Source organism: Vigna angularis, chromosome 1 (genome assembly GCF_016808095.1).
Source record: "Vigna angularis cultivar LongXiaoDou No.4 chromosome 1, ASM1680809v1, whole genome shotgun sequence".
Taxonomy (NCBI): Eukaryota; Viridiplantae; Streptophyta; class Magnoliopsida; order Fabales; family Fabaceae; genus Vigna; species Vigna angularis.
Genome location: NC_068970.1, coordinates 17,207,410 through 17,279,498, shown reverse-complemented (window position 1 = coordinate 17,279,498; position 72,089 = coordinate 17,207,410). Strand labels below are relative to the sequence as shown.

At 31.7% G+C, this 72,089-nt stretch overlaps 6 protein-coding genes across 7 annotated transcripts in view; 3 read left to right on the top strand and 3 right to left on the bottom strand.

The window, feature by feature from the left end:
- The first annotated feature begins 13,963 nt into the window (after positions 1–13,963).
- LOC128196752 (uncharacterized) lies at positions 13,964–16,824 on the top strand. The gene is made up of 2 exons (XM_052878310.1): positions 13,964–16,613; positions 16,814–16,824. The coding sequence occupies exons 1-2, from the start codon at positions 13,964–13,966 to the stop codon at positions 16,822–16,824; spliced, it is 2,661 nt and encodes an 886-aa protein (XP_052734270.1).
- An 11,373-nt stretch (positions 16,825–28,197) lies between these two features.
- LOC108323189 (EPIDERMAL PATTERNING FACTOR-like protein 2) lies at positions 28,198–29,463 on the top strand. The gene is made up of 3 exons (XM_017555556.2): positions 28,198–28,816; positions 28,911–28,945; positions 29,050–29,463. Exons 1-3 carry the CDS (start codon positions 28,708–28,710, stop codon positions 29,293–29,295), a joined length of 390 nt encoding a protein of 129 aa, XP_017411045.1. The 5' UTR covers positions 28,198–28,707; the 3' UTR covers positions 29,296–29,463.
- Positions 29,464–38,686: 9,223 nt separating this feature from the next.
- On the top strand, positions 38,687–42,216 carry LOC108323191 (uncharacterized). The gene is made up of 2 exons (XM_017555558.2): positions 38,687–38,960; positions 39,496–42,216. Exon 2 carries the CDS (start codon positions 39,541–39,543, stop codon positions 41,995–41,997), a length of 2,457 nt encoding a protein of 818 aa, XP_017411047.1. The 5' UTR covers positions 38,687–38,960; positions 39,496–39,540; the 3' UTR covers positions 41,998–42,216.
- A 2,772-nt stretch (positions 42,217–44,988) lies between these two features.
- LOC108323188 (cytochrome c oxidase subunit 6a, mitochondrial) lies at positions 44,989–48,186 on the bottom strand. Of its 2 annotated transcripts, none has more exons than XM_017555553.2 (4): positions 47,996–48,186; positions 47,210–47,316; positions 47,019–47,061; positions 44,989–45,327 (listed from the first exon to the last, which is right to left on the bottom strand). In XM_017555553.2, the coding sequence occupies exons 1-4, from the start codon at positions 48,108–48,110 to the stop codon at positions 45,239–45,241; spliced, it is 354 nt and encodes a 117-aa protein (XP_017411042.1). In that variant the 5' UTR covers positions 48,111–48,186; the 3' UTR covers positions 44,989–45,238. The 2 variants fall into 2 exon arrangements, with proteins under 2 accessions (XP_017411042.1, XP_017411043.1); XM_017555554.2 differs by having other exon boundaries at positions 44,989–45,295; positions 47,996–48,184.
- Positions 48,187–51,489: 3,303 nt separating this feature from the next.
- On the bottom strand, positions 51,490–54,123 carry LOC108323190 (tubulin alpha chain). The gene is made up of 4 exons (XM_017555557.2): positions 53,892–54,123; positions 52,892–53,126; positions 52,418–52,788; positions 51,490–52,336 (listed from the first exon to the last, which is right to left on the bottom strand). Exons 1-4 carry the CDS (start codon positions 53,982–53,984, stop codon positions 51,683–51,685), a joined length of 1,353 nt encoding a protein of 450 aa, XP_017411046.1. The 5' UTR covers positions 53,985–54,123; the 3' UTR covers positions 51,490–51,682.
- A 17,790-nt stretch (positions 54,124–71,913) lies between these two features.
- The window catches only part of LOC108323192 (leucine-rich repeat receptor-like serine/threonine-protein kinase BAM1), a 4,201-nt gene continuing 4,025 nt past the window's right edge, over positions 71,914–72,089 (bottom strand). The window contains exon 2 of the mRNA XM_017555559.2: positions 71,914–72,089. This exon is cut by the window's right edge and continues 493 nt beyond it. The gene's annotated coding sequence lies outside the window, so the exon portion shown is untranslated.

Genomic DNA, 72,089 nt, shown 5'->3' with positions numbered 1-72,089 from the left:
CTTCAAATCTGAGTTTAAAGACATAAAGAAAATGAAAATATTTTATCATTTAAAAATATTAAAAAATATAATTTAATTCCACAAAATTAATTTATAAAATAAAATTTATATCTATTTATATACTATAGAATTATCTATTTATTATGAAATTAGCTTATTTAGGAAACGATTATAAGTTGATAAATAGGTTTGGTATGATTTTAATTGATCATTAGTGGTGGTGACAGGCCTAACAATGTTACTTATGAGCTTTAAATGTTCTTGTGAAGATTGAAGGTTCTGTAGCTGAGGCAATGTCAGCCATTAATTCATAATTGTTTCATCTATTTATGTGTTAATCGCTACAGTGTCGACAGCTTAGAGAAGTTGATTGATCACGAACAGGTTCCATTGGAAGTACCTCCAATGTCGGACCCACTCATTCCAACCAGACCACAACGTACTGTTCAATATTTGGATTCTGAATACGACGTTTATCTTCGTCACGGTACCCATAAATCTATCTTTAAACTCTCTAATTAAGGACCAATTTAATTTCAAATTTCTATACATTTTCGCAAACAAAGTTATAAAAAAAAATATTACTGCTAAAAGACATTTACAACTATTTTATTTTCTTATTATTAACTTTAAGAATCTAATAAAGCCTTCGAAGAGCAATTCATAGCCTTTAATTTTCTTCATTTTGATGATGACATTTTTCGTGTAAGGCTTAGAGAAAATAAAAATGAGATACTCGTGTAATGTTCAAACATCTATTACGTCCACGTATTCGAGTACAGTAGTTCTGCTAGAATCAATGTTCTTCGGATGTTACATTTAACAAAACACCATCTTTTTAGGGTCAAAACACTAGTAAGAGTCAAAAGGGTACTGTATATTAGCTGGTACTTGTATAGGTGTATTCCTTTTCATGGTTCTATTGCACTTCTATAATTCCTAACTCTTCTATCTTTAACCTCTTTTTTCCAAACCATGGAACCACTTCTGCTCTGTTTGGACTACAATTAATGATACATAGTTCTACTTTTAAAAAGTTTATATTTAATTATCATTTAAGTACTTTTGAAGTTTGTATTGAAACATGTTAAGAAGGTTTAATGCCACATTTATTACTTGATTATCATTCACTATTTGGGAAATTTTATCATCGTGTTTTTTTAGAGTTTTACCGTCAAAAATCTTAATTTTAACATATTTTACAAATATATTAATAAGCAATTATGTGTTAAAAAAAACTCAAAAATAGTATAGTTTTATTAATACTTTCGAAACAACCTGGTTTTAATATATATTTCCATTTTATAGTTTTTTTTTATAATACATCGTCAGTTCACTATGTTTCCAATGTGTCCATAAAATGTGTGAAAATTAAAAAGTTTTATAACAAAATGGGATGCTATTTTTTTTAAATTGTGAAGTAAACAAGTTGTAATTAAGTAGTTTATGGGAAAAAAATGTGAAGGTTAACCTAAAACATATTTTAATTTATTTTGCTGATTGGAGCGGATAGAAGGACTATATATATAGTCTACATTTGAAATTTAAATGATTAAATTAATTTTAAGGTGAAGTTGATGATAGGTGTAAGTCAACAGAATTAAAAAAGAAACTGTAATTTTATTAAAACGTAAAAGTTTTCTTTCTGAAATTTGTTAAAGATGGTATATTATATATTAAGAAATGAACAAACTAACATGCAAATATTTTTGAAGTTTTCTTAAATATTTACTTACTCCAAAAATGACAAATGCAAAAACTAAATATTTGACTTTGTTATCAGTTTAAATATGCATATAACTAAAGGTGATAAAATAGATCAATTTAATCTATTTTGATTTGATTCGTTTTTAGTTTTAAAAAATGAGTTGAGTTAATTCATTAGGGTTAGAGCTGTCAAAACGGGTAACTCAGCCCGACCCGACCCACCATGGGTTGGTCACTTAGTGAGCCAACCCAACCCAGCTCATTTATTAGCAAGCCGAAAAAATTTGAACCCGACCCGACCCACCATGGGTTGGTGGGTTAAACGGGTTGGTTCATTGGCTCACTTAATTAACTTTTTTTCACCCTTTTCTTCTCAGATTCTTATAACATATTACTTTGATCGATCAAATTGAAACAATAATAATTTGACCAATTGATATAAAAGAAATATATTATTATATATATTCTAAGCTATCAAGCATAAAATTTTGTCAATTTAGCTTAATGAGACATACATAATCGTTTGACCAAGAAATTACATATAGTTGTTAACAAACATATATAACACAAGATAAAACTGTCAGGCTTGTAGATAGGTCTAAAAACAAGATAAAACAAATGATATATTCTTGAATTATCTAATCTATAATATTATTCATTTATTAAATTGGAATCATGAATGGATAAATTCACAGTATTATGCTCTCTTGAAGTATTTTCTTCTTTATCTCCATCTATAATATTATTCAATCTATAATCTTAGGGTTTTATTGTAGAGGGAAACTTTTGGAGAGACAACAACGGGAAAGGCTATTGCTAAGTAAAGGTTGTATATTTTGAATAATTAATTTAATTAATTTGATTTCAATAATAAAATAGGATTTGAATAATTAATTTAATTTAATTAAAAAAAATTGGTGGGTTGGTGAGCCAACCCGACTCACCACAGGTTCAACCCGTGTGAGCCGGGTTAACTCACGGGTTTCAACCCATTTTGATGGCACTAGGATAAACAATTATAATTTGTAACATCACAAGATAGACTAGTGGGCTGACTTATCACTATTCTTTAAATTATTTTAATTTTTAATTTTTAAAATTTGTTTATATATATATATATATATAAAAGTATTTAAAGTATATTTAGTCATATAAATATTTTTTAAATTAATTAATATTTTAATTAGATAAATTAAAATATTTATAATATTTTGTATGTTAAATTATTTTACTATAATTATAATTGAAATTTAATTAGTAAATATTAATAATTTAATTTCAATATTATTGTATATTTACATATTAAAAGAAATAATATAAAAAAATTAATTGTTTAAATTATTTTAATTTTAATTTTTAAATTGAAAAAATAAACTAATAAGTCGAGACAAGCTGATCCTCGTGAATTTGACAGACTATATAAATTGAGACAAAACAATCTTACATGTTAAATTCAATCCAATCTATTCTATTTTAGACAGATTAACGACTTGACTTGTAAATTATTATTATTATTATATATATTATAAAATATTTTTTTAATAAAGAGTTTTAAGTCTTATATTAAATAAATATAATAAAACTGAACACGAATACTTATAAATTTATTATTTTAAAAATTATAGATTGTAGTGATCTTAATCCCATGGTTGAGCAAATAAACAAAATTGTTTCATAAAAGCAATTTTACGAAAATTAACTTAAACCAACTGAATTCTCAAAACTACATCTAAGCTCCATTGATTTTGAACCATAGTGAAATGCAACAATAAGAAACTTTCAGAGACGAATTCATTTCCTTCAACTTTGAACCCACTTAATTTCTGAACAGAGGAATAAATAGAAAAGGAACTAACCAATCCTGAGTGATGCTCCCTCCACCACCTCATCTTCTCCGTACACTTCCTCAATTTTTTTAAAATTCTAAATTTAGTTTTTTTACTTTTTATTTTTACCAATTTTACTTTTTACTTTTTAAATTCTAATCTTAATCTCCTTTCACTTTCACTTTTCCTTTCACTCTCAACAGCAAATCCCCACCTTCTATTGTCACTCTCTGTAACATCCCGACTATATAATAATCAACATTATATAATAAGGACGTTAACATTCAAATATAGAGAACAGTCGGAATTTTGACGTGTAATTAAAGTGCGAAATTACAGTCATCCAAATAAAAGGAGTAAAAATTTAAACTTAAACAGTTGAAAGGATTAAACACTACAAGTGTTCAATCAGGAAACTCTAAGAAGACTATTCTGCAATATCAGCAACCTCCAGCTCTTGCTCCAAGGGATCTCCTCGACAACATCTGCTCCCATCCAAGTGGATGATCATCGCCAAAGAAACATACCCAAACAGCACATAACAAAAACAATGCAAGGGTGAGCTAGATATAAAAAGCATGTTATACAGATAACACAGTTAATTCAATGTTATCATACTTATATTCGTATAAAAGAGCAATTAGCGCATGTTCATTAAACCATAATTCCACTCACTCATACAACATGTAAAAGACATCCAAACATGGTAAATTGACATCACAAGACTTGTTACTTTATACCCCGACTCGTTACTTTATAGACCGACTCGTCCGGACTAGAATGATTGCCGAGCTATGGTGGGTCGTGCACTCGTGGTGGCCTCTACTGCTTTGCAAAGCCATTGCCAATGGGTTTCACCCTACCACACTCACGAGGTTAGTCCGTTATCACTCACCTTAGAGCATACTGGAAGCCTCTAAGACTAGGACCTCCTGCTACTCCTCACCACATGAATCAATCCTCTCTAATTGAGAATGACAGACCATTGGAGTTTCAGGATAACCCCCAAGATTGAGCTCCCATGCAAATCATTCCACACACAATAAGGGCACCACCATGTATCCTCTCCTTGAAGATCATGGAATTACGTCCAATAGAATAGGGCACCACCATGTAATCTCCCTTGAGATTCATGGAATTACGTCCATGAATTATAGTGTTACTTTGAACCTTAACCCAAGTCATGAATAATCAGATACCACCATATTATCCCAACAATTCCAACATGTTTCATACATTCACATATTTTCACATAATTCATGTCACAGACAATATTTCAAACACTGGTACACATAATTCAACCCAAAAGCAAAGGAACTTAAAATTCACATATTTGTAAAATACTATTTGGACGAGCACTATTCACTGAACACTGTTGGACGAACGTTACTGGAACGAACGCTCATTGTGAAGAACGATCACTGGGACGAACGCTTACGGGGACGAACGCTCACTGGGACGAACGCTCACTGGAACGAACGCTCACTGGGATGGACGTTCACTGGGACGAACGCTCACTGGACGAACGCTCACCGGACGAACGCTCGCTGGGACGAACGCTCACTGGGACGAACGCTCACTGGGACGAACGCTCACCGGACGAACGCTCACTGGGACGAACGCTCACTTCTATAATTAAGACGAACGCTCAATTCAATACCTTAAGGACGAACGCTCAACTGAATATTTAAGGACGAACGCTCATACTATTTACTTAAGGACGAACGCTCATACTGTTTGGCCGACCACTAATTGGTCGAGCCATTTGGGCCGACGCGCGATTCTGCAGAATTCTGCAGAATCGAACTGAGATTTTCCAGAACCCAGAAAACTCCATTTTTCATCCTCAAAATTTCCAGATTTACTTCAAAGACAGTAAAACTCAACAATCAAATGATATATCTAACTCCCCTTACCTCTTTGAAGACTTCCTTTGATCTGTGGTAGTCAATGATCCTATCTTCTTCCACTTTCCTTTTCTTCATTTGCAGCTCCTCTTTTTCTGGTCCGCACCTCTCTAAAAACTTCTCCTTTCTTTGCAGTGGCTTGCCCGTAACCGTCCAATACTCCCTCCAGTTATTTCATTGTGCCTCCAATCCCTCCACTCTCTCTCGGTCTCTCCTTTTCTCCTTCTCAGCAGCTTCCAAACTCTCTTCCTTCCTCTCGCTTTTCCTCCTTCCATCCTCTCTTCTTGCTTATTCCCTTTCCCCTTTCTTCCAACTTCCCTTTCCTATTTCTTTTGCATATGCGTGATCCCATGATCAAACATTGTTCCCCCGTGAAGAGAAGATAATAATAAAATATAATGGTGGCATGTGAACTATAATAATGTTCATGGAGTGACATATCACTATGCTCTTGCATGAACGTGGGGACACAAACTTTCCAGTAGAAGATAGACGGCTGCTCTCATTTTTATTTATTTTTTTATTTTTTTTTTTACAAAATTAAATAAATAAAATAAAGATAAAAACAAGGTTCTTACACTCTCTCTTTCTCTTAATTTTCAGTTTCATTGACACAATTTGACAAAAAAAGAAAATTCTGCATGGTATAAATTTGACAAAAATAGCAAATTTAACACAAAATTTATTTATTTTTGTTAAATTTGTGTGTTAACGAAAGTGGAAATTAAGAGAAAAAAAGAGTGACGGTGGAAGTTTGCTGCTGAGAAAGAAAGGGAAAGTGAAAGTAAGAGGAAATTGTGATTAAGGTTTTAAAAATTAAAAGTAAAATTGATAAAAGTAAAAAGTAAAAAAAATAAATTTAAAATTTAAAAAAAATTGAGAAAGTAGAAGAAGAAGATGGGGGTGGTGAAGGGAGCATCACTCCCAATCCCTTTATCTAATAAGCTTTTTATCTAATAAGCTTTATGAAGACCTGTGGATATATTTACCCAACAGGTCCAATATTTCCGCATTTTCTATAACAAACATATTAAATATAGTTAAATTATTTGTATAATAAACATATATTCAAACATGAAAATTATAATAAAATATATATGCAAAATAGTTGAAAAATATTTTACATTTTATTAATCTCTAATTATATAATAAAAATATGTTTATTCTATAGTAACAAACTGTTCATTATGGATAGTTTCTTCTTGGTCGTGAAAATTAAAACATTAATTCATAAATAATACAATAAAAAGAATAAAAATGTACATAAAACAATATTTATAAAAATGTTTTAATGTGTGGTAGAACTTAAATTATGTAAAGTAAAGCAAAATTATGCGATGAAAAAAATATGCTCTACTGAATGAATGAAAAAAAAAAAGGAAAGAAAATCTCTCTATCATTAAATGATTGAAAATAAATAACCATATGATATTTTTATAATTGTTTAATTCGTATTTTGGTCCCTCTTTTCGTAGGGTCTGTTCAAATTGGTCCTACTTTTTTTCAAAAGTTCACTAAGATCCCACTTTTCGCAAAAACGGTGCAAGTTAGTCCTTTTTGGTTACGGCGTTAAAAAGACTAACGGCACAACTGTCCAGCTGGCAGAAAACTGATGAGCTGTACATTTTTTGTTGACGTGGCACTGTGAATTGGTGATTCATCCTGAGAGCAGAGGATTCATGGCTGTTTTTCCTAAATTAAAAAGCAAAGTTAGGGTTCTGAAATCTAAAAGCAAAGATTAGGATTGTTGGACATTCGTGGTACTGTTATCACAACCGCGGTAACATTCAGATTTTTGGAGTCGTCGAGAGCGTTTTTGTCTGCAATTTCGGTAATTGTGAGGAAACCGCATCGTGACCTTATGGGTTTTGTTTCGTGGCTTGCTGTGTTGTTGTTGTTCTGTGCGGGGTTTGAGTGTGCGTGGTGTCAAGATGATGCTGTGATGAACAAATTGAAGAAGGCCATCAATGAACCCAGTGGTCTGCAATGGAATGACCCAGGTGTGTGTAAATGGAAACACGTTAAGTGCAGCGCCATGAAGAGGGTTACTGCAATTCAAATTGGGGGACAGTGGAGGCCGGTAAGCCATGCAGTCCTGTAGTGGATGCTTTACTTTCTGTTGTTGAACCTTTTGGATACCCTCTGAGATTGGCTGAAAGTTGGAAGGGGAATGACCCTTGTGATCAAAACTGGTTGGGGATTTCAGAACCCTAACTTTGCTTTTTAATTTGGGAAAAACAGCCATGAATCCTCTGCTCTCAGGATGAATCACCAATTCACAGTGCCACGTCAACAAAAAATGTACAGCTCATCAGTTTTCTGCCAGCTGGGCAGCTGTGCCGTTAGTCTTTTTAACGCCGTAACCAAAAAGGACTAACTTGCACCGTTTTTGCGAAAAGTGGGATCTTAGTGAACTTTTGAAAAAAAGTAGGACCAATTTGAACAGACCCTACGAAAAGAGGGACCAAAATACGAATTAAACCTTTTATAATAATATTAGTATAAACAAAAAAAGTTTACTCAAATATTTTTTGTTTCTAATTTTACTAACGCTTTATTATCTTTCCTAGCTAAACAAAATTTCAAATATTAATAGTTTAGAGAAAAAAAGAAAATATGATATATAGCCTTATCTAACCTCGTGTTACCGGTGTTTGTGAAAATAGTTAATTTAAACAAAATATTAATATTAAACAGAATATAATATTATAGTTAATATTATATTGTAAGCAGTGTGTACATTTTGAAGTGTATGATTGGATGCACGATATGTGTGATTGCATAATATAGAGTGATGTATGTTGTATACAGATACTTATATTGTGACTCTTTTATAGAGATGTATGTTGAGGGATATTTAGGATGGTATTTTGTAGTATTAAGCACAAACTCAAAGGAAAATAGATATATTGGATTGGGTGATTATCTAATACATATTAAGACATCAAATGGTAATAAATTAAGGAATGTTCTTGTGTCAAAGCTTTCTATAGCATGTGCAAATAATTAACCTGACATAACCAGGTTAAGTTTTACCAGTAGTGTTTTTTACGTGTCAAGTGTTAGTTTTTTTATTAAGACGTGTTTGATATGAGTTTATTATAAGTTTCTATATTATAGTCAATTTTTTTAAAGATATATTGATTATTGATTAGGTATCAATACTCATAGTTAATTGTTTCGGTAGGGTTTGAATGTTCTTGGCTCAAAACACTCCATGTTGACTCTAAGACCGGATAAAACTTGAATACTGGGCGAACTTCGAAGACCGGACAAACCTAAGCGCTTTTGGTGGTATTCAAGATTGGATGGATGGGGCTCAAAGCGGACGAACGTTACTCTAAGCGCTCCAGATTGAAGACTGGATGGACATTGCTCCATGCACTCTAGGTGGTCATCCTCCTCTTTCTCCAAGCCGGATGGGCGAGCACTTGTCAAAGGCACTCCGACGCTCAAGTTAGTAATGTAACCGAGCGGTTGAAAAAGCAAGTAATGCATGTATATTGTGTATCCCCCTAAAGTCATACTTGATACCTTTATTTATACTAGTTGTGATGGACTTTTACTTTTCGCTGGTCTAATGAAGGTCCAAACACCTTAACCTACATTAGGGTGTTAATGAGTTATCATCGTTTGTAATTTAATGATGTGGTCGGCCAGTCTGGATGGTCGGCCTAATGGTCGATCAGTTTGGATTGTTAGCTTGATTGACCAGGCGGTTAGTACTAAGGAGATCGTCCAATACATTACTCATTATTTGTCATGTTTTTAATCTTATAGATATCATACTAATAAAATTGTTGTGTTACCTAGTCAAACAACTATTCTTATAGTAGTTGATATGTACAATAGTTATCAAACTCAATTTGAGATTAAAGTTAAGTATTTGAAATTTAACAATGCAGAAAAGCTCGTTCTTAATGGTTTTTTAAGTAGAACAAGGGACATCGATCCGTCAATTTTCTGTAAGGAGAGACTTGAAGAAAATTCAATAGTTGAAAAAAAATATCAATATCTATTAAATGTGATTCAAACTTTTTTCCTCGTTTTATTTTTTTTATGAATTTAGGAAGCACAGATGTGGATGCGAAAGACTTATACGAATCAATTCTCAACTAATCAATTGTTAAGGTTCAGTTATCTTAGATTTTTTTCCAATCAATTTAGAATAGACTACTTATTGAGTGTATACAATAAATATTTTTTATAATGGAAAGTAGAGAATATCGTGTCAAATGAAATGAGTAGTTAGAGTATTATTTTTTTCTTAACAAAAATAGAGACGACGACAATAATTTGTTTTTAGTTTAGGAGATAACAAGGTTATAGAATTTGAAATAATGCAGAGTGTTGTTGGGCACCGACAAAAAAATGGTTTCTCTAAGCAGATTTGATTGCAGCAGATAGAGGCAGTTATAATACCTCAACCTTTTCAAAACGCATAATCAAATGTCGCATCTTGGAGTAGTTGGGCCCTTCTTAGCTCCAATCAGATTCTAAAGAACAATCTTATCCATTTCAGAATCACCATCCCTTCATCCTGCCAATTTTCACCTTAAAGTTTCTTTCCACTAAAGGAATTTTCAGCTTTCATTATCTTATATATATTTGAGAGAGAGAGAAAAAAAAAAGAAGATAAATTTAAGAGTAAGAGTAAGTTGAGTGTTGGTTTTTTTAAAGAATTTAAATGTAATTAAGAATAGATTTGAAAATAAATTTGTAAAAATTTCATAACAAATAAAAATAATTGTTTTAATTGATAAAAAATAAAATTTGTTAAAATATCTTTAATAATAAAAATAATAAAAATTATATTTATTAATATTTATTGATAAAAAATATTATAAAGAGAAAAGAAAATCAAAATTAATTTTCAAAATAAAATAAAGTTATATTTAAGTAAAGTCAAATAATAATGTTTAAAATTTATTTTTTTAAACATAGTTTATAGTTAATAAAAAAATATTTTGCTTAGATATTGATTGAAACATAAAAAATATAAAAATATTAACAATTAAAGGTTCGAAATCATTATTTTATTATTTATGGTTATTATCGTTTTAGTATTATTGTAATTAACGAAACAAAAATTTAAATTGGAATACATATGATTATAGCGTTTTATGCATTCTGAAAATTAAAATTATTAAAATTGTAAAAGAGAAAAATGAAATTTAATTTTAATCAGTTCAAATATCTGTATATTATTTATGATTCAAACAAACATATACTCCATAAATTACCCCAAATTATATATCACTTCTTTTACTTGCAAATGGCTCGAAAGGAATACCATTTAAATGGTTAATCCGTCTTCACTAATTCTTTTCAACATCTTCTTAACATTTTTTTTTAAAAATGTTTTCGCTTGCTGAATATCTCTATAGTGGAAACCAACAGCGCATGGAAGATGATTTTTTTTAAACGGCTTCAGTAAAAATCTTTAACTTTGGACATTTTTATTATTTATATCTTTTATAAAACTACATCCTTCTCTACTATGAGATAAGATAAACTAAGTAAGAGTTGTTAACTGTAAAGTTAATTTTTTCTTTAGTTTCCCGATTAATTATGCGTCTCTGAACCCCAACTCTTCTGGCTATAAAGTTTCATCTGCTTTTCAATTGGACTCAAATTCCCAGATTTCTAAGCATGGAGATACGTATACATACTGAACTCTGGTAATTAAAATTGTCGGAGAACATTAGTTCCTAATTTATGCAAGCTGTTGGGATATGTTATCTGAGGCATGTTGCAGTGTCAATATCATACAGTGTAGCCACTTGCTGGAAATTCTCTTTGGGTTGAATTACATGAATCACACTTAGTGTTGGTCACTATATTTAGATTGAAATAGATTAAGATTCCCACTTTTCTTTTTTCTCATAATGCGCAGAACTATCAAATAGACCCCATTTGGAAAACAAACACATTGACGTAGATGGTTTTGGAAGCGGCATATGTAAGGAATCGTGAGTTAAAAAAAAAAAAAAAAAAAAAAAAAAAAAAAACAAACAACGGGGGAAAGGGGGGAAGGAAGGAACGTTGGCCACAAGGAGACAGCCAACGTTGCTTCCCCATAGAAAGGAAAAATGGGAGGCTTGTGGGAGATAAAAATGGAGTATGGGTTCTGGCTTTGGATGGAAATCATTCCTGCAAAACTGAGAGACGGTGAGGTGGAGAGCTGCTGAAGTGCAAGGAGGCTTTGGTGCTGCATCTGGAGGAGTGGAGGAGTGGCTGCAAGTTCTGGGAAAGAGGAGAAGTGGAAACTTTTGAAGTTGGAAGGAGATCAAACCCTTTGGAGATTAATTCAAAGAAGTCTTCAAGAGGTAAGGGGAGCTAGATCTTTTGTTTAATTGATGATATATGTTGTGTTTGATGCAAATCTGGGAAGAAGGGGATGAAAAATTTGGGGTTTCTGGGTTTTCTGGAAAACCTGCGATTCTGCAGAATTCTGCAGAAACGCGCGTTCGTCCAATTTGTTGAAAATTGGACGTTCGTCCAAAACGGCTCGACCAATGAGTGGTCGGCCAAATTATGTTGAGCGTTCGCTCTTGTGACGAGCGTTCGCGTTCGTAATTGTGAGTGTAGCGTTCGGTCTTAGTGAACTAGGAATTGTGAACGTTCGTCCATAAATCCTTAAATTCAGAGAGTGATCTTGAGCGTTCGGTAATTGATATTAGTGGGTGCAGTCGTTCGTCCTTGATATGGATTCTTAGGTTTCAAATTTAAAGGTTCGGTTTTAGTGAATTAATGAGCGTTCGGTCTTGTTTCTGTATGTGTAAATAGTAAGCGTTCGGTCTTGTCAATGTTTGATCTTTGAGCGCTCGTCCAGTATTGAATTTGGTGTTCGGTAGTTGAGTGTTCGGCCTAAGTAATTGATCTTGAGCGTTCGGCCTTAGTTTGTGAGTGTTCGGCCTTAGTTGTGAGCGTTCGGTATTATTTAAATCCTGAGTGTAGCGTTCGTCCTCGGCCTGAGCTTTCGTCTGTTGTGTTGAGCGTTCGTCCAAGGTGATTGGTGTTCGTCCATTTGGTATTTCGCGTTCGTTCGTCTTAGTATGGGACGCTCGTCCAAACAGTGTTTGTCCAGCGTTCGTCATCCCACTGAGTGAGCGCTCGTCCTTCCCAGCGAGCGTTCGTCCCAGCGAGCGTTCGTCCTAGCGTTCGTCCTTAATTACATGTTGAGCGTTCGTCGAAATAGTTGAGCGTTCGCCGAAATTGTTGAGCGTTCGTCCAAATAGTTGAGCGTTTGTCCAAATAGTTGAGCGTTCGTCCAGTGAGCGTTCGGCCATCGAGTGTTCGTCGAGTGAGCGTTCGTTCTAAATATTGAAGTGAGCGTTCGTCCTTAACACAGTGATTTGAGCGTTCGTCCTGGATATAGAAGTGAGCGTTCGTCCTTAAAACATTGAGTGAGCGTTCGTCCAAACTGTGAAAAGTGGACGTTCGTCCTAAACTTGAGCGTTCGTCCGTTTTTTTTTTTAATAATGTTCGTCCAGATCCTTAATAGCGTTCGTCCAATTTGGTGGTGAATAGTGTTCGTCCAAGAGTGTGCAAAGGGTTAAATTGCTATTGTTTTGGATTGAATTAAATATGTAAAATGTTGAAAGTATGATACGATGTGATTTATTTGAAAATGTGAGCATGTATGAATTATGATAAATTATCGTGATTATATGATGAAAATGATGAATGTGAGTATGATTAGGAAATCTCAGGGAGAGATGGATGGAAGTAGTTATGTGAAATATTGTGGTTGTGTCTGTATAATTGTAGGGGCTTCGAAATGGTATGTCTATCCCTACACTCAAAGCATTATTCACACTCGTCTATAGTCTTTGAATTTAGACATAGGCAGCTTGGGGGATTTATATTGCTAGCGTTGGAGAAAGACCAGCAGAGCTAGTAAGTGTAGAGACGACCAATAGTTCGACAATTATACAAGAATCCGGATGAGTCTTGTGAATATGTGGATTGTGGTTTAATAAGCATGCCTAAATATTTTTGTATATGAATCTATGTATGATAACATGCTTTTTATATCTAGCTCACCCTTGTATTGTTTGTGTTGTGTGCCGTTGGGATATGATTCTTTGGCGATGATCATCCACTTGGATGGGAGCAGATGTTGTCGAGGAGAGTCCTTTGGAGCAAGAGCTGGAGAATATTGAGGTTGTGGAGTAGTTTTCTTAGGAATTCCTATCTGAACACGTGTAGTGTTCGAATCTATAAACTGTTTAAGTTTGAATTTTCGTTTCTTTTATTTTGGATGACTGTAATTTAGTACTTAAATTACACGTCGTATTCTGACTGTTCTCTATATTTGAATGTTGACGTCTTTATTATGTAATATTGATTATTATATAATCGGGATGTTACATTAATGGTATCAGAGCAGTTCTTCCTTAGAAACCTGTAGGTTGTGGGTATGCCCTATTTGTGATTTTGAATGATGGCCATTTTGTGAGACGTTACATTAGTTTCACTAAGTTGGACTAATAGTTTTTCTCTCTATATGAATAGAAGATGGCATCTAGATCTCCTCCTTCCTCGGATGTCGATCCATATGACACTAATCAGATGTTGAATGAGGTACTTCGGGCGTTGCAACAACAAAATGTTACACTAATTCAGCAGAATACCATAGCCTTGCAGAATCTGGAAGCTGCAAGAGTGTCCGCTGAGAATGCCAGAGTGTCGGCCGATACCACCCAAAGGCAGTTCTTGGATGTGATGACTAGTGGCAGGATTCCCACTGGTCCTTCTTCTTCGGCTGCTCCAACTAAAGAATGGAGTTTGGAAAATTTCTTGCAGCATCATCCCGCCAAGTTTAATGGCAAGTGTTCACCCGATGAAGCCGATCAGTGGCTTCGTGATATGGAGAGAGTCTACAACGCCAAGAGGTGTCCTGATGAAAACAGGTTGTCCTATACTGAATATCTTTTGACCGGAGAGGCAAGCCACTGGTGGAGCAGTGCACGGATGATCTTGGAAGGAACTAGAACCCCTATCACATGGGACTTATTTAAGAGGAAGTTCTATAAGGAATACTTCCCTGATACTCTTAGATATGCTAAGGAAGTGGAGTTTTTGGAGCTAGTGCAGGGAAATATGTCGGTATCTGAGTATACTGATCGCTTCAAACATCTTCTTAGATTTAACACCATGAAAGTGGATGAAGAGTGGCAATGCCGCAAGTTTGAAAACGGGTTGCGCAGTGACATCAAGCTCTTGGTGAGAGGTCACCGTCTGAGGGAGTTTCCAGCTCTTGTGGAGATGGCTAGGGATATGGAGAAGACAAAGAATGAATCTGAGGGACAGCAGAGTCGACCTACTAGGACTGGGGGACCATCTGGGTCTCGTGGTGGATTTAGCACTAGGAAGACCCCTTATGCTAGACCATCCTTTTCTTCTGGGTCGAGGGGTTCATCCTATCAGCCATCAGTGCAGTCGGGACCAACCAGACCATCCGGCACTGTTAGATGTTACACCTGTGGAGGACCTCATTACCGTAGCAACTGTCCTATGGAAAATGGTGCAAGGAAATGTTTCAAGTGTGGGAAAGAGGGGCACTTTGCTAAAGAGTGTACTTCTGTAGAAGGATCAAGGTCTCAGGCACAGAAGACTGGTTTGCCTCCACCCAGAGGAGGTGACAGACCTCAAGCAGTGGGCAGAGTATATGCCATGACAGGATCAGAGGCAGTCAACTCAGGTAATCTCATCATCAGCAACTGTTTACTGTTTGGAGTGACTTGTGTTGTACTTTTTGATTCGGGGGCAACACATTCCTTCATATCGGAGGCATGTGTTGAAAAGTTGAGTATGCCTATAGAGGAATTAGACTTCGACCTAGTGGTGTCTACACCAGCATCAGGGTTAGTCAAAACGTCTTCTATGTGTGTCCGTTGTCCAATTGTTGTAGAAGGACATCAGTTCAAGGTGAACCTCATCTGTTTACCTTTGCAAGGATTAGAAGTAATTTTGGGAATGGATTGGTTATCTACCAATCGCATCCTCATCGACTGTGGTAGTAAGAAATTACTGTTTCCTGATAAAGACAAATTTATGCCTTTGTCGATCGGCGTCTTGAGACAAGACCTCCTGGAAGGCGCTAGTTGCTTTTTAGTACTATCACATATAGAAGCGACGCAAGTTTCACATCATGCGGCACAGGAGAGTCAGAGTGAAAACCTTGCAGTTGTGAACGATTTCTTGGATGTTTTTCCTGAAGAAGTTCCTGGTTTACCTCCTCCACGTGAGGTGGAGTTCTCTATTGATTTGGTCTCGGGAGCAGGACCAGTTTCTATAGCTCCTTATAGGATGGCTCCAGCAGAATTGGTAGAGTTAAAGAAGCAGATTGAAGACCTGTTGGAGAAACAGTTTATCCGACCTAGTGCTTCACCTTGGGGAGCACCAGTGTTACTAGTAAAGAAGAAAGATGGTGGTTCGAGATTATGCGTTGATTATCGGCAACTGAATAAGTTGACGATCAAGAACAAGTATCCGTTGCCGAGGATAGATGATTTGATGGATCAACTGCACGGAGCTACGGTATTCTCCAAGATTGATTTGAGGTCGGGTTACCATCAAATTTTAGTGAAAGCTGATGATGTGCAGAAGACGGCATTCAGGTCCAGGTATGGTCACTATGAGTATGTGGTTATGCCTTTTGGTGTGACTAACGCTCCAGCCATTTTCATGGACTATATGAATCGAATTTTCAGACCCTTCTTGGACAAGTTCGTGGTAGTATTTATAGATGACATACTTGTCTATTCTAAGACGCGAGAAGAACATGAAGATCACCTTAGGGCTGTACTTGAAGTGCTGAGAGAACGAAGATTGTATGCCAAATTGTCTAAGTGTGAATTTTGGATGGAAGAAGTTCTTTTTCTTGGCCACGTGATTTCAGCTGGAGAAATTTCTGTTGATCCCGCTAAGGTGCAAGCAGTACTTCAATGGGAAAGACCTAAGACTGTTACTGAGGTCAGGAGCTTCGTGGGTTTAGCGGGCTATTACCGCCGTTTTATTGAGGACTTTTCCCGAATTGTGGCACCATTGACGCAACTGACTAGGAAGGATCAACCTTTTGTTTGGACAGATCGTTGTGAAACTAACTTTCAAGAGCTAAAGAGAAGGTTGACTAGTGCACCCGTTTTGGTCATTCCTGACACAGGTAAACTTTTTGAGGTGTTTTGTGATGCCTCGCATCAGGGATTAGGGTGTGTATTGATGCAGGAGAAGAAAGTAGTGGCGTATGCATCAAGACAACTCAAAGTTCATGAGAAGAATTACCCCACTCATGACTTGGAGTTGGCAGCGGTAGTTTTTGCTTTGAAGATTTGGAGACACTACCTGTATGGTGCACAATTTCAGGTGTTCAGTGATCATAAGAGCCTGAGATATCTCTTTGATCAGAAGGAGCTTAACATGAGGCAGAGAAGATGGATGGAATTCCTTAAGGATTATGACTTTGATCTTTTATACCATCCTGGGAAAGCCAATGTAGTGGCAGATGCCTTGAGCAGGAAGGCAGTACATATGTCCTCATTGATGATCCGAGAATTAGAGCTAGTAACAAGCTTCAGAGATTTGAGGTTACAAGTTGAATTTGAAGCTGACAGTATCAGATGCAGTAATTTGGTAGTATCCAATGACTTGTTGAAGAATGTTAAGGAAGAGCAGTCGAAAAATATTGAACTCCAGACGTCAGCTAGTTTGATTGGAACTGAACAAGGAAAAGATTTTGCCTTAGGGACCGACGGTATTTTGAGATTTAAAGGTCGAGTCTGTATCCCTAGCAGTTCGAGATTTAAGAAATTAATTATGGAAGAAGGTCACAAAAGCCGTTTTAGCATGCATCCAGGCATGACGAAGATGTACCAAGACCTCAAGAAGTCCTTCTGGTGGTCGGGTATGAAGAGAGATGTGACACAATTTGTGGCTTCTTGCTTGACCTGTCAAAAGGCAAAAGTGGAACATCAAAGACCTGGAGGATTGTTGCAACCATTGGAGATTCCAAAGTGGAAATGGGATAGCATCGCTATGGACTTCGTTACTCATTTGCCACGCACTATTCGGAAACATGACGCAATATGGGTAATAGTGGACCGATTGACAAAGAGTGCTCACTTCTTGGCAATTGATTTGAGAATGTCTATGACAAAGTTGGCGCAACTATATATTAAAGAAATAGTGAGATTACATGGGGTGCCTTCGAGTATTGTATCAGATAGAGACCCGAGGTTCACATCCAGGTTTTGGCAGACCCTTCAAAATGAAATGGGAAGCAGACTACAGATGAGTTCGGCTTATCATCCTCAAACAGATGGTCAGTCCGAGCGGACGATCCAATCGCTAGAAGATTTGTTAAGGACTTGTATTTTGGACCACTTAGGAGTATGGGATGAGATATTACCACTGGTTGAGTTCACTTATAATAACAGTTATCATGCCAGTATTGGTATGGCTCCGTTTGAAGCCCTGTATGGAAGACGCTGTAGAACACCTTTGTGTTGGTTTCAAGAAGGAGAGCATGTGTTAACGGGACCAGAGATAGTTCAACAGACTACAGATAAAGTGAAGCTTATACAGGCAAAGATGCGAGCATCTCAAAGTAGACAGAAGTCCTATGCTGATCGGAGGCGCAAGCCGTTGGAGTTTGTAGCTGGTGATCATGTGTTTCTCCGAGTGACTCCGACTACCGGTGTAGGGAGAGCAATTCGGGCTAGGAAGTTGTCTCCTAAGTACCTTGGCCCCTATCAAATCCTACGACGTATAGGGCCGGTAGCTTATGAGATAGCCATGCCACCCCAGTTAGCAAACTTGCATCCGGTGTTCCATGTATCTCAGCTGAGAAAATATGTGTCCGATTCTTCTCATATACTTGAAGTGGAAAATGTACAAGTCAGAGAGGATTTGTCGGTAGAAGTGCAACCTGTGAGGATTGAAGAGAGCCAAAATAAACAACTTAGAGGGAGAACTCTCAAACTTGTCAAGGTTATCTGGAATGGTAGAATAGGCGACTCCACATGGGAATTGGAAGATGAGATGAGAGAAATTTATCCCCACTTGTTTCGATAAGCCAAATTTTCGAGGACGAAAATTTTGTTGTTGGGGAGAATGTAAGGAATCGTGAGTTAAAAAAAAAAAAAAAAAAAAAAAAAAAAAAAAAAAAAAAAAAAAAAAAAAAACAAACAACGGGGGAAAGGGGGGAAGGAAGGAACGTTGGCCACAAGGAGACAGCCAACGTTGCTTCCCCATAGAAAGGAAAAATGGGAGGCTTGTGGGAGATAAAAATGGAGTATGGGTTCTGGCTTTGGATGGAAATCATTCCTGCAAAACTGAGAGACGGTGAGGTGGAGAGCTGCTGAAGTGCAAGGAGGCTTTGGTGCTGCATCTGGAGGAGTGGAGGAGTGGCTGCAAGTTCTGGGAAAGAGGAGAAGTGGAAACTTTTGAAGTTGGAAGGAGATCAAACCCTTTGGAGATTAATTCAAAGAAGTCTTCAAGAGGTAAGGGGAGCTAGATCTTTTGTTTAATTGATGATATATGTTGTGTTTGATGCAAATCTGGGAAGAAGGGGATGAAAAATTTGGGGTTTCTGGGTTTTCTGGAAAACCTGCGATTCTGCAGAATTCTGCAGAAACGCGCGTTCGTCCAATTTGTTGAAAATTGGACGTTCGTCCAAAACGGCTCGACCAATGAGTGGTCGGCCAAATTATGTTGAGCGTTCGCTCTTGTGACGAGCGTTCGCGTTCGTAATTGTGAGTGTAGCGTTCGGTCTTAGTGAACTAGGAATTGTGAACGTTCGTCCATAAATCCTTAAATTCAGAGAGTGATCTTGAGCGTTCGGTAATTGATATTAGTGGGTGCAGTCGTTCGTCCTTGATATGGATTCTTAGGTTTCAAATTTAAAGGTTCGGTTTTAGTGAATTAATGAGCGTTCGGTCTTGTTTCTGTATGTGTAAATAGTAAGCGTTCGGTCTTGTCAATGTTTGATCTTTGAGCGCTCGTCCAGTATTGAATTTGGTGTTCGGTAGTTGAGTGTTCGGCCTAAGTAATTGATCTTGAGCGTTCGGCCTTAGTTTGTGAGTGTTCGGCCTTAGTTGTGAGCGTTCGGTATTATTTAAATCCTGAGTGTAGCGTTCGTCCTCGGCCTGAGCTTTCGTCTGTTGTGTTGAGCGTTCGTCCAAGGTGATTGGTGTTCGTCCATTTGGTATTTCGCGTTCGTTCGTCTTAGTATGGGACGCTCGTCCAAACAGTGTTTGTCCAGCGTTCGTCATCCCACTGAGTGAGCGCTCGTCCTTCCCAGCGAGCGTTCGTCCCAGCGAGCGTTCGTCCTAGCGTTCGTCCTTAATTACATGTTGAGCGTTCGTCGAAATAGTTGAGCGTTCGCCGAAATTGTTGAGCGTTCGTCCAAATAGTTGAGCGTTTGTCCAAATAGTTGAGCGTTCGTCCAGTGAGCGTTCGGCCATCGAGTGTTCGTCGAGTGAGCGTTCGTTCTAAATATTGAAGTGAGCGTTCGTCCTTAACACAGTGATTTGAGCGTTCGTCCTGGATATAGAAGTGAGCGTTCGTCCTTAAAACATTGAGTGAGCGTTCGTCCAAACTGTGAAAAGTGGACGTTCGTCCTAAACTTGAGCGTTCGTCCGTTTTTTTTTTTTAATAATGTTCGTCCAGATCCTTAATAGCGTTCGTCCAATTTGGTGGTGAATAGTGTTCGTCCAAGAGTGTGCAAAGGGTTAAATTGCTATTGTTTTGGATTGAATTAAATATGTAAAATGTTGAAAGTATGATACGATGTGATTTATTTGAAAATGTGAGCATGTATGAATTATGATAAATTATCGTGATTATATGATGAAAATGATGAATGTGAGTATGATTAGGAAATCTCAGGGAGAGATGGATGGAAGTAGTTATGTGAAATATTGTGGTTGTGTCTGTATAATTGTAGGGGCTTCGAAATGGTATGTCTATCCCTACACTCAAAGCATTATTCACACTCGTCTATAGTCTTTGAATTTAGACATAGGCAGCTTGGGGGATTTATATTGCTAGCGTTGGAGAAAGACCAGCAGAGCTAGTAAGTGTAGAGACGACCAATAGTTCGACAATTATACAAGAATCCGGATGAGTCTTGTGAATATGTGGATTGTGGTTTAATAAGCATGCCTAAATATTTCTGTATATGAATCTATGTATGATAACATGCTTTTTATATCTAGCTCACCCTTGTATTGTTTGTGTTGTGTGCCGTTGGGATATGATTCTTTGGCGATGATCATCCACTTGGATGGGAGCAGATGTTGTCGAGGAGAGTCCTTTGGAGCGAGAGCTGGAGAATATTGAGGTTGTGGAGTAGTTTTCTTAGGAATTCTTATCTGAACACGTGTAGTGTTCGAATCTATAAACTGTTTAAGTTTGAATTTCCGTTTCTTTTATTTTGGATGACTGTAATTTAGTACTTAAATTACACGTCGTATTCTGACTGTTCTTTATATTTGAATGTTGACGTCTTTATTATGTAATATTGATTATTATATAATCGGGATGTTACAGCATACACAAAAAGTAATAATTGAAGGAGCTGGACAAATTCCCAGAAGCTGAGTTACAGTTCATCTCTTGTTGCAGTTGAATGAATCCTTTCCATTTGCTTTCGACTCAGATGTAGACGTACACACACCACATGTTATTGTTCATTCATAACAAGCTTCTCAGCCTTTTGATGTACCATAATAATTATTAACTACCACCTTAATGTGATTACCTTAAATGCTGTTGTCCTAAAGCGATTGGATATAAGGGTGATTGACAATACTACATCACATATAAAACAGCTGCAGAACAATCAAACTTTGTCGTTTTTATCTTAGCTTGATGTGCGTGAGGCAACCACCTCATTTTTCGATGCATAAACCCCATTTTTTTGATAGATGTCAGCTTGCAAAAAGATCAAGTTCATGAACTTTGCTCATAGAATTAAATAGCGGACTTATACAGTTATCTGTAATTACAACTTGATAATTCCTTCAGCGCATGTTGACCAAAGTATGTTTTCCTGCTCCTTTAATATAACAGCCACCGTCATTTTAATAATTAAAATTTTTCTTGTTAGTAGTTATTATCAGGAAGGACCCGGTTCAAATATATATATTTTTATGTATGTATACCATAAATTGTGTTTTTAACTTACATAGGTTTAACAGAAATTTAAAACTTACAGGGTTAATGATAGTTCATTTGATTCTAAAACTTTTTCTAAGTCATCAATTTTTCAAATGATTCCATCAACGCCGCTTCATGACAATGACTGTCATTCATTTCCAACTTATTTCTAAATATTTATCATCTCCATGTGCTTGTTGTTAAACATATTTGAAGTAGAGTTGAACTTTTAAAAATAAGCTTAATACTTTTATGGGAATTTGAAGTTTACCTTTTTATTATGTTTTTTGCACGTTAAATTTAAATTAGATATGTGTTTTTTGTTGTAGTAATTGATACTGAGTTTTATTTTTTTAATCTTACAATATTTATTGCATTGTATTTTTTGGTGATACTTTTTTTTGTGGGTTTTTGAAATGATTTTCTCTCTTTGTTTTTAGATGCTTTATGTATTTCTATCTCATTTGTTATGAAGATGTTAGATGTGTCTACAACGAAAATTCACAGCTGTAAAGATGACTTTTAGATGTGGATACTAACAAAAAAATCGTGTTAGTAACATGAAAAATGTAAAGATAACAAAATAAAAAAGATAAAAAGAAAAAAAGACGCACACGACAAAATAATTAAAAAAAACTAATTATCATTATTAATTTGTATATATTATATAAAAACAATTTACTTTTATTAATTTTTATAATTATACAACAAAAGATACTTTCAACTTTTTTATTATGATTATTATTTAGGGCTACAGACAATCTCTATTATTATTAATTTGTTAGAAATATAAGAAATATGAAGAGAGTATGCCGATCAATTTACCTATTGCATTTACTTGTTTCACATTTTTTTCTCATCAGTATTTATATATATATTAAAACATATCTATGCGCCAATATTGGACATATTTCTATAATTCATCATCTAATTTTTCAGAATTGGATATCCAGTGAGAGATTCCTTAACCAAATTTTCCGTCGTTGCTAATTCCGTAAAGTGTACTGTAAAAAGCTAGTAAAAAGTAGCTAAAGTTAAAAAAAATAAAAAAAATAAACTGTTCATTGAATTGATAAATCTATGAAGTAAAAATTTCATGATTTATTTATAGTTTACCATTCATTAAATGATATTTTGATGTTTTTTAAGAAACATTAAAATAATATATGTGTAATTTTTTTTAGATTTTAACGTAATATACCAAGAAATGTTAGAAAAGCATAATATTTGTATCTTTACAAAATATTACAATTGTGATCATTAAACAATGAGCTTCGGTTTAAACTCTTGGACTTTGATGCTGGATCTGAATTTGGGCTACACTTACGTTGGGTACACAAGAAGAGAGCTTCATTCCGAAACAAATATTTACTTTTAAACATTGCAGGAATCACAAGTGGTATATCTCTTTTTCCTTCCAAACTAAGGTGGATTATGCTTTTACACATTATCTTCTTCCTTCATGTGTGTTCACCTTCACCCTTTAACAAGCTACAAGATTCAAGAGAAGCAAAGGAATTACAGTTCCTGCTGCACCGATTATGCAAATGATTGCAAATGTAGGAAAATTCAACTTAACGAGACAAATAAGTACGAGAATTTTCACTTTTTACATAATATTTTATGTTTCAATCTCAAATATATTTAGTGATATAGGATTAATTATCAAACATTTGAGAATTTGTCGTCTTGTCATCTTTAAAACTTTGTCCGTTATAGTTTTATTTTTAAAAAACACTTCGAAAGATGAAGAAAAATATTTAAATTACACTTAAGTTGGTAAATAATATAAGACTACTAATATATCAACATTTTAAAATTATAGTTTCCTAAAATATAAACGCAAATATCCTTAATTAGATCCAATATCAACACATTTAAAATACAATTATAATGATATAAAAATTTACAAAATACAAACTAATAAGAACATGATTAAACTTAACAACTAAACCTCGACTATATATCTAATTTTTTTAAATAGTAAAATTATACATTTAAATTTTCACATAACTAAATAGCAAAATATCCAATCCTAAAATGCAATCTATCATAATAAATATAATATAACATAATAGCTTAATATATTTAAACCCTGATCTAACGTAATATTCATTTAACATACACACAATTCTAAATACACAATTCGTTGAACTATAATATCTAAACATATAGAAGTTCTGTATACACAATTAATATAAAACATATATAAACAAATTTCTATAAAACCATAAATATATGAACATGTATACTTTTGTAACTACAAAAGAACTACCAACACTCACATGAAAAGCAACTATACAACAATAGAATATCATATGAGAAAAGGAGAAGATGGATGGACTGGGGCAGTTGCAATACATATGTGAAGTTGCAACAACCGTGACAAACAGATGAAAAAGTTAGCCAAATTGCTTAATAGGAAGATGAAGGGAAAGGAATACATATAGCAAGATGACGCAATTTTAATGTATTGTAAGACATTTGATGAATTCTACTTTGAATGGTCATTGCTGAAGTTTTTCATAATAGTTTCCAAATCAACTCTCTCAACCTTAAAAAATCAACTAATAGTTATGATATTATGTTAAGAAGTAAATTAAAAAAAGACTTTTCACAATAATTTTCAAATCAACTTATTCATCTTTACAAAATCAATGTTATGATATTATGTTAAGAATTAAATTATAAAAAACCTTTTCATAATAATTTTCAAATCAACTTATTCACTTTTACAAAATCAACTACAGTTATAATATAATGTTAATAAGTGGATTTCAAGTTAATAAGATGAGTTTTACTATAAATTGAGTTTTTTTTTACGTAATAGAAATTGAAGTAAAATAATTATTAAATGTTTCTTTTAGTTTACCAGAGACATCAACATTATTTTAGCTTAAGAGAAATTTTCTTCTTTTTTTTAAGATTTTCTAAAATAGAAATAAAGAAAGAAGTAACTAAAAAAACATAAATTGTTCTAATATTACTCTTTTTGAAAGAATTATTTATAAAATAAGATATTTGAAACATATTCATACAAGAGACTAACATATATATCATTAATCAATTTCTGTAGTTGATGTGAGACTTCAAATAATTTTAACGATTTTCACACACATTATTACTTATTAATTATCACTAGTACAAAAACATCGTATAACGTGACTGTTTTTCGGCCTTTCATATCGAATTCGATGTCAACTTCATATCAGGAGACATTCGAACATCAAACAATTCGACGTTCAAAGTAAAACAAATTAACAGATAAAATTCGACGTTAATTAATTTTTTTTTGTTTTTTATTTAATTGTTATCCTTTTTACAACTCTACGAGACCTCAAAAGGCAGAAAAACAATAAATTTCAGTTTTTGGTATTTTATAAAGCATGAACTATGAACGTGTAGTGTTGTATCAATAACAAACAACAATAACAAACAACAAACAAGTTCAATCAAACAACAACAACAACAACAACAAACAAGTTCAACAAAAAAAAAAATAAAAAACAAGTTCAATAAATAAGTTCTTCAAAATGAAAATGAAAACTAACCTTCAAAAGTTAGGTTCGTCGAAATAAAGTGTTGCCACTAGTGAGAGAGAGAGAGCATAATGCACCTATGAAGGACAAGAACACGAAAATAATCGGTCAAAACAAACGAAATTAATTAACATGCATTTGTAACAAATGAAAGAAAGATTACATGTGATTGTCGTCAAACTTCGTTCTAGAAAAGTTTGAGCAGAGAAAAAGGTATCGCGCGCTAAGATAAAAAGTAAATGCATTTTCAATCATCCGCTCAAATTTTTAATGAACTCGACGTTTTATATCCTTTTGACGTATAATTTTAGGGAATTCGACGTAAATACATTTTTACCTTCGCGCCAAGCATTTTCGCAAAATTTACCCAATATAACAAATTAACATCAAATTATAATTCTAAACGACGTCTAATGATTGCATTTATTTACAAAAATGTTACCGGTCATTTTTTACGTTGGTTATTCAATGGTTGAACGTTGAACGTGTGATATTATAAGTTGTTTTTTCATTAATGTATGGTCAAAGATAATATAAATATAGGTTTAATGTTTCAATAGGTCCCTATTTTCGTTCAGAATCTCAAATAGGACCCTCTCTTTTTTAGCGTCTCAATTAGGTCCTTATTTTTGTAAAATTGAATCAAATATGGTCTTTTTGTCAAATTGACCAGACGGTGTTAAGTATTGTGTGACCTAGCATGCTGACAGTGTTGTTTTAATACACGTGTCATTAAAAACGTGAGTGAATTCTATTATTTTAAAGTTTGAATTAAAAAATTAAATTAAAGAGTGGAAATTCAATTACAAAAGTTAGAAAAGAGTGGAAAGCCCCATTCTCACTCGTCTTCTGCTCTTTGAGCACGCCAATCTGTTCCTCAAATTCAACCCTTCGCATTGAGCCAATGGGAAAAGCCTTCGATGTGGGAGTCGTTCCGTTTAACTCCAACGGTTGGGGACCACCGAAAACAGCGGCCGCCGGCGGTAGCAGCAACCTTCCTCTCAACGTTCCCTTTGCCCCCTTCTCCTGACAAATTGGGTTGCATCGCTGACTAGATACATACTCAATTATACTTGTATCAACTGAAATTGCTCTTTATTTTTCAATTTTAAGGAGGAGAAATTAAGAGGAAGATTAGGCTATGAGCATCTCAATGAACCCCTGCACATTTTGATTGAGGCTGACTTACCTACCAATGTTGTTGAAATAAGGCTCAGGCAGGCTTAGGAAATTATCCTGTATTATACTGGCAAGTTTGTCTCGAAATGCATAACACAACCCCATCCCTTATCTGGGCTTGCAAATGGCTATGAGACCATAGGTGAAGTTTCTTTTTCCTACCCTTATAAACATGTCGCAAAAAAAGGTTGTTCAAAGTAGTAGCAGCTTGTGAGATAGGAGAAAGAAGCATATGGGGATGTAGAAACATAGTTTTTCCAATTTAAAAAAAATCTGGGTAGTGTATGCAGGCATGTTGGTATTGGTATTGGTATTGGATATACTCCTTCCCGGCCTTCGCTGAGGACGACGCCTCATTCCGCCTCGTCGATGGCAAGCCTCCACCGCGCCCCAAATTCGGCCCTAAGTGGCGTTTCCAACAGCAGCATCAGCTTCCGCAGCGCCGCGACGAGGAGGTCGAAGCCCGAAAACGCGAACCGGAGAAGGAACGCGCACGTCGTCTTCTACTCGAACAACTCTGTGGACGAGTGACGAGCCCTAAAACTCAAAATTTCCCCAATTTCATTTCCATATCCCAATTGCAGAGAGAACGGAGCTTTCTGTAATTGAATTTCCAACTTTGTCAATTTTACCCTTTCAGTAATTAAATTTTCACTCTTTTAACTTAATTTTTTAATTTAAAATTTAAAATAATAGAATTCACCCACGTTTTTAATGACACGTGTGTTAAAACAACACTGTCAGCATGCTAGGTCATACAATACTTAACATCGTCTGATCAATTTGACGGAAAGATCCTATTTGGTTCAATTTTACAAAAATAAGGACTCAATTGAGACGCCAAAAAAGAAAAGGTCCTATTTGAGATTCTGGACGAAAATAAAAACCTATTAAGACATTAAACCTATAAATATACTTCTCTTTCATTATTCTAATCCTTTAAAATGACTTTTAAGAATAAAATTGTCGAAACATCAATACCTGTGATAAATAACTCTAAAGGTATTATTTTAAGATATTTAACATGAAAATATTCACAAACTTCCAAAATAGATGATACACGTGTGAGAGAGTCAATTGAATATTCAGATATTCAAACTAACTTAGTTGATTGATAATGTTGTCGTCAACTCGAGTTCTCTTTCTAAACACTTATAAACTTAATATTAAACAACAGAACTTGTAAGTTAATTATTAAACAATTAACGTTAATGATATTGATCAACCTGTAAGATAAACAAAAATTGATATGAAAAACTGATTAAGATAATCAATTAGTTTTGGAAAATTGAAATTTAATCTCAAATACTATTCATTTTATATTTGCTATCGATATCTAAAATCCCGTTAATCTATAGTGTCCGTTCCCGTGGACAACAACCGAAATACTGATTTCTTTTTCTTTATCTATTTGAGTCTATTTCTTTTGCGAGTGTGGCATGTGAACCTAGGCTGATGCTATTAGATTTTCCCAACCAAAAAAAGGAAATAGAAGGGTGATTGCCATTATTTCATGTGATTGCATAATAATTAAAAAAAATGATATATATACATACACATACACATGCACACACTACTACAGTAAGGCAAGAGATTTTGTTTGTTCTTTCTCTTTGGGAGACGAGGAGAGAGAAGGATGTGCCGTGAGAAGGTGGGACTGCAAGGGTGCATAATAGTACAGAAAACCCATAAATTTGTACAACACCCCATTCCTACAATATATTAAAAGTTAAAATGGAATGAAAAAGTAAACCATGTACCAAAAATAATATTATAGTATATGATATGATATTCACATGTTTGGGTGTGCATGTATAAGAAACGAAGAAGTGAAAATCCACAGCTGTAATTGCATGTCTGTTAGTGGGAAGTTGTCCCTCACATCTTGTGAAATTTGTGGCGTTTTGTTGTTTGCGGTGCTATATGTCCTTCGTATCATCTACTTGCAGTCCTCAGGGTTGTGAGGCTTCTTCTTTCCAACAATTATTATACAATCTCTGCTTCTTGTTTGAGTAGGGGCTCGTCAATCGAAGGACAAGTGTTTCCCTTTTCGGGGGTCCTCCTTTTCTTCCACTTCTGCAATTTTCTCATTTGTCTTTCCATGTTCCATCACCTCAACAACATAAACAAATCTTGCCAAAATATTACTTCCTAGTTCTTATCGTCTCATCATTCAGTTACTGCTCTTCATTTCATCCCATTAATTTCCTCCATTCCCTAATCCTCTTTGTCTTCTATCAACTCTTTTCCCTCCTCCTACCTCTCTTTTTTTCCCCTCCCTATAATTACCACCAATTTCCACATTCTCTTCCTCAACTCCCCTCTCCTTCCACATCACCTTCCCTCGCTCACCAAAGTTTCACACTTTCCTTTTTCCCTAAAATGGGCTTTGATCACCATCTCATTTGTGGTCAAAGACTTGGCTTCCTTTGCATTTGTCTTCTGTTTCTCATTCTTTCAAGCTGGATCCATAAGGGGTTCGTTATTGAAGGTAAATTATCACTTTTGAAACCTTCTGAGTGCAGAGTATGTCGAAACTAGCTCTAGCTAACATTGTCGTTTTTTCTCTCTCTTTGTTCTAACAGGTAGAATGACCCAAAAACTAAGTGATTTTCATCAGGTAAAACTTGGTTTCCCTGGCAAACGTTTTCATTTCTATGTTGAGTTTCTCGATACAAGGAGATACTATTTTTTTGTTTACCGGAATGATGATGATTTCTGCAGACAATAAGTGAGGATAAAACTATAATGAGGCCAAGAATAGGGTCAATGCCACCAAAATGTGAGAGAAGGTGTAGATCATGTGAGCACTGTGAGGCAATCCAGGTGCCCACAAACCCCCAAGCTCAGAACCGAAAGAAAAACTCTTGGAAGTTTTCTTCGGTTGCATATGCCAGGGTTGGTGGCAGTTCTAACTACAAGCCCATGAGTTGGAAGTGTAAATGTGGGAACCTCATTTTCAACCCCTGAATCCCATTAGTTCTTTCATTTATCAAGGATATCAATCTGTACATGATTATACACTCTTGAGTGATTCTTTCTTTTTTAGTTTTTAGGAGCCTTTTATAGTTTATATAGTTTTTTCCTCCTATTCTCCTCTCTCTCAAGAACAAGCTTTCATCTTTACTTTGTAAAGTATTTCATAGCTCCGGATGCTCTCTCCTTTATATAACTTGATTCGTTCCAACATTTTAAACCATGTGATTTACTGAGTGATTTCCAACATTCTGTTACAAGAAGAAATAGATATTAATGTGAGTTGAGATTTTAAGAAAGACTTCACCTAACATGTTCCTTTTAACGGACTCCACGATCATGTGGTTAAAGCATGGAATCAGGACATTGACTTGATTTTGAAAATCTAATGCCATGCCCTGCTATTCTCTCTTTTGTTTGTAGTCTCGATTTTCTGATTGAGAAATTTAATTGTCAGTACTTTTTATAGCAGCGACCTCTGCAGTGTGTAACCACCTCTGCAATGCCTAACCGGAGGAAGCAACTGATAAAAAATTGACGTGCTAATCTTTGATTGCCCTTTTGATTTTCGTCTTTTATACATTTCCTCCGAAAAAGTAAAAGATTGATTTTTTTACTTCCTCGTAATTGTACCTAGCGAGTCTTGATTTTCTTTCATTGTTCATCAGAACTGTCAAATGTAAGGGTGAGGGGTTACCCCGTTTCACAATTTAGGAGTGATGAAGGAAGGAAGAAAAGGGTCTTCCTTATTATTCATAGAAGGAAATGTTTTTCTTCACAATTTGAAAATTCATTTTTAAGAATACTTTTATCATTAAAAAATGTTAATTTTTGTATTTATAAAAACAGATTAAAAGATAAAAGATAAAAAATAGAAAATAAAAGATTAAAAGATTAAAAGATAAAAAATAAAAAAAAAAAAAGATAAAATAAAAAATATTATCAATTTTGACAATATTTTAACCTTATTTACGTTATGAATCTAAACTTACTTTATAATAATAATTATTATTATAAATATCAAGATAAATCAAAATAATAAATTATATTAAAATGTTATAAAAATAATGTTGTGAAAATATATTATACTACATGTATCTTGTTTAATGTTTGAGATGAAAATGAAAATAAAGACGACGAGAGGAGGCAGATGGGATTCTGCACTGTCCCGTCTTTCCTAGATCTTACATGCTACGGTGCTCAAAATCTCAGATTTAATATTTTCTTCTGCAGACATGACTAAACGAATAACACTATACCAGTTCAGAATACTCGTTACGTACGAAATCTGCTTTTGTTTTTTTTTTCTTGGAAAAATACAAGTTATTAATAAGGATAAAATTAGGTCCCGACTCGGGTTAATAACTTGATCGATTGCTGCATACTTTAATAAATAAAATGATGAAAATGATATAATATATATTAAAGTCTTTTATCTATTCTTTTTTAAAGATTGAGAGATAATTTATCTAAAATTATTCAATAGTGTAAACCATTAAACTTGATATTTGATAGCTGAATAACAAATAATTCTGAATATATATATATATATATATATATATATATATATATATATTATCTATAATGATATAATCATATATTAATATAATATATATACACAATAAACTATTAAACTAAAATTTTAACTGATCCTTAAGCTTTATCACATTTATAATAACACTTTAAACTTCAATTTTATTTCAGTAAGTCCTTAAATTTTATTGTTTTTAAATAAACATCCAGAATTCTAATTTCATTTTACTTGATCCTTAAAATATATCAATTTTTCTGCAAACAACTTTCTTCTAACATGTTCAAGCTAAATAAATTACAATAAATATTCAATAATTCATTGAAAAAAATTGTTTTAATTTATTTTTAATATTAGAATAGAATAGAAAATAGGAATAAACAAATTAACGAAATCGACCTAAAAATTCAGCAAAATAATTTTTATCACAAAACAGAATAATTATAAATATAGTATAATTTTAATTTTAATATGAAAAGTATTATGTAACTCAAATTAAATAATCTGTTAACACAATTCTATTCTCATGCTCGACAGTTGATTTATAAGATATGTTTACATAATGAACTAATTATAAATTATTTTGAATTTTTTTTTTTACTCAATCATTATAAAATTTATTAATATATATGAGATAATTATAATTTTTTTTTGAGAAATTATATTTAAACTGAATAACAAAATTGCATTATTTATAAATTTATTTATTTGAATAAAAATAAATTTGATGTTTTCAAATGAAATTTCATATTTAAATTTTATTGATATACGTCTATCAATTCAAGACATACATATTATAAATCTCACTCTTAAAACTCCTTAAATTAATTATTAAATAAGACATAACTAAAAAATTAAATCAAAGTAATATACTTTTTACAAGTGTGGAATTTTACGTAAACAATTAAGTATGTACCCAATTAAAAATAATTTCAGATCAAACATACCTATAAATTTATTATTTATTTTCTAAATTCATATTTTAGTTCATAAAAAGTAAATATTAAGTCTAAGCCATTAATATGTTTTTCCTATGAAGTTTTAACTTCCTAGAAGGATAAAAACTTCTATTTCAACTTAGAAAATTCTATTCACATATAACTCTTTTAGTAAAAGGTTGATATTTACGACTTATCTAAATCAAGAAACTTATTATCCTTGAAAATTTTCTTATATGAATATAGTGTGATACTCAATTAATACCACAATTTTTTTTATAATGTTTGTTAACACTATCAAATTTATATTACTTATCTAATACAACTTCAACATTATTTTGTTAGTAGCAAAAAAAATACTAATTAAGATAAAATTAACTCAAATCGTGTTTCAATGAATATACAAAATTAATTTAAATAAAACATTGTTCTCATAAAGTCTACACTTAAAGAATAAAACAAGTAAAAAGAAATAAAAGAAATAAATTGGTGAAATAAGAATAAATAAAATAAACAATAATATAAACTAAATGATGATTTTAATAATTTTATATATATTCTTTTATCTTATTTCATTTTTAATAATTTTTTATATAATAACAAATGATTAATAGGTTTTAGAATGTGACTATAGTCCAGATATTAAAGTTTATATTGATATTTAACATGACTTTAATTGAAAAAAAAAGGATTGTTGTGCAATTAAATAAACAAATGCAAGATAGGTTAATTTTCCTATTTTTTTAAAATTATAACTCTTCACTGATTTTTAAAATATTGTTATTCAATTTAATTTAAAAATTAGAAAACTCAAATTAATTAAAGTGATTTGTTTAAATCCTAATCCATTTCGTATATGATTAAAATTCAATTTGTAATTTATTCATTCAACAGTGGTTAAAACACCAATTTTTTTATCAATCTTTTTATTAAGAAAATAGTATTAAAATCCAAATTAATTAAGTTAGTTCTAGTGAATTCAATTTTATGTTCTCATCATTCCATAGTATATAAATGGGAAAAAAATTGTAATGAACACCTATTTTGTTCAATTGTATACGAATTAAGTGTATACTAATTAATCACATCAAATATTATTAATTAAAAATTAATATGGGTTGTAATCAATTACTTTGAATGAAATTGAATTATAAATATCATTCAAAACAATACTAACAGCAACAAATAGAACTGAAGGATAAAAAGAAAGAAAGTATACTGAAATAAATAACTGCTTTACATCATAAAACTGAGTGCTCTATAAAAAAAATCCAATGGCGTTGCTTCCACATTCTATTTGTTGAGCTTGATCTAGAGAGTCAGAAATAAGCAGGAAACAGAATGATCTACGAAAGAAAGAAGAGAAGCTTTATCGGTCTGTTATCCTAGAATTGAAAAGTGGAAGGGAAGAAGAAATGACGTGAAAAGGAAGAGGAAGATAGTGTAAGTATTTTATTTATCCTGGGTGGAATCAAAAAGATAAAAGAGAATGTTGGTGCAAAGGTAGAGAGAAAAGCTGATGGACCACGTGAACCAAAAGGGGATTCTGATTCTTTTATCATCTCATGCCTTGTGCCTTTCACTTTAGTTCTAGTTTTTTTGTGCTGTAAATATCAGCAATACAACACAACACACTTTTCAAATGGCGTGGAAAAACAAGCCATACTCAAGTTCCAATCTGATGCTGATAGCCTGAACCAACCTGAACTACCCAGACCCACATCATTGTCTAACACCTTTCTCAAAACCAACCTATTCTTTTTTATGTATTTTCCAAACTTTTGGGCCAATGCCTTCTCGCAACACCACTTTACCCAATGGGCTTTTCCTTTACAATATCCATTCACAACCACCTAATCCCATTATATATTCAATTACTCATTCCAGCAACATACAAACTGCAACTATGTTATTTTCCTTAATAGGTGAAAGTTCAACATAAGAAATGGAGCCTTCACCTGCTAAAATTTCAACCTGTGTCAGTCTCAAACACTGCCAGTTTGCCATACTAACAAAATTAATAAATAAATAAATAAATATTCGATGGCCAAAATCACCATGTGTTGGCAAAGCTTTCCTAATCCAATATAATGTCCAAGTTCACATTTTGAGTAGTGTGGTGACCTAACTCCAAAAGCCAAACCTGTGTTTTGTTAAAACTTTCTAAAATAATGCGTCATTTATGTTCAAACTTTTTACTCTAAAAAACAAGTTAATAGTAAAAAGTGGTATAAAATTTCAGATTCATTACGGAAGTTACTTTAATTCAAAATCAACTCTACAATTTATATATGTCAATATTTACTAAAATCACAATGATATTTCAACGTGATTTTTTACCATTCACTGAGAAATTACCGGTAACAACCAAGTGAGTCTATTAAATGGTTGCAGTTGAGTTGGTTTTGGAGCAGTAACGGGATCATTTCTTTGTAAAGATAATATCAGTCTAATTTATTTATATTAGAAAACAAAATTCCCATACTAAACATAACAAGAAAATAATTCTATAAGAATAAACATACTCACACATAAGAGTAGAATTAAAAGTAAACAATTTATACCTCAAAGTCTACATTTACAAACATTTATTATTATTTAACATATAATTTTTTGACAAAAACAATCAATTTTCATTAAAAACTTTTGCAATTTTTTTACGATTTTTCTAAAAGAAACAATAAATCTTATTTTATAATTTTTCCAATGAAAATTGCGAACATTTTTATGAACTTTTTCAGGCAAAAATTGCGAACCTTTGACTCACATACAACTAGCCAAGTTTTACATAAATTTAGCGATAATTTAGTAAATAATCACTTGAGAATCAATATAAAACATATATATATATATATATATATATATATATATATATATATATATATATATATATATAGTAAACATGGGGAAGTTAATGGCAACTCAGGACAAAATTAAATTATCACATGCATCAATTTATCGTCGCAAATCAGTTACAAATTGGAAACTTTATCAGTAATTTTTCACTCAATTTACGTAAATATGTGCAAAAATTTTAAATTTTAAATTTTACAAGTATGAATAAATCGTGTAATTGACGTGATTTTATTGGAAAACAAAAAAAGTTATGCCATGAAAGCATGACTTCACATTTATTTTTCAAGTGAATTACATATTCTGCATGAATATAAACATGCATCATACATGACTTTGGTAAGTGTTAATATTTATTTTTCTTTTTTAGTGTGGAACTGAAGTATAGATCCTACATGACTTATGTATTTTATAGTTAAACTGAAGTTGTGAAGGTATGGATGACATGATTGAATTTTTCAAAATCAAATCTAGATTCAATCTAGATAAAAAGAATATATTGGATTTTGAAATCCAAACCATTTTAACTATATCACATTGATTTTAATTTTTTTAATCTAATATAGTTTGGATTAAATCTAAATTAAATATTTCTTAATCACATTATTCAAAAGTGGAATCAACCTAATGTGTGATCAACCCAACTTAGCTTAACATGGTTTTAACTCATGTAGGCTTGATGTATTAACCAAACATTTATTCAACTTTACTTCGGCTGATTTGACCAAGTCTATCTTGATACAATGTGAGTCTAACTCAATATGGACCGGCCAAACTTAGCTTGATTTTGGCCTAAATTGGCTCTACCTGAATGATGTGCAAGCCAACTTCTTTAAATTTTGACTCGAGCCGACTTGGCTTTACCTATACCTAGGTTTATTCTACTCAACTTTGGCCCATTTAAACTTAGTCTTGATTAGGTGGGGACAATTTGGTCTTGATTGGGTTAGGATTAATTCATTCTTGATCAAACTAGGAACAACCTAGGTTTAACCCAAATTGATTAATCATGGGTCAACTAGAATGAACATAAATTCATCAAAACTTAACTAAATAACGTCCACTTGCATAAATAAACTTGAATTAATTTGGCTCTTAAGCTTATTCGCTTCAATTTATATTTAAGCTTATTTGTTTCAACTCGGATTAAACAAACTCGACTCAACACCATTAAGATTCCTTTGACAAATTCTTTACAAATTAGTATGGATAATTGACATATTTAATTTACCAATAAACACATCTTCTGAAAAATAATTTCTCCTCATGACAAAATTAAATAATAATTTCTCACTAATTAAAACAATGTTAAATGATAATAAAATAATATTTTAAAACAAAATACAGGTCGAAGTCTTTGCTTATCAACATTACAATATATTAATAGAATAAACAACTTTGTTAGAGTGCTTTGTCCATCGATATTAAAAAAAAAATTGATTAAATAAATCTATAATCTGTTCGTTACTTTTAACATCTACTTTATTTTCATGTCTAATAAAAGAAATTAAAAGGTGCAATAATTAAAACTAATTATTTTTTTTCTTATATTTTTTCGGGTATTAAAACCATCATCATATTTTAAGAAAGAGAATTAGGTGTGCGAAAAAAATGAAGAACTAAAGTTATATTCTTCCTTAAGTAAGACACTCTTTTATTTATATTTTATTTTCACTTAAATTTAATTTTTTTTATTGAACAAGGAATTCATTTTTTTAATTTATTTATTTTTATTGAATTAAGGAAGTTATTATACTCAACTCCACTTATCAAGATTCAATCCCAATAAGTGAAATAATAAGTGAGTGAGAGTTTAGTTTCCTATCATTTATGATGTACGGATATGATACGGATATATTTTGAAAATAACATAATACAGTATATGATATATGCATATTAAAAATTATATAATAATTATTAAAACTTGATAAATATATGATTGTTATTATGTAAATCTAAGTTAAAATAATATGTATTAAAGTTATCAACATAAATAATTATAAAATTATTATTCTTATAAAAATATTATTATTTTATACATTAAATACTTCATTGATAAATATTGGTAAAATATATTAAAGTATTAAATACAAATATATGTCATATACATATATGTAATCTAAATAAAAGTATCAATGAATTGTAGACTATAATTAACTTTCTTTTCTCTAACATGATCTACTCAGTACTCCATTATGCACTTTAGCAACTTCTTTTTTGTCAAATACTAACTTTTTAAAGTGTAATAAAATAGTAAAATTGAAATCTCTTCATCAACATTTTTTAAAAATATCATACAGATAAATAGATAATATGATGACCACACTATATATTGAAAATTAAAATAATACATGTTTGCATTTCAACATGAAAAATGTTTTTTTAATAATTTTTTTTATAATTTTTTTATCACATGTAGTAATTTGTTATTAGTTCATTTTAAATATTTTTTTGAAAATAAATTCAAACGAGCTAATAAAATAATAACATTTGACCAATTATAAAAAAAAATTGTTATGAAAAGTTGTTAATGTATAACCTTAAATTAATTTCCATTGCCTTATTGTTTAATATATAATAGTTTCTATTTTGTCATTATTTACGTATGATTCCATTATAATTTAGTAATTATAAATTCTTCATCGTTGACTAGCTCACTTGTCTAAGTTTTATGTGAAACGAATCACCTTTGAGTTTTCAAAATTAAATTTTAAAACAAGACAATATATATATAAAAATTAGTTAACATCCCACATGAATTAGAAAAAAGAGACCTTATGCTATTGAAGTGGACGAATAATGTGATTGGGCTTGATAAGTCTATCAGCACTGCTTACCCACTTGGGCAAACATTTGATATAGCACAATCTTCAGCTCATTACTCACCCAGTTTTGATCTTTAAAGGGTTCAACATATCTCACAAAACAAAATCAACGCTGTAAGTTACTTTTCATGCTCAAGATAACCAATCACATTTTTATATCCTTATTAAATATTAAATCATTTTTATCATAAATTTATTAAATTTAAAATATTATCTTAAGAATTATACTAAAATTATTACAATAGTCACGATATATACGAATTAAACACCACTGATTTCGTCAATGAACTTATTCAAACTCCTATATGTTATCGTTTGATATAATTTATTGATAATCGTATTTTTTTTAAATATAATCAGATATTCAATTTTTATATTGCGTTTAAAAAATTTATTTACAATGTTTTTCAAATGAATTTCTGTATATTGAAAAAAAAAATCTCAGTCAAAACTACCTTGAATTAAAAAATAAAAAGAAAATTGCTAGATATTTCAGGCACTGCCACTAAATAAGGTTTTACGTTGCGGTGGTCAAGGTGGGAAGCAACCAACTTCACTTCAACCCTATCTTATTGATATGGCAAAGTAACTAACATGAAGTTTTATATTTATATAAAATATATAATGAAACATACAAATATAAAATATCGACTATTTTTTTTCTAAAGAAAAAAGAGAAAACGATTTTTCTCAATAAGTTCGATTGGATCGGACGGTGGAAGAGTGTAACCGACATAGTCAATGGCCAGGATTTGTGGAATGTCACGTGTCCGATTTGGATCCACCAAGTGCTATTGCTTTGCCAAAGACAACGTCGTTTTGCGCTCAACAATTTAGAGTTGAATAACAAAGCAGTTAAACCGATTAAGATAAAATCTATACATATCACGATACATTAATCATTACTTCCTTTCAAGTAATCTTTAAATTAAAAATATTTTTTTTATTTCATAAAATAAAATAAATAATATCTCTTTATTTAAAAAAGCTAAATAACTTTTTCTCTAAAATAACAGTTAGTTATTCAATATTATTTTGTATAAAATTATATATATATATATATATATACACATATACATATATATATATATATATTAAATTATATTGCTTTTCTATTTATTATTTACTTACACATAAAAATAAAATTATAGAAGTTAATGTAATTAAAAAATGTGAGCATAAATGTGGAAAGTAATTTTCACTGGTCTAAAATAAAAAATTTGTGTATAAGATGCAATGTTGAGTTGCTATAAATGAGGGCGGAGCATTGTGATTTTCCATTTTGTCAGTGAAAAATTATTGTTAAATTTGGTTATCGTTCCTGTTGCAGGGAAGGGATCAGATCCAGCAGCATTCCCACTGATAGAAACTCCAAACACAAATTAAGGTTTTTTTGATCTCTCATTCATTCTCAGTGCTGTGGAAGACGGTGGTCTGCAACTGCCACTTGTAAGCACTGCCCCCACCCTACTGAAAAGGATTCCTCTTTCTTGGACACTCACTTTGTATCAGGTATGTAAGTATTTGCGTTGCAATTCTTATAATATCTCAAGGAATATTCACTTTTCATTTACTTGGAACTGCTAACTCAATTATGATCTTCTTGAGAAGAGCCAGTCTAGATCTGGGTACACCTGTGAATGCCTTTTAGTGTGGCATACATTATCACGTATTCTGTTTTATTTTTGTTTCTGTTCATACACATGTTCCTTTGTTGATCTAGATTTGGCTACTGGATACCTGTATATTATGCGATTTGTCCTATCTTCCATTTTTATGATTGTCCTACATAATCATATTGCTTTTAAAGATGGCGTTTTATGATTTGTTGATGAGCTGCTAAATGCAGCCTTTGTGTTTTATAAACCCTGTGTTATTTAATATCAGCAGTTCAACTGATATAACTATTCTTTTGTTTATAATACATAGATAAGCTTTAAATTTTTAGATATTTCATTTCTTTGCCAAGTTCATGGTTATTGAGTATGTTGAGTTGCTAGTTGTGATTATGTGAGTCCCTCAAAGAATTTAACCTTCATATGGGCAGGTACATTCGAAAGAAGTTAAATTTGGTGGGTGAGGAATTTCCAGCATGTTCAGGTTATCTCCCCGGAGGAGTCAAAGATCCAAAGGCGGCTTCAAGGTGAAGCATGCTCTACAGTTATGTGTTCTGCTTGGCGTTTGTATCTGGCTAGTCTACCAAATCAAACACTCTAATGACAAGAAATCATCCTTTGTTGAAAGCACGAAGACTGGCGGTGAGATTATCAAGTTGGGGAGGAAGGACCTTCATCCTGGCGTGGAGAAAACTCCAGTGGTAGATGCAAGGCACAAGGAGGAGGAGGAGGATGAACAACAAGAAAACAAGCACGAAGAGGTAAACAAACTGGATGACGTTAATGGTGTAGAAGATGAGGCCCTGAAGCATGATGAGCAAAATAACAATGAAGGGAATTCTGAGCACAGACAGGATTCAGTAGACCAAGAAACTGAAGAAAATTCTGAAATTGCTAGGACAGAAGGGGAAGCCGAACATCATAATGAACAATTTTTTGGAGAGAATGAAAATATGGACAACAAGGAGAGTGAGAGTACATTGAAGGATAATGAGGAGAACAATAGTGAAACGGAGGACAAAGAAACTGGAGAAGTTAAAGAAGAAAAGAATGAGCCGGAGAATGACAATATGGATAACAATGAAAATGACAATACAATGAAGGAGAATGAAGAGAACAAAAGCGAAGGGGAGAACAATGAAACTGGAGACACTAACGAAGAGAAAAGTCAGCAAGCTAATGAAGAGACAGAGAATAAAGATAAGGAGAATGAAGAGGTGAAACAGAATGAAACTGAAGAGAAGGAGGAGGGAGATCATGAGCAAGATAGTAAAGAAATGACAGATGAGAACAACAATGGAGAAACTGGGGGAGAAGAGAAAGACAAAATTCAGGAAGAGATTACATCTAAAGATCAGGATCAGGATGGGGGCAAAAGTGAGGAGGAGCATAGAGAGGAAAATTATGCTGGAGATAATGCTTCTAGTGCTGTAGACCATAAACCGCAAGACACGGATGAAAATTCTGATAAAAAGGAAAACAATGAGTTCGAGCTAGAGTCTCAGAAGAATGCTGACAACAAAGAAGGGGCTGATTCTAGTGTCACAACAAGCAGCCAAGGAAATGAAAGTGATGCTGAAAATCAGGCACAACCAGAGAATGAGTCACAGAAAAGTTCCACGTCAGAATCAGAATGGCCGCATCAAGAGAAAAATGACTCCATAAAGGATGGTGTCGATACTCTAGATTCATCACTGCAGAATGGGATTGACACATCATCTCAGAATACTGAAGCATCAGAAAATGAAAACAACTCCAAAGTAGAGGACTCCAACATGCAGAATGCAACCCCAAAAGTCGAAGATTCTTCTTCTTCTAACTCAGAAGAAGCGTGGAAGAAAGCTGAAACACACGACAGCAATGCAAGCGATGGTGAATACAAGGACACAACAAGTAATATTGCTCAGAATGAAAACCCAAGCAACAGTTCTGTCCAAGAAGGAAAGCAGGAAAATGTTGCATCATCCGATAATGACAACAAAGATGCTAGCCATGATGTTCAACTCACTTCATCTGATACTTCCTCAGATCAAAAGAAAGATGAAGCCGCAAATGTAGAAAGTAATACATATTCTACGCAGAATGACAATGCTGATCAAACCAACGCAAACAGTGATGGAAGTGCTAATGACAACAAAGATTCTAGCCAGTCTGATTCTTCATCAGAGCAAAACAAAGAGGGATCGTCGAACTCGGATGACAGCAGTACTAGCCAGTCTGGCACTTCATCTGAGAAAAACAAAGAGGAATCCTCAAACTCAGATAACAGCAATGATTCTAACCGGTCTGACACTTCATCTGAGCAAAAAAAAGATGAATCCTCAAACTCAGATAATAGCAATGGTTCTAACCGGTCTGACACTTCATATGAGCAAAACAAAGAGGGATCCTCTAACTCAGATAACGGCAATGATGCTAGCCTGTCTGACACTTCATCTGAGCAAAACAAAGAGGGATCCGCAAACTCAGATAACAGCAATGATGCTAGCCAGTCTCAAACTTCTTCTGAGCAAAACAAAAATGAAACCTCAAACTCAGATAACGGCAGTGATTCTAACGAGAATGCCTCTAAACACAACGAAAATCAAAATGACAATGGGAATCATAATGGTGAAGCACAAGACAATACTTCGGGTTCATCCACTCAGGAAGAGAAAGATACATCTTCAAATAACAATGCTGATGCAGGGCAGGGTGAGAATGATAACACAGTTCAGAGCAAGACTAGTGAAAATGAAGATGGTGCTCAAAACAAAACAGTGGAGTCACAAAAGGAGGAGGAATCTGCACACTTCAACGGAGACACCAACTCTAACATGAATGATCAAGGAAGTTCTGATCATTCTATCACTCATGAGGATAAAGAATCTCGCGTGGATTTGCCACAATCTCATGAAGAAAGCAATCATATTAAGGATACTGCAGCACAGTGATAATTCTAATAGTTTAATTGTATGCAGCTTCTTTTGGTCCTACTTCTTTTTCGAATTTTGTTGAGTTTCTTTAGTTGGTTATTATGATGTCAAGCTTTTTTGTTTTCAAAGTCAGATTAAGAATTTAGAAAGACCTACAGCTTTCTTTGTATAAATTATTCTCTATTCTTCATATGTAACCTGAACCCTTCAATGAAACAATAATTATCAAGTTAAAAATATCATCCGAGCAAAGTTCCTCATCTTTCTACAACTGACTCTTTTCTTATTGTTATTTTGGAAAGGTTATTGAATAATAACTCAAGGCATGAATCATTTGGCTAAAATTTTAGTTGTAAATGATTAAATTAAGATATTAGTTTTGAACTGGAAAATGATCACAAATAGTACAAAATAAAATTATAGCTGTCTGTGAAGCACTTATTTTAGGACACTGCATAAAATAAATGAATTACCCAAATATCGTGCAAAAATAACTGTATGAATCCCACTTTATGAGAAGGAAAATCGAACAGTTAAATCTCCATCGTGTGTTTAATAAGCATCGCATTGGAAGAATTATAGCCAATCATTTATGATTCAGAAAATGACATGAATGGTAAGACTCCAATATTTGTTCTGCTTTCTCAAGCGATCAATGAATACTTACTATGGTTTTACATCTTCCCTGCAAAAACATGACTACTTATAACAACAGCTGGTGAAAAAACAAAAGAGAAGGAGTTTGCACCTTAAACTGGATTTCATAGCATAAGGGAACATCAAGTCACTTGTCAAGGTTAACACTTTTACATTTCTTGACATATTTTTTCAAATTTGGACTTCTTTTATATTTTTGTCTTTTCCTGCCTCCGTGATTGGGTTGAGACATGTTGATATTGACAATTGACACTAAAAGAAATGTGATGATGTTTGAGTCAGAAAACAGAAAGAGTTTAAATGCAGGCAACAATGGAGAAGCTATAGGCAGTTAGCCTTTCCTTAACTAGATGGCGCCTCTACAACTAACCCAATACAACGATGATAGAACTGTCATAACCGCTACATGCTTAAATCTCACTTGCGTTAGGAAAGCAACTGCACCTTCTTCAAGAAGAAGACCTTCAAGTATTGTGGATAAAAACATCAAAAATAATAGATCTTCTAATTCAAAGTGCAATGACTTAACATATTTTTAAATTATATTCAAATTTATAACAAAATTAGTTATTGATTAAACTATGATTTTTGAAAGTACTAGAATATTGACATAATCCATCATCATCGATAAGTTCTCAGTTTGTTTTAAATTAACAGTTATCTTTTAATATTTCTGGGAATATTGCAAATCTTTTTAATTTATACCAGTTTTGATCAAATCAACCCTAGACCGACCCACAATTTGAAGAGCTCAATAACAAAGCATTACCTGATCGTTGAAGGAACATAGGCCTACGAGACTCCAACCTTATTCATCCTACAACTGGACAGTGGATTACTCCTTATAGATTAAAAGCTCATAAATAAAAATTAACAGTATAATACTAAATTATTGTGTTTAACTTAATTTTGTAACACATCTTTAGCGCCTAACCTAGAAATATATACATCCATATCCTCTACAAATATTTTCTTTACATACTAGTACAAACATATACAGACGTATACGTGTCTGTCATTTTTTATGATAATAGAAAAGTATATGCAATTAAAAAATGTAATCCTTATTAAAATACAAATGTGATTATTAAATTTATATTAAAATTATAAAAAAGTTCAAAATCATTATTTTAATTATATAAGAGCAGCCCTATAATTTTTCATATAACTATTAGTTGTTAGGTCTTTCATAAATAATCATATTTATAAAAATAACAAAAAGGTAAAATAAATCTATAAAGAAAAAAAGACCATAAAGCAGTGTCATACTGACAAGAGAGAAACAAATTGGATAATAAAAAAGGTGGATTAGAGTTAAGTAAGTGTTTCTGATTTTTACAGTTTGAACTATCATAGGAATGACAGAAAAATTACACTAAACTAAAAAATAGTTCAAAATAACTGAACTATTTTCTAGTTCAATTATATTGCAATACAGTTCAGAGAAGAAAATAGAATCTGATAAAGTAAAATTCTCACAATTAATTAATATACACCACAATAATATTAATTTGTTAAAAATAAAAAATAATAAAATAATTCATCCACACAAACATTATATCATCTGCGTAACGAGTTCTTTCTCCAAATTGTACCTAAACAACCAAGGGTACGCAATAAACACAGAACTATCCCGTCTAAGCTGACCCACCCAAAACCCTGTCACTACATCAAGTTTCTCCATGGAACAGAGCATCATTGCAAAGTGTTTCCTAAATCCATCATAAAAATGACCTAAACAACTATGATAGAAAATGACATAAATAACAGTTCACAGTAAAATTCACAATTAACTGTACACTAAGTTCAGTATTTTTTAAACTGAACTGTTAAACATTTTAATTTGTTTTTAGTACAAATAGTTTAAATTTTTTTAAGTACCAAATAGTATAGATTGACTATAGTTTACAATTTTTTACTGAACTGTGCCCAGCCCTACTCATATGGGTCAAATTCACTAATTGTCACCTTTATCAGCAAGGAATCATATTTGGTGGATAGCAGACTAAAAGAGGAAAACCTTCCAGTGAAATTCTTTGGTAAAATAATCCAACATAGTTCCTAAGCTCAAAAAAATAAAATCGAAGCACATTTTAAATTAATACAACTACACCATCACTTACCCACTTCAAATACATATTATCTTTAAGGAAACTGCCTAATTAGTCATCAACAACATAGAACCATAAACATTTATTCCCACATCCAGCGGTTAAAAATTCTGTAAAATATATACAGCAATTAACATTTTTATAATTTGGAACTTTTCCATCCACAAACATGGGTTGCCTCTTCAAAAATCAAAACAAAAGCTAAGATCGACCAGAAAACAGCTAAGGAGATAACATAATATAATATAAACCTGCGGCCTCACGATCGATTTCTTTCAAAATTTATTGAACCAAGAATCGACATGAAAAGAAACATAATTTTGTTTGGCAATTTTATTTTGTTACAACCATAAAAAAAAGAACACAAGATAAAAACATGGCAAACAAATGTTGTCAAGTGCAAGTTGTAGATCACATTTCAAAAACCGCAATAGTCAATCACTTTCTTGAACATTGACGAAAGAAATGCCCCGGTGCCACAAACAGCTTCATTAAACCACTAATACTCTCTTAGTGGTGGTCCTTAGTTTCGAATAGCCCATCGGGACCTGCTTATCATAAAAGAAACATGTCGTACAACCTGAAATCTCAGTCCAACAATATTTTGAAGACAAAGGCAGACACAGTAGCATTGGATTACTAACAGCAGACAAGGGATACAAATACACAAGAAATCAGCTACTAATGCAGAAGCAAACAGTAACCTATATTGTATATAATTCATATATCTAGACAAGTTTCCCCATAATTACTAAAAATATGAAAAGAAAAAATTATATAAACTTTTTTTATAAGCTAAAATTAGTTTATTTGTTCGTTATAATCAACTTTTTGGAAAGCTAAATGATTTTAGCTTCTCCAAAATATTAGTTTAACCATTACTTAAATTTTACCTTCTAAGAAAAACGTATTTCATTTTTTTTGCTTACTATTTTCTAAAAGGTTTGGTAAAGAAACCTGTTCAAACAGAACTATAAGAATAAACAACCACCTCTACAGGCAAATTGTGATAATAAAATTGGGTATAAGAGCAACTTCAGCACCCTTAAAATAACTTATGAATAGTGTTGAAAGAGCTGAGTAGTGTGTTATCAATGACAATATGGTGTCTGTGTGTGTATGTGGGGGGGGCAGTCTGGGGCGGATGTGAGGTAACTTCTGGGATCTATATTGAAAATTTCTTTACATCAAATCATTGGCAACGATAATGATTTAAATTGCAAAAATAAAAGAAAACGATGCGCCACAGTGTGACCTAACACTTGTGCACCTCTAAATTAAAGCACTGTGGCAGACGCTCCAAAGCAATAAATGAGTCCCTTTTCATACACTCGTTTATTGCTTTGTGAGGTTTTTGCCCATGTGTATCACTTCATCGACAGAGATACAGAAACAGGAAGGAGTCGTGACAAGAACGTGCCATGCTTATGAAAAAAGAAAATTACTGCTGGGTTCTCAATCCTTATATTGGAGGCCATGAGCCTCGGTAGGTCCCATGCAAACAAACATGTAAAAAGCAAAAGCAGCAAAAAAAAGATCATTTACACCAGATCTTCGACTTAAAAACGGCATTACATGTTCAACTTGAAATTTTGATAATTGGATCCAATGTATGCATAAAAACTGTGACTGAAAGAGCCCACAAATAATAAAATGTGAATAATAAACCCAAAACAGCCACAACCCAGCCTCCCTACCCATCCATTAGAAACCAAGTCCAGTATACTAACCAACAAAAGAAGGCTTCCATTCACTAAATAAAAATGAAAAATAGTCATGTAAACAGTTACACTATTATTAACAAAAATAAAAAAGTCTATAGCCAACAAGATTTTCCATCACTAAAGGAACAGAGGGAAAATTCAAAACAATTCAAATATTTGAGAAATAATTAAAAGTTCAACTTGAAATTTTGATAATTGGATCCAATGTATGCATAAAAACTGTGACTGAAAGAGCCCACAAATAATAAAATGTGAATAATAAACCCAAAACAGCCACAACCCAGCCTCCCTACCCATCCATTAGAAACCAAGTCCAGTATACTAACCAACAAAAGAAGGCTTCCATTCACTAAATAAAAATGAAAAATAGTCATGTAAACAGTTACACTATTATTAACAAAAATAAAAAAGTCCATAGCCAACAAGATTTTCCATCACTAAAGGAACGGAGGGAAAATTCAAAACAATTCAAATATTTGAGAAATAATTACTAATTCTAAAGAAAGCTCCATATCATAGATATGAAAGCATAAAATTGAAGACATACCCCATGGGAATTCCTTATTGCGGATATGTAAATATGGGTAAGCCTGCGCAGAAAAGTAAAACATTAAACTTTTGTTTTAATAATACAAAATGAACATACTTGAACATGCACGGGAGATGGGGAAATGATAGACAGCAAAATACAAAGTAACAATCATAAACAACTGCAGATGTGTATAAACAAAAGCTCACAGGAGGTTCTTCTGTGTGTGGGTGGCCCTTTGATAGATTATAAATGGCCAAAGCAGTGCAACTGACAATGCCTAGATATGTAATCTTTTCCCATTTGGCCGTCTCGTCTGAGAGAAAAATGAGAAGAGAAATAATTAAAAAAATATAAAACAAATGTTTGAAATAAAACATGCAAAGTGCAATATAGGTGAGGTAGAGAAAATCTATCAATCTCACCCTGAAACAAAAGATACATTAAATTCTTAACAGAAAGGTCAATATTACAGTGATGAAGTAAGACACAAAAAACCTAATATTACTTTGCTCATTTAATCGGAAAAATGTTGCTATCTATAAATACAAACCCAATGAGTCTACATCCAGAAATTTAAACGCAACCCCGTTATCGGATTCGAAACGTTTGAAATCGAGATAATTGAAAACTCGATTTATTCATTTATTATCATTTCGAACATAAGCAAAAAAATGTTCAAACTTAGAGTCGAAATGAATGCACAAATCCATTTCAGTGGACAAAAAATAGAAATTACAAATCGATTTCAGCACAAAAAGAAATCGACCGCCCGCAGTTCAAATTAAAAGTAAAAAAAAAAACGGAGCGCATAATTCTTTTAATCTCGAATAAAATGGAACTGGACTAATCTCATCAATACACAAACCCTTTCCACACGTAAATTGACCTAATGCACGACACGCTCCCGCGAAACAAAACTATTGCAGCAGATCTAATTATTAAAACCCTAAAATAAATAGGGTTAGAGAAGAGAGAGATGATAAGGTACTTACAAGCATCATCGTGATGACCAGCGGAAGAAAAGTTTCTCTTGGGAACCTGGGAGCCGCGAGCGCCTCCACGTAGGGCTGTTCGAAGAAAACCCGATCGAACAAGCGATGTCGCCATTGCTCGCCGTTTGACTCTTTCTTTTTTCTGTTTTAGCTTTGAAGGGGTAACACAAACAATAGTAGCAGATTAAACATGAAAACTGCTTATATATTGCTCGAATACACCTGGCACAAATTCCTTCATTTTCTGTTTAATATCTTTCATTTTTCTGTAGAATCAATTGTGATTTTAGTATTAAAAATGAACGGATTTCTTTTCAGCCTAGTAATTTTTTTTATTTATTTTTTTACCTTTCCAAAATTTAGAACAATTATATTTTTCTTTCATAAAATTATGAGTAAACTTTAGTTTAGTTTTTGTAAATAATTTCTTATATTTAACTTTCAAAATTCTAAAGTTATCATATTTTTGTGTACATATTTCATATATCTTAATTTCTTTAGTGATATTTGTGATCATTATTCAAAGTTTTCTATAACATGTATGGACACAATCTCGTGGCAAAAATAATTTTTGAGATGTAAAAATCAAAGAAGAAATAGGTTTAATTGAATTGTTTGAGATTAAATTATCTTTTCTTTTTATGATATAAATTTTTGTTTTAAGAAAAATACTACTTTCGTATTAAGAACATTTTTTATAATTATTAAAAAGTATTTTTGAAACTTAAATATATATTTTTTTTAGATTTAAAAACTTATCTTTTTACACTTCACTCCTTATTTTCATCAGATAATTTGAGTAAGAGTGAATAAATGAATTTAATGAAAAATATAAAATAATGTGAAATAATTCCTTTTAAGAGATTTTGAGGTGAAAGAGATATATATAAGTAAAATTTACACAAATTTATGAATAATTTGATGAATTTAATAGATAAAAAAATATTTTAATGTATTGAAATATAATATTATAATTTTGTACTTTAAATGAATAAAAAATAAAATGTATTTAGTTGAAATTAATGAAAATAAAATGCAAATAATTACTTTTTGAATTTAAAAATTTTAATTACTATAAAAAAATTTAATAAAATTAATATGTGATTGTTTGAAAATAATTTTAATTAAATATTATATTTTAATAAAATAAAAATAATTATTAATTAATTATTATTATGATTAGTATCTTTATTATGGATATAACTTAAAAGAGTAAAAGTGTAACATTTTATGTATAATATTTTCATTTTACATATAATATTAAAAAAGTATTATATCTTATATATAATTATAACATCATCTCTTTTATTTAAATATATTTAGTTCTTTTATTTAAATATGTTGTCTAAGTACAATTATAAATTATGAAAAAGAACTTTAAAAAATATTATTGAAATATAGTTCTCTAATATGACCAGTCATATTTACAATTGGAGGTTTATACTAAGAGAAATAATTTCAGCAATTTAGTGTAAAAATTAGGTTTTTACATACTATCTAAATCTAAGTTATTTTGGTAAAAATTTTATTTCCTCTAAATTATCTTGGTAAAAAATTTATTTCCCCTCACACTATCCTGCATGACTTACACTTACCACATTTAATCTTATTGAAGATTCATAAGACAATTTCAGTGTATAAGTGAGTACAAACCTTACCTTACAAATTGATTTTATAAGGTTAAATTAGACTTAAAGTTCATTTTTTAAGATGACATAAGAGTCATCCAAAACTTGTCTTAGTAAGAATTGTTGTTTTGTTAGGTCTATCATGTCACTCACTAGTGGAAGATTTGTTGTTTGTTTAGCTTATCATGATACATGTTGTTGAAAATTTTGTTATTTGTTGAGCCTATTGTGTCACCATTAACAGACCACTATTAGACCATCATTAATGTTTAGTCTCATGTAAAAATGTATATACATCAACGTGAGGTATGTGTTGAAAATTTCACATTAACTAGAGATAAGACAAACTTATAATATATAAGTGGATAAAACATTAGAGTATAAATCAATTTTAAAAAGTCGAGTTAGGCTTAAAGTTCACTTATTAAAAACTCACCCTTGAATACAGTACCTAAAAACCCCAATTATAGTGAAGAAGGTTAGAAGTCTCATAACGACTAGAGAGAATACCAATTTATTGTATAAGTGGATGCAAATTCCACCTTACAAACCAATTTTGTGAGGTTAAGTTAGACTTAAAGTATACTTCTTAATATGGTATAGAGTGATGAGTTAGAATTTATCTTTGCAAAGTTTATTGTTTATTGGGTATTATTCAATTTGTTATCGGGTTGCTATAAGATCATCCATTAATGTCTACTCCTACACTAACTATATATGCTTGCATAGTATGTAGGAAATTCCACATCGACAAAATATAAGACTAATTTACTATATATAAATGAGTGTAAATCTTAATATAAACCAATTTTGTGAGGTTAAGTTTAAAGTTCACCACTTGAAAGAAAGAAAGTATTGAAAGAAGAAAGACTCTAACGCAACTAGCTGTGATCGATGACATTTTATATTATTCCTTTATAAAGTATTAAAATAAAATTGATATCTACTTTGAATCAAATATGAAATACAATTTTAAAATCAATAATTTAAAAGTAAAAACCATATATAACCTTACATTTATTTTACTTGAAAATTAAATTGGCTATGATAAATTTAGCTTCTTCTTTTTACCGCCTTGAGTTACATAATGATTTTTTGGTAAATATGTATAATTTTACAGGCATCTTAATTATGATATGATCTAATTTTAATATATTAATAATAATTTCTTAATACCGTATAATATTGAGAATATGTTTAAAGATCTTGTTTGGATGATTTTAGATTGAATTGGTGTTTTTTCAACGATACCTGGAGCCGGTCAAGAATGAGTTTCAAACACTTAACCTTTTAAATGCTTTTAGATTCATTCTATTTTTTATTAATTTTTCCTACACATTTAATCTCATAAAAATTGAGTAGTTAAAACTCGTCTTTTACTACAATCTTTTATAATTTGCAAAAAGAATTGTTGTGTTTCCATTTTTTATTTTACAACCTATAATATGTTAATATTAATACAGGATTTTTATCAACTCTTTATTGAACTCGCCGTGAAAAACCACCAACCTAGAACTGTTCATATTTGAATGCGAAGAATTTGATTAGGTGGTGCAGTATCTGATGTATTGAAGTAGAAGGCACATCAGAATTGTGATGTTCTAACAATAATATTTATCGCAACCATATTACAGTAATGTATAAATTTAGAATACAATCAATTTCATGTTCCGAAATATTGTGATAAGTCCTCTTAGTTCTGCTGTCTTTATTTCTGAGAAAATATCATTAAAAATAAAATAAAATATCATCAATGCATTTCTTGTCGTTAAAGTAATTGTCTTTGAATAAAATTAAATTTGAACAGATTTTATAATAAAGCAAAAGCAGACAAAAACCTTTTAAAATATTTTTTAAAAGCCTTACTTTTAACTGTAAACCAAGTATTTTTCTTAAGCCAAAAAATAGGCTGGACCAATATCCCTTAGTACCGGAAGAGGGGGAGTTCCCTCAAAAGAACAACCATACACTGAGCACGGGAAGAAAAACAACACGACCAAAGTAACATTACAGTTTTGTAAGTAGAAAAATATAACATAATAGTGCAAATTTCTCCTGATCAATAATCTTCTCCCTCTTCGTCTTCACCGTCAGCGGCCTCTGCACCGACTTCCTCATAATCCTTCTCCAGGGCAGCAAGATCTTCACGAGCCTCAGAGAACTCTCCCTCTTCCATACCCTCACCAACATACCAATGTACAAACGCCCTCTTAGCATACATCAGGTCAAATTTATGGTCAATGCGAGAGAAAACCTCAACAACACTGGTGGAGTTCGAGATCATGCATACAGCCCTCTGCACCTTCGCAAGATCACCACCTGGAACAACAGTTGGGGCCTGGTAGTTGATTCCACATTTGAACCCAGTGGGGCACCAGTCAACAAATTGAATGGTGCGCTTGGTCTTGATAATGCCCACAGCTGCATTAACATCTTTAGGCACCACATCACCTCTGTACATGAGACAGCAAGCCATATATTTCCCATGACGCGGATCACACTTGGCCATCATAGACGATGGCTCAAACGCGCTGTTGGTGATTTCACCTACTGATAGCTGCTCATGGTGAGCCTTCTCAGCTGAAATCACGGGAGCATAAGATGAAAGCATAAAGTGGATCCTGGGGTATGGCACTAGATTGGTCTGGAATTCATTAACATCAACGTTCAAGGCACCATCAAACCTCAGGGAAGCAGTCAGTGAGGATATCACCTGAATATACAGCGAGAAAGTTAAGAAGGCACAGCATATCACAACACAACAGTTATTTCAAACTCTTGTGATTAAAAATACCTGAGAAACTAAACGATTGAGGTTAGTGTAGGTTGGCCTCTCAATGTCAAGGGAACGCCTGCATATGTCATAAATGGCCTCGTTATCAAGCAGCACAGACACATCTGTGTGCTCAAGCAGGGAATGGGTGGAGAGAACACTGTTATAAGGCTCAACAACAGAGGTTGAAACTTGGGGTGAAGGATAGACAGTGAAACCAAGCTTTGACTTCTTGCCATAGTCCACCGAAAGGCGCTCCAACAACAGGGAACCAAGACCGGAGCCAGTGCCACCACCTACAGCATTAAAAACCAGAAAGCCTTGGAGACCAGTACAGTTGTCAGCAAGCTTTCTGATGCGGTCCAAGCAAAGCTCAACAATCTCCTTCCCAACTGAACCAAAAACACCCTTCTTAGAATCTGATATTCAATTCATTACAGTAAAATTGCAAAAGAATTAATATGTTAAACAAAAAAATGAAAGGAGCAGCATTACTAGTATAGTGGCCACGAGCGAAGTTGTTTGCCGCATCCTCCTTGCCGCTGATAAGCTGCTCAGGATGGAATAGTTGGCGGTACGTCCCTGTCCTGACTTCATCAATCACAGTGGGCTCGAGATCTACAAAAATCGCACGAGGCACGTGCTTTCCAGCCCCAGTTTCGCTGAAGAAGGTGTTGAAAGCATCATCACCTCCTCCAACGGTCTTATCACTCGGCATCTGGCCATCAGGCTGAAACAACACGAATGCACCACAGATTACATCTAAAACAAGTTAAGATAACACAAACATGGATAAATTCGGTTTAGAAATTGTGCCATTTTCTCTTCTAAAGTGTTACTGGTTTTCTTCTACCAGAATTAACAAAACTACTGCTTATTGAACTACCAAGCCATATGTTTTTCTTCCAGAAATTACTACCAGAATGGAATCCTGGCTACATTGCCACATAAAACATAACAATTAACACAGATTTGAAATAGATAAATCTAAATTTTGTTAGGTATTTTCCAATAAAAAATTAAGTAAAACAACATGAAACAAATTAGGGAGACAAAACCTCAATTTTGATAGAAAAGTCAGAACCGTAAACAGTTACAGAAATAAATCGAAGTTTGTTGGTTGTTAGAAATGTAATGATAAATATAAACAAAAAATTTTAAAATTATATATAAAATAGGCGTTATCATCAAATTTAAATCTCAAATCCCTCGAACAATACGGAACCAGAAGCAAATGTCCGGAAAATACACAACGTACAAGTGAACATGGGAACCAATCGGACCAAAATGAAAAAAATGTTGGTAAAAAAACATAGAGCGCGTACAGATCGGCGAATCGGTGAAGCAATACAGAACGAAACGCAAATAATATACACAAACGACAAAAACGCGGTTGAGATGCAGAGGAAAAGGTAACAGCGGAAACAGATCGAGATTGAGCATGAGAGAAGATAACGTGTAAAGAAATGGAGGGATTAGGGTTGAGAAATGAGACCTGAATGCCGTGTTCAAGACAATAAAGCTCCCAGCAGGCGTTTCCGACCTGAATGCCAGCCTGGCCAATGTGAATTGAGATGCACTCTCTCATTGTTGCTGACGAAGAAGGAAGATCTAAATGGAAAAGAAGGAAAGGGTTTCAGAGATGAGCGTTTATTAAGACGCCTCTCTGCTTCTCTGATTGAGATTTAGGTTGCAATGAGAGAAGTGCTGTGGCGTGTGCGCTTGGTTTCGGTGTATTTATGGAAGCGGAGGGTAAGTGTTTAATTGCGGTTAATTATTGGTTTATTTTGCCAACGGTGGGGCCCTTTTTTTACCTTCAAATTTTAAACTTGTTTCGTTTATGCACCTTTCCCGGGTGCCATTCTGGCCACGAAGCACCTCCAACGTCCCCACTCTGCAACAACGCACCGTTACGTCCAAACTTTATTCAACTTTTCATATTCTAACATTCAAATTATTTTTTCCTACTAATTAAAGAATCACTTTCAACTATGAATTAACGTTAACCGTTTATCGAATCGTCAACTTTACAAATATTTATTATATGCAACCAATGTTTTCGGTAAACAGATGCAATCAAATTTAAATTTCTTAATTATATTAATTAATTTGCTCACGTTAATGTATTTATTACTTAGATATTGATTTAACACTTAATGTTTTTAAGTCTAATTTTTTATCAGTACTTTATTTTCATAGCATTAAATATTACACTTAATAATATAATATATCTATTAAATTTAATTATTAAAATATAAGTATATTAAGTGTGTGACTTTTTTTTATTTAGTCTATATAAAAGTATATTAATTAAATTAAATTAATTTCTATAAATTCCATATCTCTTTATGTACATAAATATTATATTTTAAGACCAATGTATGATAGAAAACGTTACATATATAAATATTGTGTTAATACTTATCTTTAAATTTATTAATTTAACTTATCTAACTTCAAATATAATTCATGAATAATCTATACTGTGTATATTTTTGTAAGGCATTATTTTTAAATCATACAACATTAACGCTAAATATTATAATAACACAAAAATATCACAATAATAGAAGTAGAAATATTTCAAAATTAATGGTTTATTATTGTGTAGGTAAATTCAAAAAGATTCGTATTATTCTAATTTTGTTAATAATTTTAGATAAAACTAAAAGAAGAATGATCGGGTATAAACATAAGTCTGCTTTAGGCTGTGTTCGTTTGGAGTGATTTGGGGGAGATGATTTGAATGGATTTGAGTGGATTTGAGGGTAATTTTGTTGTTGTTTTTTTGAGTGGATTTGTGGGTAACTGAGAGTGGATTTGGAAGTAAAGTTTGTGAGAATTACTGTAGGATTTGATTGATGTGATAGATTTTAAAAATTAGTTTAATTAGTAGAAATTAAAGATTACCAAAATGTCCCTAGTTATAAAAGTAATATAAAATGTTATTTTTTAATTAATTTATAAAAATTATAAATTAAATATAAAATTATAAATAATTATAAAAAATCTAAATAATTTATAAAATTAATGTTTAAAAATTATAAAAGTTATAAAAGTTATAAAAATTATAAAAATTATAAAAAACCCTAATACAATAGCCTTGTAACCGGTTACACGTTTGCGTAACCGGTTACATAAACACATGTGCTATCAACTTAGTCCTGTAACCGGTTACACGTTTGCGTAACCGGTTACAAGGGCACGCATGAATTTTCCGATTCAATCCGCGCAAATCTCTTCGTTTATGCGAGTGACGAAAATCGACTCCATCTCGCAAATCCATCGTCGCTGATCCCTCCTTATCCACTCAAACGAACAGCACAGCGTAACGTATTCATCGCTCGCAAATCCGCATGAACAGTAAAATCTATTCATGCGAACACAGCGTTAATCTTTATTGTACAGAGTAGTTTTAAGTACAAACATTGGCATTATCAAATTCAAAATTTAACGAAGCACTAAAATTGCCTACTTTTAGAGATGTTGGGACTAAAAGTATTAAAATTTAATATATTCTTAAAAATTAGAGGATTAAAATTTACAATTTAGGATTAAATATCATTAATAAATAGAAATAGATTTTGTAGTTGAGTTTTAAATGTTTATTATTTCGTATTTTTATATAAAATAAAAATCATACGTTGATGTTAGAAATAATACTTATTAAATGATATGATTGACCCTCTTAAATTACCAACGTTAGTGAGATTTATTGGGTTATACTCTATTTTTTAACTTCCAGAGTGCTTTCATCACGTAAAATAGACATGGTTGTTGCATACATGGGATTGAAATAAAGAGGGTATAGAAGTAGTTGAGCAGGAGAAATATACATTCACATTAAATAGAAGAAGAGCCACACATCTAAGTTTTTGTTCTAATTATCTTATATGATTTTCATAAATAAAATAGGAATACAGACAGAGAAAAATACCCAAAAGTTGGCACACAAAATAAAATAGTAATCATTTAAAAATAAATAAAGATTAAAAATAAAAAAATAGTTAATCTTTTTATATTGTATTATTTGAAAGAGGCAAATATTCAATATTCACCATTAAGATTTAAAAAAATAAATATTAATTATAATGAAGTAATTTATTATGTAAAGTTATAAAAAACTGAAAGAAGAAATGAGGATTTCCAATTCATTTAACTATGACGAAGTAGTTTAGTTGTTACGTTGAAGCTCTTGGTTTCAAAGGGGATTCTTTGGCACGAAAACGATTTCAATAATTGAATTTATGATTTCATACCAAACCCCGTGCACCTCTGGACATCAAAAAGATTCGCATGCACCAACTTATGTTTTTAAGTTCTTCTTATCCCACTCAGTTATTTAAGCGATGCATCTAAACTACGATTGGCCATTCTAGACATTCAAATACCCTTTTACCCCCAAGGGCGAGGGATTCAGATTATTCAACCTATATACACAAATATTCTTTAAATAAACTTTCTTGACTTTTAATTGTAATAACGTGATTAGCTACTCTATCTTATAACTATAATGTTTGGGGATTTATTTTAAATTTTCCATGATCGAAACTAACCACACAAGTGGCAGCACGCACATACACTAAAGTTATAATTTCACAAAAATGAACCGACACATGCAATACTGGATCATTTTTTGAAACTGCTACTTTTAGATTCTATATTTTCTTAATTGACTCTCTATGCTACTATTGGAGGATTTTTCATTCTTTCTCATCTCGGTTAGTGAGTGTTCCTTGAAAAGAGCTTCAAGCTCTACGGTGAGAATAACAAATTAATCTCCTCGTGTCTATTTACAATTTTCAAAGGGTACACGGTTTATTTCTTAAGATACTTCAAAGCATTTGGTAATTAGCAATTTTAATCATTAATTATACCTATACACTATTTTATGTTATATGATAGTTGTGGTATGATAATAATGTAAAACTATTTTGTTATATCATTTAGTAGTTTTTTTTATACTAAACGTCTTCTTTAAGAGAAACTTTGTTTTATTTCAAATCCTCAATTTATAATCCCTAACACTTTTATATACTCAAAATAAGTCGTTATAATCATTAAGTTGAAATAACATGTTTCTAAATTATAATAATTATGCAAAAATCAAAACTATCATATCAGTGGGATAACCTAACTATGCATTGTAAATTATAACATTTCTCCGTACATAATTTTTACAAAAACTCCTTCAAAACAAAAACAAAAAATGAAAACTCTTACATCATCAATTTTTGGAAGCCTTCTCACTTCCAATGCCACTCTAAGTACAACCATAACATTAACACGCAACAATATATAAATGGGTGAGCTAATAAATATAATGTTTATTGGTGGTATCAATTTGTTTATGGCCCACTTCAATCCACTTCTAATAAGTTTTTCTTTTCATTGATCCACCAAATGATTGGAATAAAAAAATGTGCCCTCGAAGTTCCGTTCCCTTCTTTAAAGTGACTTAGGATTAAATTTGGTCCATAACAAAATTTTAATTAATTTCTAAATAATTTTTATAACAGTATGAGTTTTTAAAATATTTTAAATTGTAAAGTGATTTTCAAATATTTTACATTAATTATAAATTATTTAATTTTCGTAATTTGTAACTTAATGACAAAATTAGGATTCAAACCAACTTGTTAGACTAGGTCAAATCAACCTAATTTTAGTTTGGTTAGATATTGTTTGACGTGAGTCTAAACTTGATTGAGTTTGTATGTCATTTTATTATTTATTTTTTGATCTAAGAGTATTTTCTATGCTAATTATCATCTTTATAAATCGTGCATTTAGAATCTTTTAATAAAAACATAGCATAATTCAATTTTACTAGATTTGTTGTATTTTTTCATAATTTTAAAATCATGGTATACAATCAACCATCCACGTTGCATTTGTTTTTCTTTTAAGAGAAATATAATAAAAAATTATTTAATATGAGAAAATTGAAGAAAATCAAAGTCTAATAGTGTGCAACCCGAGACGTGGGTGGCCAACCATTCAATCATAGTTTCTCATACTTAATCACGTATCATTTTTATACCCACGGTATTCACCACCACCTTTTATACATTGCAATCATTCTAGAATCATCTAATTTATTTATTTAATATTATACTCAATTTTTGGTGTTGGAAGTCCCGCATCCACTAGAGATAAGGCCAATTCATAGTTTATAAGTGGGTGCAAACCTCATCCTACAAGTCGGTTTTATGGGTGCAAACCTCACTCTAAAGTTCACTTCTAACATGGTATTAGAGTCATGGATAGAGCATATCGTAGCGATATTTGTTGTTCGCTAGGCATATTGTTTCACCCGCTATCAGGCTGCTATCGGACCACCTATTAAAAATGTCTAATCCTACGTGCGATATGTATATATCTTGGTGTGAGGGGGTGTGTTAGGCTTAAAGTCTAAATAAATTTTCAACCTAATTTAAGTTTATATTTATTTCGTCATGTTTTTAAGTTGTCATTCAAATACTTCTAAACATCTTCATCTATTTATGATTCTTGTTTTCAATTTAATTCAACATTTTAGAACTTGATATTTTCATTCATTTTTGCCGTTTCTTTCAATTTCTCGTATTCATTATAAATTGATGCAATTTTTTTTTAAATTGTTTGAAACACTCGGGTTTTCTTTATTTTAATAATTTTTAGTTATTTAAACTTTTTATTATGGTTTCAATTTATTTATCACATTTTTGTTTTATAATTATAAAAGAAATAAAATAAAAAAAGTTATATATATATATATATATATATATATATATATATATATATATATATATATATATATATATATTCCATTAAATGTTAGTTTCTTGTTTCTGTTCTTAATGCTTGCATGTAATGAAGACGTTCATGGCTTAATTTGTGGGTTATTATGTATTGGGAAGTATTTGTTGAACCCTAGGCTTGGAATAAGAAACCTAGTAGACCCTTTATTTCGAGATAAAACATGAATCATTAGTTGTCTTAAACCTTAAGTCTTATTGCAGGTTTGTTTATTGAGTAATCAAGGGATTGATGCTTACTAAGGAAACCTAGGCTCTTTCACCTTAGGGATGAGGGTTTGAGTGTTTTTATGGGCTGACTTTAGTGTTTTGTTGGAGAGAAGATTATTTATGTGTGCACAAGAACGAAGTTAGTGAAATCTATCACTAACAATGTCATTTTATACCATTTCTGACATTTCCCTTCTTCTAAGTGTCTCCAACTATCAAAGTTCACCTTTTATTTCTTTGCTATTTTATTTTTTTTACACATAATCTTATATTCTTTAGTCTAGATGAGTTGTTAATCGTACAATTATATAGTGTTACATGAGTATCTTGGGAAACGATATTTGGTCTTATCTTTTTATATTATTTAAAAGATTCGATACACTTGCCGATGACCATTAGCATTTGACTTCTTGTGGTTTTAATTATTTGTTATTCTTGGTTTTATCTTTAAGGTTTCTTGAAAATTTAACCAATTTATTTTCACACCTCCACGAGCTCAACTACACTTGCCGATGACCATTAGCATTTGACTTCTTGTGGTTTTAATTATTTGTTATTCTTGGTTTTATCTTTAAGGTTTCTTGAAAATTTAACCAATTTATTTTCACACCTCCACGAGCTCAACTTAGCTACAATTGCATTAATACACCTCAAAATTTCTAAAGATCATTTATATCTTATGCTCAATAAACCTAATTATAACAAATTATAACTAAAATATTCTTTTAAACTGCAAAAACTAATTAAGAATCCAAGACTAAAGACTGAGGGGATAAATATACATTCACCGCACCCTTACACTTATCCTTTTGTACTTCTAGGCAAAACTTTGTAATTTCAAAACTTTATTCTGGGTTAATATTCATATCAACATTAAACCAAAGGAGAATAACTTATTAGAAACAAATCAACTTTTTAAATCAAGTTACCATGAATCATGCGAATGAGAAAACTCTATTTAAGCACATGAGTTATTCTTTTGGATTTACCAAGAAATCAAGAATAAAAAGAGATCATTCAAGTTAAAATGTATATTCTCTCATCAGTGCTCTCTCAAGTGTTTAGACTTGTGTTTTAGCTCAAAATACTCATCTAAGTAAACACTACCATAACTTAGCAAGATTCTAATATTCACATACTTTTGAAAAACATGCATTCAAAGATCATTAGAACTTTTCAAAGGTTGTAATATGGCCAAGACAAATGTGAGAAAAATTTACGATATAAAGACTTAAAAAGTTTTGAAAGAAAGAATTAACGAGCAAAGATTTTAGAAATCAAATATATTATTTTCTTTGTGTTATTTTTGGAAAAACAATTATCCTTCTTTTTTTTATATTCAACCAAGTAATTCTAAAATTAACTTCATTAATAATTTATAACTATGAATCAATTAGGTTGACTTTTAATTAATTAAAGAATCCATTCAGTATAAAGCATGATTCATATTACATAATTGTGATTGTTCCAATTATTAAATTAAATTCTAAAATCTAATATTAAAATGTTTTATTAAAAACAAGAAAATATTTTAGGTTGATTTCTTATGACACATGTTTAAAAGTTTCATTGAGTAAATAGTTAATATTTTCACAATTTTCTTAAAAGAAATCACAATGTTTTTTAAATTGAAAACAAAATGTGAAACTTGAAAAAAAAAGAAAAAAAAACAAAAATCCTAAATATGATTCTTCTCCCCCCACGTTTATTTCAAAAACGGTCCTTAATGGACTTATGCTGGGAGGAAACATGAAATTTTATTATTTATAGCTCAATTTGGCCATATTTAAAATTTATTTTCTTTAATTTTATATAATACAAGTCACTTGATTTGAGGTTTAACTTAAGCTGGTTTCACTTGATTAGAATTAAGTGGATCCTATCCAACTCGATTTGAGATGTGTTTGACCATAAACTCAATGTAAAAGGGGGGGTGAAAAGAGAAAATAGGGGAGGTGGGAATAGAAAACATCTTGCACTTATTAGCCTATTGAGAAAGGGATGTAGAAAGAAAAATGGGTGGTATAAGTGTTGAAATGTGTTGGGCTTGTTAGCCCATTAGGAAAATGAGTGAAAAAAAATAAGGGTGGTGTAGGTAGAAAATGTGTCTCCAGAATGGATGAAAAAAGAAAATTTCGGGGTGTAAATAAAAAAAACGTGGATTGGACTTTTAACATAATAAGACAAGGTGTGAAAAACAAAACTGTTGTGGATATTAAATATGGCCTTGGTCTACAAGTCCAATATTCAAATGACGGATGAAAAGAAAAACAGTGTGGTGTGGATAGGAAAATGGATTTAGACTATTCGTCCAAGCAAATAAAGTGTAAAAAGAATAATAGTGGGGTATAGTATAAAAAAAAGGTTGGAATCATCTTTTTTATTCTTTTCTTCCTTTTTCTCACTTTTCTTCTTTTTTTTTCCTGTTATTTATTATTTACTTTTTTCTTTTATTTATTTTATCATATATTTTTTAAATTAGCAAAATTTCTATTTATTTATTTATTATTTTTTCAAACAAACTTCTCTTACACTTTTGAAATAATTTTATATTAACACATACCTCCTCCTCATATACATTGTGACTAGAATAATTAAAATAGATTAAAACTCGTAAATTAATTTGGTCCAATACAAATTTGAAGAAGTTGGCTTAAATTAATAAATATTATTATTATAATTATTAAAATAAAAAATATTATTATATTATAAGAAAAAAACACAGTTATAAAAATAAGTATAAACAATTTTATTGTTGACAGTTTTTTATTAATTTTATAGATAGATTTTGTTATTATAAGTAGTTAGTTTAATTTAAAAATAAATGATAAAATAATAATAATTTATATATTACTAAAAAGGATTTTTTTTGTTAATGTTATACATATTATTTTCATAATATGAAAAATACTGTTAATAATGCAAATATATATTGTAATGCATGAGTTAATATAAAGAAGTACACAAAACACTCTTAAGTGAATATTAATAGTATTAATGAAAACACATGCATTTATTTGTCTAATGGTAATAAAAATAAAATAAATTATAATTATTATAAAAATTATTAAAATAAAACATATTATTTAATTTAAAAAAAAGTATATTCACAAAAATATTAAAATAATTATTTTTTTAACAATTTTATAATAAATAAACTTTTTTATTAGATACAATTAATTGAATTAAAAAAAATTATTAAAACCTAAATGATTAAATAATTTAAATTAATTAGAGTAAAATCAACAATAAAATACATACACAAAAAAAATTAAGTAATTATCAAAACAATATTCTTTTTACTAATAGTTATATAGTTATATTAATAAATATAGTTATTAATAAATGTTTTATAAAAGGATATCTTAAATTTAAAAGCTTTCAATTGAGTTTTTGCTAAATTTATCTAGTTTATTGAGTCTTTTAACACTTTAAAACATTTTAAATTTAATCATACATATAGTTCATACTTTTTTTTTACTTTTCTTAAATATGTCTCTTACTTATTTTTTGTTTTAATTAGATTTTTATTTTTTAAAATTAAAGTAATTAGGTCTTTTCCGTTAGTTCCATACTGACACCCTTAAAGAAGGTATCATAGGTCACTTGTTTTTTTAAAGTTTCTTAATTATTATTTTATTTATTTTTAATAAAATAAAAATATTGTTAAATGTCAAACTAACATTGTGCCACGTGACAATGACAGTGTGACGTGACAATGATAATATCAGGTGTCATTATCAAACCACATGTTATTGCATTAGTCTTAATTTGATCACTGTATTTTTATTTTATCTCAATTTAGTCATAACTTTTTTAAAAAATTAAATAATGTTGTCTATCCCAAATTCAAAACAAAATTTAATTTGTATATAAATGTTATACAAATATTTTTATTAAAATTGATGTTTTTATTAAATATTTTTAACAAGATTAAGTTTATTTATATTTATATTTAGTTAATTATATAAATGTTAATTATGTTATTTAAATATACCTATAAGAGCTAAAAAAATAGTGAACAAACTAATCATGTGGAATTTCACTTTTTTAAAATAAAAAATGGAAAAAATTATGTAGAAATTATAACGAATGTGAAAGTAATGGAAGAAGAAACTACCTTTAATTATCATTTCTATAAAAATTTTCTCTAATTTTTTATTTTTAAAAAAAATAAAATTTGACATTAATAATTTGTTTATCGAGTCACATCATTTAAAAAATTTACACCAACGTGTAATGTCACTATTTTATTTAAACTCTTATAGATATATTAAAGAACATAATTAACATTTATATAATTAACTAAATATATAAATAAAAATAAACGTAATCTTTTTTAAAATATCTAATAAAAATATTAATTTTAATAAAAATATTTGTAAAGAGTTATATATAAATTAAATTTTAGTTGAATTTGGAAGAGAAAAATTATTTAATTTTTAAAAAAATTAAAACTAAATTGAGACAAAATAAAAATAAAGAGACAAAATAAAAATACAGACATCAAATTGAGACTTGGTCTGAAAATAACACATGCACGTCACACTGTCATTGTCACGTGACACAATGTTAGCTTGACATATAACAATTTTTATATATTTGAAAAATAAAAATAAATAGAAAAATATTCAAAATATTTAAAATAACTACAAAAAGTGAGAAACCTATTTGAGAGAAGTGATAAGAAGAAAAACCATTTGTATGATTAAAACAACTTTTTAATTGAGTCTTTACAGTTAGATTTTTATGTTAATTATATGATGCCATAGTTATCTTGTATAGTCATCGTTTAAATATTTCTTATCGATTTCTCATATTTAATTAAAATTATTCTTAAATCTAAAGAAAATTAATAAAATATAAAATTATATGTAACATCCCAAAAGTACAGTTTAAAACTATATAATAGAATAATCATATTAAATAATAATACAGATCAGTCTTACACTAAAGTAGAACGTACGGTTATGGTCCAACGGCCTTACAAAGAGCTACAAACTTAAACTGTACAAGATAAGCAATTCTGACCGAACGGTTTACAAAAGCCAACACCGAACGGTCATATAAAAACAAAAGGAGAAGGTGATCGAACGATCACCTTACTATCATACCACTATTGACCGAACGGTTCTACTGTTCGGTCTTAACTTCTACTTCTACTAAGTTTTCTTCTTCCAGCGCCTCTTCCAGCAGGTCGTCTCCTTCTGCTCACATCCACACGGATGATCATTTCAATGACAAAGACGAACGTACAAAACAGACAAGACAGGAAACACAAGGTAAGCTTATATAATTTAATTTATGTATAAACATACATTTCACACAATCAACTAAACAAGATAATTCATCATACGTTTCATGCAAAGCCTAATACTAGACTGACTGTCCGGACTGTATGAAATCTGTGTAGCTACGACGTTCGTGCACCCGGGTGATGTAGTAACTGGGATACCTCAACAGTTGCCATCCGAGGTTAGTCCTATCTGTCCAAATTAACCATAAGGACTAGAACCTCATGTCGTTCCCACACATGACTTACCCTCCTCTACGTGAGGACGAGTAATCACGGAACATCAGGATGAACCACCAGCTTAGCATGCCCACATTCATACTTTACCAATTCCAATATACAATAATGAGTCATTCCTCCCCGGAACGCTCGTCCATAATCCAAAACATTTCATCCATATCATATTCTCTTCATCTTTCATTAATAATCATCTCACTTAAACATTTCGCACAAAGATCCGTAAGGATACCAATTACCGAATGTTCAACTTTCACTTTTAAATAGACCGAACGCTTGGAGTGTGACCGAGAGGTCTCCCGTTCCAGAACAGACTAAGGCCGAGAGGTTTACTATCAGTTTGAGAAAGAAACCGAGTGCAATAGATATCGCAAGAAACGAATGGAGCGAACGTTAATTACAAAGTGAGCCAATTAAATGAACTGACTCTTGAGAGCTCCAACCGAACACCGAAAAGACCATGCCAAGTACTAAGACTCTAGGCCGGAACCAATGGATACAGACACTTCAAGACATTCCAAAATGGCTCAGAACTAGATTATGAACTCATGCAACCAGAACTTGGTTTGCATGTGTCAGAGAACGAACGACTAAAGGAGAAGAAGAACTTACCAGTTCAGAACCCAAAACCGATCGGTTCAAACTGAAGCTCTTGACGTCGGAAGTGCTTCTACGGTGCCTGAACGAAGATCAGAGAAGAGAAAGGGTGAGGTTTCGCAGAGAGAAGGGAGAGTTTTTAGAGAGAAGGAGGAGAAATGAGATTTTCAGATTCTGGGAAAGAAGGGTGCATGCAGAGAGTGTGACGTGAATTTTCTAAAAATCAAGTTTTCCTTCCCACGTCAAAACGAGTGTTCGCTCATCTGCCGACACCTGTCTTCCACTATCTGATTTCCGGATCCTCTTCACTTGACACCTGACGTCCGTTCAGAGGATTTTTGGGTGCGTTTTTAATGAGGTCTGACATTATAAAATCATGAAATCACAAGATTATACAATTAATTTTTTTTAAAACTATAAACTTATAAAATTATAAAATTGTACGTAATTTTATAAATTTATAATTTTATTTAAGTTTAAGAATATTTTTATTAATAGAGGAGGCTTATCTCACAACTTTTCTCAATCTTGTTTTCAAACCCTTTATCAATTTTGTATCTCCTATTGTTTTCAAACCCTTTTTCAATTCTGTACCTTCTAAATGTTAATAATTTATCTGCCTTCAAAGCGTAGGGTGCCTAATTTAATATACAGTAGGTTTTTCAACCTAACTCTTTGCATAGTACATTAACAGAGTTTCATAGTCTGGGAGGAAAAATAGTATACCATAAGGAATAAACAAATTGTTAAAAATCATTCACCACATCTACTTCCTTTTACATCTTTGTCTTGGTATCACACAAGACAATTCTTCTAAAAATCTAAAAATCTAAAAACAATTCTACTAAAAATCTAAAAACAATTCTTCTTTTAAACTATAAATAGTCTTAAAAAAAGTATTTCTTTTATACTTTTTTTTTTCAGTCAAGAAGTAACTTTATTTTAACTATGCTTCCCATTTTTTAATATCTTTTTAACCCACCTATTCTTCCCATGTTCTCTTTCTTTCAAACAAAGGATAAGAGTACGTTTTTAATTATTCAAGAAATTATTGCACATCTAATTTCTTTAAAAAATACGAATTTTTATTTACAGCTCTTTGGTTTGTCAATTAACTTAAATTTGTATTTTTGATGATTAGTTTTATGGTATCATATTCGACTGTAGTTTTCAGAAACTAATAATTACAAAACTTAGAGGTTTCAATCACAATTCTTCTAGAGTGTTTAAGTTATATAACAAAGAATGTATTGGACAATTTATTTATAGAGTACTAGCCAGATCTATGCTTGTTGTTTCTTGTAAAAAGTTATACTTTTCTATTGAATGTGAGGGAGAAACAAGAAAATAGACAAACTGAGTCACGGATTTTGAGAATTGTCTATTTTTCCTCCTACTCCCACTAATGTTGATGACGAGGCACATGCGTGCTTTGTCAATCGGTAGGTAAAATTCCATCACAAAAGAAAATGGTACCACAAATATAATTGTTCATATACCTCAAAAAATATTTACCCATTTAATTTTAGAAAAGCTAGTTTTATTTAATACTATATTTCTATCTTTCTTCATCTGCAGAAAGTTCCATTCTCTATTGTTTTTCTTTTACCATTGTGAATGATTACTTGGTAAGTAACATATATAGTGTTGATGAGAAGGATATGCGCCACGCAAATGATTGCCAAAACAATCATGCACAAACACTCGTGGATCGTTTGCATGATTTCTGGGTTCCTTTTATTCTATCTTATCTTTTACTTAAGAATTTTTTAATTTTGGCTTAAAAATGTTCAAATTATCATCTCTTTTGGTCTTCGGATTCATGGTTGTGACCCCACAGTGTTCGTTATGTCTGCCACTGTCCTTCTATAACACTCCTCACTCCTCATTCGCAGCAAAATTATTAATATTCAAATGTCTTCTCAGAAGAAACCTATCTCCCAAGTAGAGTATTTGTTTCTAAAATACGTTTTTTCTTTTTGGGTCAAAAATTTGGATGGTGTGAAATAGGGAGTGGGGCTGTGGAAGTGGACTTACGTTCAGGGCAAACTGCTTTATTCGTATTATTGTTGGAGCCATGTGCACCTATCAACTCACAACTTTCCTTTTTTCCTCTTTCTCTCTATCCTTTTTCACACTCTAAAGAACCAATTCAAACAAGGGAAAACGGACTCTAAACTTTGCATCACAAATCTTCAGTTTGTATAAAGCAAGTTCAAATACATCTTATAGGAGAAAAGTTTTTTAACTTTAACTGTTGCATTGACTTTGTTTAAAAACAATAAAGTCACGTTGGTATTCGAATGCTTTTTTCTCTGTTTTTCTTATATTTGCAGACATTTTCATTTATGAAGCAATATTCAGAAATATAATAATTAACTGAAAATAGTAGAAGTTTGGGTTTGGTTGAGAGTTGAATTGAATAATGAAGGTGGGAGAGTTTGCTGAGAGTGATCTCATATGTAATAGAATGCAGAGCAGTAATTAGTGCAGCTCTCTGCAGAATTAAATGAAGTCAAAGGAGAGTAATGAGATGAAACAATGATGATATGAAAATGGTGTGGGCTACCACAGGATAATCAATCATCCCAACTACACTACACAATTGTACTTTTCATTCTTTATCAACTGCTTTTATTGCAGGTACCTAAACTACCAACATTATTTCCATTCTACCACTACTCATATCATTTCCACCACATTTTCTTCTTTTCTTCTTTTAACAACATTAATGGATAAATTGTATGATGTTATACTAAACTATTTTCACATACATTTTTTAAGACTTTATATTCAAAACAATTTAAATACATATTATTTCTTTTAATTGTTTCAGACACGCCGTCTATTAAAATGAAATTGAATTCTAACATAGACGCAACTATCATCTATTGTTCTATCATTTTTTTAGTAATTTGTTCAATAATATTAAATATTATGTAATATTGTATGTTGGGTTTGCTCCTAAATGTTATGTTACTTATAATTGTTATGATTTTTAATTATCATAGTCATGGGATTCATTTATGTTGAATTTGTTAACAGAGCATAAATGGAAAGGTGCACTGCAAATGTTAATTATAATGCATTATAAATTACCAAAAGAAAAGTACTCAGAATCAAAATATTTATTTCATTTTCCGCCAAAAGATAACTTCATATTCCAATTATTAATATTTAAATAATGAGAAAGTCATGTCAACATAATATTTAAATAATCAAGTAAATATAATTTGAATTAAATCCTTTTTCTTCTAAATTATTATAAAAAAATGTATTTTGTTTCTAAAATACGTTATAATATAAACCCATAACCCACTTAATTAGATAATTATTAATTAAAGAAATAACTTTCTGAAACAACCCTAAACCCTAAATTGTCCCTATAATGTTTTTATTCTTTAAAATAAGCAAATGATATTTTACGCTTTCTATTTCTTCTCTCCCTTTCTTAGTCAATCACTAGCTATTAAACAATGTTATTTATTTTCTCAATTTGGAAAATCTTTTAACTTTTTTTTCTTATTATTCTGTGTATTTACTCTTGTTCAGCTATTATTCGGAAATTCGTTCCCATTAATTTTCATGCAATTTACATCTTTGACAAAAAAAAAATAACTCAGCTCTATATTAACAGTATGAAATATCGACACAACACGACAATGATTTGGATGGAATTGAATCTAATTTTTTCAAGCAATGTCTCATTTAATTTTTTTAGATAAAAAAATAGGAAAACCACTAAAATTATCGGGATAAATATTTTACACCTATAATGTTTATTTACTTTCCCTTCGTATTGTCATTTGGTGCATCTCTTCTCTTGCTCAATGATTTGTTACAAATTCTTTGGTACTCTTGCAATCAAACTTTAGTACGAACTAGAACAATTCTATCAGTAGCATAGCAATGACTAATAGGACATAAATAATTTTTTCATTTACCATAGCATAATATAAAACTTTACAGAAAAAAATTAAATTAAGTTGAGTATAATTAATGAATTAAATATTTTAGCGATAATAACCACATGGGTGTGTATCGGCGTATATCTGGTCTTAACTTTCTGTGAGTCTTTCAAAATGATCTCTTCTAACTTTGAATAGTGAAGACTATGTTAATCTCAAAAATTCCTTTAGCAATGAAATTCCCAGTTCAGATCTTTCTACACATAAACAAAACGAGTGAGATCTTTGAACAACATTGAATCTCAAAAGAAACATAAGACAAATAAAAACCAGTGAAAGGAACAGATAACATCAAAGTTAAAAATAGAGGAGAATATAGTGGGTGATATGATATTATATTCGACAACACAAATAGGTCCAACCAAACAGAAAACCTTTGTACAAAAAGTGCAACACCCTCCACTGCTTAATCTTCTTTTCACAGATTTTGGGGTAAAGTTGTTTGTCATTTTGGTACCGAATTAGCTTTGCTGTCTTTCAAGTTTCAACTTTCGATTTTTTATTTACCTTCGATTTTCATTATTTGTTCCTTCTTCGACACAAACAATTTGAATTTCAAAGCCATGTCGAGGTGCTTTAGTTTTAGTGTGAAATATTATATTGGATTTTTCTTTCCCCCAGTACTAAACTTGGGAATGATTTATCATACAATAGGTTGTATTCAGTGTCAAGATTCCAAATTTCAGTTCCTCAATCATAGAGTAATAATGCATCAACGTTTGTTTTTTTCTCCTTAGGATCCTTCGAAACCATGTATTCTTTAGAGGTTCCATATCCCTTTTGTGTTGGATCGACTAAAAAAGTATCATGTAAATGTAGAACATAATAAGAATGATATATTTATTTATGATAGTCAACAAACACTCTAATGTATATCTCTCGCACCGCTCTCTCTTTCATGCTTTCCGTAAATTGACAGTATTTATGTTTGTGGTTCTTAAAGCAGTTAAATTTGACTTGAAGCCGAACAATTAATCACGAAATAAGCTTGTTTAAAAAGGGGAATTTGTGTGGAGTGGAATAGTATTAATGATCAAAGTTGGATGTAATTTACGAAGGCATGATTGGTAGAGTGGAGCCGTTTTTGTGTGAGTTGTGGCCCAAATGTTGCACTCCATTGAATGCCATCACATCTCATCATGATGGTGGTAGCAAGCAAAATCAATCTGTCTGCATGCAATGTCGTTTTAAAATTTGGTTTGATTTCAGGATCAAAAGGTTATTTAAGCGAGCAACGTTGTCGTTTGATTTAGTCTAATATTATAGATCCTGATTCCACAACCAACCCAACTGAACAGAGAGTGGAATTTTGTCCTGGTTTTTCCCTTTAGGAAATGGCAGGGGGCAGGTTGGCCCCAATTTTTTTTAATTTCACATGGCTCTTTCTTTTCTCTCAGTTATGACGCACCAACCAGGGACTCTCTAATTCAAACCATGTCAAACCTCTCCTCAGCTAGGTATGGTAGATGGCTTGGCCATCCCAGGAAAAGGGTTTGCCCACTTACCCAAAATATCAATGTATATCTGTTACAACTATATAACAGTTTCAACTACCACAAATGCACCCTCACTCTAATCGTAACAAACCAATCTTTTCTAACGTGTGTCACGTGCATACCTTACTCGGGCCATTTCCGAAATCCCAAAGTAAAACGTCCATGCTAGAATTCCCTATACGACCATCCTCACCTTATGCATGCAATGCATTGCAACCATACTTCAAATCATGGTCCACACTCCACAACCAGTTATTGTGGGTTCACGCTAAGTTGCACAACTGTTACTCCATTGCTAAGTTATCACTTTCCAAACCTGCAAGCATTTCTTTTCGTAAATTACAGCTGGTAGCACGTCGTAGAACTTCCAAGGAACTATCATATTACTAAAACTCAATTGTATAAAGACGGTATGGAGTAGTTTGGAGTCTGCACACTTTTTAATGGGTATATAACACTTTAATATCAGAAATTAAGACTCGGTTTTTTATTTTAAGTAACACCGTAATAAGATCACAATTTTTACTTAGTAAATTGTAATAATTCTTTCCCATATAAAAATCTCATTGTGTATGTACTCTATTTCTTAAATACAGAAGGCTTATAGAAAGCAATTCTCTACTAAATATAAGTTTATATTTTATTTGTGTCATAAATAGATACTGTCCATAAAGTTTTTTGTGTGACTCTAAATTTTGAAAGCTTATTTGGTTATTTTGTCAGTATCATTTCATAAATACTGTTTTGAAACATGTACACATTTCTTTCTTTAATATCAAGTGTCACTGCATGTCTCTTTCACCCTCCTGTCAGTGGTACCCCATAAAAGAACAAGACTTTCTCACGATGCTTACACTGTTCCCCGGTGCAGGATCAGAACAGCAAAAGGCCGTACCATAAAACAACAAGTGCTACATGATGAAGACAGAGAATTTATATAACAAAATACTCCCACCGATCCTAATGTACAAATTGCAAACCATTACTGTAAAGAAATATTCAAACATTTAACACCTTAGCAGAAACCCAACCCCAAAAAGAAGAAAAAAACTGAAGAACGCAACTAGATAAGCTATCACAACCCAAAAGAGA

What these genes read in the sequence shown, in the direction of transcription:
- LOC128196752 (XM_052878310.1), top strand. Translation starts at nt 13,964, where the DNA reads ATGGCATCTAGATCTCCTCCTTCCTCGGATGTCGATCCATATGACACT.
- LOC108323189 (XM_017555556.2), top strand. Translation starts at nt 28,708, where the DNA reads ATGGGCTTTGATCACCATCTCATTTGTGGTCAAAGACTTGGCTTCCTT. An exon ending in TAAGGGGTTCGTTATTGAAG is followed by an intron (nt 28,817 to 28,910) that starts GTAAATTATCAC and finishes TTGTTCTAACAG; the next exon opens with GTAGAATGACCCAAAAACTA. An exon ending in AACTAAGTGATTTTCATCAG is followed by an intron (nt 28,946 to 29,049) that starts GTAAAACTTGGT and finishes TGATTTCTGCAG; the next exon opens with ACAATAAGTGAGGATAAAAC.
- LOC108323191 (XM_017555558.2), top strand. Translation starts at nt 39,541, where the DNA reads ATGTTCAGGTTATCTCCCCGGAGGAGTCAAAGATCCAAAGGCGGCTTC.
- LOC108323188 (XM_017555553.2), bottom strand. Translation starts at nt 48,110, where the DNA reads ATGGCGACATCGCTTGTTCGATCGGGTTTTCTTCGAACAGCCCTACGT. An exon ending in TGGTCATCACGATGATGCTT is followed by an intron (nt 47,317 to 47,995) that starts GTAAGTACCTTA and finishes TTTTTCTCTCAG; the next exon opens with ACGAGACGGCCAAATGGGAA. An exon ending in CAATAAGGAATTCCCATGGG is followed by an intron (nt 45,328 to 47,018) that starts GTATGTCTTCAA and finishes CTGAGATTTCAG; the next exon opens with GTTGTACGACATGTTTCTTT.
- LOC108323190 (XM_017555557.2), bottom strand. Translation starts at nt 53,984, where the DNA reads ATGAGAGAGTGCATCTCAATTCACATTGGCCAGGCTGGCATTCAGGTC. An exon ending in GTCTTGAACACGGCATTCAG is followed by an intron (nt 53,127 to 53,891) that starts GTCTCATTTCTC and finishes GTGTTGTTTCAG; the next exon opens with CCTGATGGCCAGATGCCGAG. An exon ending in CGCTCGTGGCCACTATACTA is followed by an intron (nt 52,789 to 52,891) that starts GTAATGCTGCTC and finishes TTTTTGGTTCAG; the next exon opens with TTGGGAAGGAGATTGTTGAG.